The sequence below is a fragment of the Entelurus aequoreus genome, linkage group LG09 (assembly GCF_033978785.1).
Source record: "Entelurus aequoreus isolate RoL-2023_Sb linkage group LG09, RoL_Eaeq_v1.1, whole genome shotgun sequence".
Lineage (NCBI taxonomy): Eukaryota > Metazoa > Chordata > Actinopteri > Syngnathiformes > Syngnathidae > Entelurus > Entelurus aequoreus.
The window spans coordinates 71480962-71553050 of NC_084739.1; the positions used below are offsets into that span (position 1 = coordinate 71480962).

At 36.7% G+C, this 72089-nt stretch overlaps 2 protein-coding genes across 4 annotated transcripts in view; both read left to right on the forward strand.

The window, feature by feature from the left end:
• The window catches only part of dachc (dachshund c), a 137141-nt gene extending 132960 nt beyond the window's left edge, over positions 1–4181 (forward strand). For all 3 annotated transcript variants that reach the window (XM_062059288.1, XM_062059289.1, XM_062059290.1), the window contains one exon: positions 3847–4181. In XM_062059288.1, coding sequence (XP_061915272.1) covers positions 3847–3884 — 38 coding nt within the window. In that variant the 3' untranslated portion in view covers positions 3885–4181. The remainder of the gene's footprint in view (positions 1–3846) is intronic.
• A 17789-nt stretch (positions 4182–21970) lies between these two features.
• ubac2 (UBA domain containing 2) lies at positions 21971–41124 on the forward strand. The gene is made up of 10 exons (XM_062059300.1): positions 21971–22141; positions 22434–22558; positions 26246–26365; positions 30951–31057; positions 31145–31268; positions 31333–31380; positions 31439–31547; positions 31642–31784; positions 36359–36502; positions 37837–41124. The coding sequence occupies exons 1-10, from the start codon at positions 22111–22113 to the stop codon at positions 37942–37944; spliced, it is 1059 nt and encodes a 352-aa protein (XP_061915284.1). The 5' UTR covers positions 21971–22110; the 3' UTR covers positions 37945–41124.
• Positions 41125–72089: the final 30965 nt, after the last annotated feature.

Consider the following 72089-nt stretch of genomic DNA (forward strand, 5'->3'; position numbering starts at 1 on the left):
TATGAATTTATTGTGGCTCTACTCATGTCACATGACCAGGAGGAGGGAGTCCGAGACAGAGGGACGCTTCAAGCTGACCACTCCAAAAAAAAAAAAAAAAAAAATACTTGAAAATGTCAGAGGAATTCTCTCCCACACATGATATGTTTAGACTAGAATAGAATAGAATAGAACGTAAATTCAGCCTAAAGTTTCCTTTCTAAAGTCTTAGTGGCCACATACGTGGACAGCACCTTTTAGCTCTTATTTCCACAATTGTGTTCACTACTGAATTGGGGTCTTATGGCCACTTATGTGGACACTTATACTGCCATCTGGTGGTGGCAGAAGAGTACAACATACAATGGAATTTCGGGGAAAAAAGTGTAAAAATAAGAATTAGCATGTCACTACACAAGAAGTACACGTTTGTGTACTTATGGACTAAGTACATCATAGCTAAAGATGATTCTTAGTTTTTATTCTAATTAGGGTCCAATAAGTCCAAATAGCAAGGAGAAATAAAAAAAAAAAAAGCATGTAAACAAACAGCTTGGGCCTTATGAATTTATTGTGGCTCTACTCATGTCACATGACCAGGAGGAGGGAGTCCGAGACAGAGGGACGCTTCAAGCTGACCACTCCAACAAAAAAAAGAAACATATTTGAAAATGATATGTTTAGAATAGAAAGTACTTTATCGATCCCTGGTGGGAAATTCAGCCTAAAGTGTGCTTTAGTGGTGAAGATGAGGTCAAATGATGAGTCACAATTGGCTAAGGTTAGGGCCCAAACATTACGGACTGGCCAATCAGAGGCAAGATATTGAAACCAGGAAGCAAAATCCTAACAGTCACGCACTCATGTCACATGACCAGGAGGAGGGAGTCCGAGACAGAGGGACGCTTCAAGCTGACCACTCCAAAAAAAAAAAAAAAAAATACTTGAAAATGTCAGAGGAATTCTCTCCCACACATGATATGTTTAGAATGGAATAGAATAGAAATTCAGCCTAAAGTTTCCTTTCTAAAGTCTTAGTGGCCACAAGCGTGGACAGCACCTTTCAGCTCTTATTTCCACAATTGTGTATACTACTGAATTGGGGTCTTATGGCCACTTATGTGGACACTTATACTGCCATCTGGTGGTGTCAGAAGAGTATAACATACAATGGAATTTGGGGGGGAAAAAGTGTAAAAATAAGAATTAGCATGTCACTAAACATGAAGTACACATTTGTGTACTTATGGACTAAGCACATCATATCAAAAAATGATTCTTAGTTTGTATTCTAATTAGGCTCCAATAAGTCCAAATAGCAAAGAGAAATACATTTTAAAAAAAGCATGTAAACAAACAGCTTGGGCCTTATGAATTTATTATGGCTCTACTCATGTCACATGACCAGGAGGAGGGAGTCTGAGACAGAGGGACGCTTCAAGCTGACCACTTAAAAAAAAAAAAAAAAAATACTTGAAAATGTCAGAGGAATTCTCTCCCACACATGATATGTTTAGAATAGAATAGAATAGAATAGAAATTCAGCCTAAAGTTTCCTTTCTAAAGTCTTAATGGCCACAAGCGTGGACAGCACCTTTTAGCTCTTATTTCCACAATTGTGTACACTACTGAATTGGGGTCTTATGGCCACTTATGTGGACACTTATACTGCCATCTGGTGGTGTCAGAAGAGTATAACATACAATGGAATTTGGGAGGAAAAAAAGTTTAAAAATAAGAATTAGCATGTCACTACACATGAAGTACACATTTGTGTACTTATGGACTAAGTACATGATAGCAAAAAATGATTCTTAGTTTGTATTCTAATTAGGGTCCAATAAGTCCAAATAGCAAAGAGAAATAAAATAAAAAAAGCATGTAAACAAACAGCTTGGGCCTTATGAATTTATTATGGCTCTACTCATGTCACATGACCAGGAGGAGGGAGTCCGAGACAGAGGGACGCTTCAAGCTGACCACTCCAAAAAAAAAAAAAAAAAATACATGAAAATGTCAGAGGAATTCTCTCCCACACATGATATGTTTAGACTACAATAGAATAGAATAGAAAGTAAATTCAGCCTAAAGTTTCCTTTCTAAAGTCTTAGTGGCCACAAGCGTGGACATCACCTTTCAGCTCTTATTTCCACAATTGTGTAGACTACTGAATTGGGGTCTTATGGCCACTTATGTGGACACTTATACTGCCATCTGGTGGTGTCAGAAGAGTATAACATACAATGGAATTTGGGAGGAAAAAAAGTTTAAAAATAAGAATTAGCATGTCACTAAACATGAAGTACACATTTGTGTACTTATGGACTAAGTACATGATATCAAAAAATGATTCTTAGTTTGTATTCTAATTAGGGTCCAATAAGTCCAAATAGCAAAGAGAAATAATTAAAAAAAAAGCATGTAAACAAACAGCTTGGGCCTTAAGAGGTTTAGTGATGAAGATGAGGTGCAGGAAACCCACAATAATGCGTGTCCTTCCTTGGCCATATTTAGACTAATGTATGCCTTTAGAGCAGGGGTGTCCAAAATTTTTCCACTGAGGGCCGCACACGGAACAATTAAAGCATGTGGGGGCCATTTAGATTTTTTTTCTTTTCAAACCATAACAAAATATACCGGTATGCATTTTTTATTGATTTTACCTTTAGGGGTCCCGGGGACCATAAAGGGTCTCAGTCATTAAAATGTTAAAAATAAGTCAGATTATTATTATTTTTAAATTATTTAACGCTTACAGTAAATCTCTATATCAACTTCAAGTTGATATAAAGTAATACAAATTTAAAAAAAGGTTTTATGGCTTTTCTGTCAAAAACAACTTAGTTTTTTTTTATAGTAAAACTGAAATATGCAGTATTTAGTAATTAGAGCCCTAAAAGATCAATAATGCAGGACACCATTGATTTTAATTCTTTTGATATGATGTACTTAGTCCATAAGTACACAAATGTGTACATGCTAATTCTTATTTTTACACTTTTTTTCCCAAATTCCATTGTATGTTATACTCTTCTGACACCACCAGATGGCAGTACAAGTGTCCACATAAGCCCAATTCAGTAGTGTACAACAGTGGTCCCCAACCTTTTTGTAGCTGGGGACCGGTCAACGCTTGAAAATTTGTCCCACGGACCGGGGGGGGGTTGATTTTTTTTTTTTTTTTTTTTTTATAAAGAAATACAATCATGTGTGCTTACGGACTGTATCCCTGCAGACTGTATTGATCTATAATGTATATATTGTGTTTTTTATGTTGATTTAATAAAATAAAAAATAAAATAAAAATTTATTTTATTTTATTTAAAAAAAAATTAAGTTTCTTGCACGGCCCGGTACCAATCCGCGGCCCGGTGGTTGGGGACCACTGGTGTACACAATTGTGGAAATAAGAGCTAAAAGGTGCTGTCCACGCATGTGGCCACTAAGCCTTTAGAAAGGAAACTTTAGACTGAATTTCCCCCAGGGATCAATAAAGTACTTTCTATTCTAAACATATCATGTGTGGGAGAGAATTCCTCTGACATTTTCAAGTATGTTTCTTTTTTTTTTTGGAGTGGTCAGCTTGAAGCGTCCCTCTGTCTCGGACTCCCTCCTCCTGGTCATGTGACATGAGTAGAGCCATAATAAATTCATAAAAGAAGCAAACTTCATGAATGTTTTTTGTGAGCAACAAGTATGTGCTCCAATCGCTACATCACAAGAAAATAAGAATGTAAAGTCCAGACAGCCATGACATGATGTTCTTTACACGTGTACGTAGACTTTTGATCAGGACTGTATTTAGCGCACTAATGGCGCAGGTGAGCAGAGTGAAGTTGACTCTCATGGAGTGTTTGTGTCTTGCAGAAGGCCGAGTGTTCCTGCAGGCTGCTGGGATGTTCTGAAGACTTCTCCTCCTCCTCCTCCTCACACTTTAATTTATCACCAACTTTTATTCTGTGCTTCTTAGTTGTTTCTGTTCTTTGTTTCCCACATGAGCCGTGTAAGAGAGCTGTGTACATATACTTTGCTTTTCTTCTTCTTCTTCACAAAAGGCATGTTGTGTCGTGCGTACATGTGTGTGTGTGTGTGTGTGTGTGTGTGTGTGTGTGTGATGCAGTAGGCAAGTACATGTGTGTGTGTGTGTGTGAGTGCTGTGTGTGTGATGCAGTAGGCCAGTTTCAGTTTGACACAAACAATACAAAGACTTTTTATGAAAGTGCTGTTTTGGACTCTTTTTTTCTCTCCTCACATTTCATTGTTCTCCTGTATTTTAGTTGATATTGTCAGGAAAACTTTTGTTGCACAGTAAATGCCGGTCGGAGCTTGTCTACCCGTCACTCAACACACACGCCTGGCCTCTGAGCCGCCGTCATCAAACATGACATAAAGTGTGATTACACTAAATTCAAAAGTTTGAGTTAAAATTAGGGATGTCCGATAATGGCTTTTTGCCGATATCCGATATTCCGATATTGTCCAACTCTTTAATTACCGATACCGATACCGATATATACAGTCGTGGAATTAACACATTATTATGCCTAATTTGGACAACCAGGTATGGTGAAGATAAGGTCTTTTTTTTTTTTTAAATTAATAAAATAAAATAAGATAAATAAATTAAAAACATTTTCTTGAATAAAAAAGAAAGTAAAACAATATAAAATCAGTTACATAGAAACTAGTAATGAATGAAAATGAGTAAAATTAACTGTTAAAGGTTAGTACTATTAGTGGAGCAGCAGCACGCACAATCATGTGTGCTTACGGACTGTATCCCTTGCAGACTGTATTGATATATATTGATATATAATGTAGGAAGCAGAATATTAATAACAGAAAGAAACAACCCTTTTGTGTGAATGAGTGTGAATAGGGGAGGGAGGTTTTTTGGGTTGGTGCACTAATTGTAAGTGTATCTTGTGCTTTTTATGTTGATTTAATAAAAAAAAAAAACGATACCGATAATAAAAAAAACGATACCGATAATTTCCGATATTACATTTTAAAGCATTTATCGGCCGATAATATCGGCCGGCCGATATTATCGGCCGCGGCCGGCCGATATTATCGGACATCTCTAGTTAAAATAATAGTTTACATTATTCTACGTTATATTAACCCTTTAATGCAGGGGTGTCCAAACTTTTTCCACCAAGGGCCACATACTAAAAGTCGAAGTATGCGAGGGCCATATTGATATTTTTTATTTTTTTTAATTTGCTTTATAATAATAATAGATTTTATTTGTAAAAAGCACTTTACATTGAGTAAACAAACTCAAAGTGCTACAGTGTATATAAAAAAATTAAAAAGATAATAAAAAAAAACTAGAACAGCCAAATAGCTAAAACTAGTATGCATATATTTAAAAAAAAAAAAAAAAAGGCTTTTTTAAAAAGAAGGGTTTTTAAGCCTTTTTTTTAAAAGCATCCACAGTCTGTGGTGCCCTCAGGTGGTCAGGGAGAGCGTTCCACAGACCGAGAGGGGCAGAGCAGAAAGCCCGGTCTCCCATTGTTCGTAGCTTTGTCCTCGGAGGTTGGAGGAGGTTAGCCTGTCCGGAGCGGAGGTGTGGTGTGGAGGATTTGGGGGTGAGTAGTTCTTTGAGGTAGAGGGGGGGCATTACCATGGAGGCACTAGTGGGTTAGTAGGGAGACTTTGAATTCAATCCTGAGTGGAACAGGAAGCCAGTGAAGGGATTTGAGAGTTGGTGTGATATGGTCATATTTTCGCACTTTATTCAACTTTATATTATATGTGATAAGGTGACGAAGTATATTACTAATTATTAGTTAGAACATTTTAGTTTTTTCTCATTACATACCGATTTTTCTTGCTCTTTTTTTTATTACTGTTTTTCCCCATGTAAGAATAGATTAAAAAATAATAATACAATTGTCAAACTGCACAACCTTGTGTGAAAAAGTCTGCCTGTGTACAAACATATGAATGTTCAGTTACATGTTTAACTGTGTTTATTATGCTTGTTGTAATTGTTTCAATGAATTTACAATTTAGTATTTTATTTTTTAATCAACTGACTAACTAAACTTTGTTTATATTTCAAGTATATTGTATTCATTATTTTGAGAGCTTCTGATATTTTTAAAATGATTCCTAAGTTTGTATTATTTTACGTTTTTAATTGACTAACTAAACTTTCTTTATATTTTATTTTATTTTGAGAGCTTCTGATATTTTCAAATGAATTCCCAAGTTAGTATTATTTTACGTTTTTAATTGACTAACTGAACTTTTTTATATTTAAATTTATTTTGAGAGCTTCTGATATTTTTCAAATTAATTCCTGAGTAAATATTTTATTTTCTAATTAACCGAATACATTTTGTTTATATTTCAAGTATGTTGTATTCTTTATTTTGAGAGCTTCTGATATTTTTAAAATGATTCCTAAGTTTGTATTATTTTACGTTTTTAATTGACTAACTGAACTTTCTTTATATTTAATTTTATTTTGAGAGCTTCTGATATTTTTCTAATTAATTCCTAAGTTAGTATTTTATTGTTTTAATTAACCGAATAACCTAAACCTTGTTTATATCTGAAGTATATTGTATTTTTTATTTTGAGTGCTTCTGATATTTTTCAAATGAATTCCTAAGTTAGTATTTTTTGACTTTTTTAATTAACCGACTAACTAAACTTTGTTTATATTTCAAGTATATTGTATTCTTTATTTTGGAGAGCTTCTGATATTTTTTAAATGATTCCTAAGTTTGTATTATTTTACGTTTTTAATTGACTAACTAAACTTTCTTTATATTTTATTTTATTTTGAGAGCTTTTGATATTTTCAAATTAATTCCTAAGTTAGTATTATTTTACGTTTTTAATTGATTAACTGAACTTTCTTTATATTTTATTTTATTTTGAGAGCTTCTGATATTTTTCAAATTAATTCCTAAGTTAGTATTTTATTTTCTAATTAACCGAATACATTTTGTTTATATTTCAAGTATATTGTATTCTTTATTTTGAGAGCTTCTGATATTTCTAAAATGATTCCTAAGTTTGTATTATTTTACGTTTTTAATTGAATAACTGAACTTTCTTTATATTTTATTTTATTTTGAGAACTTCTGATATTTTTATAATTAATTCCTAAGTTACTATTTTATTGTTTTAATTAACTGAATAACCTAAACCTTGTTTATATCTTAAGTATATTGTATTTTTTTTTACAATGAGAGCTTCTGATATATATCAAATTGATTCCTAAGTTAGTATTTAACTTTGTTTTATTAACTAACTAAACTTTGTTTATATTTTATTTAATTTAGAGAGTTTCATGTATGTTAGCTCAGGGCTGTCTAAAAGGGCCACATACTGAAAGGTCAAGTATAAAGGGGGGTCATTTGGATATTTTTATTTATTTATAAAAGAATGCTAAAAACAGATATTATATATATTTAAAGACAAAACTTTGTGTTATAGGTGAAAAAGTATATTATTAATAATTATGAATTTTAAATGTTCAGCTTTTTCTCATCAAATTCCAATTTTCTGCTCTTTTTTTCTTAAATTTTACTGTGATTTTTTAGATAGATATGTTTTTGTATTTATTTTAGCAGACGCATTATAGGTATATTTGCACAAAGTATTAATATTGTCTAATGCAGGGGTGTCCAAACTTTTTCCACTGAGGGCCGCACACTGAAAAATCAAAGCACGTGGGGGCCATTTTGATATTTTTTATTTTAAAAACCAATACAATATATGTATAAAAATAAAAAATATACATTTAGGCCTCCACTCAGGCTTGATCCCGGGGACCCCAAAGGGTTTAGGTAAAAAATATATAAAAAATGTGTCATTATTTAGTATTATTATTATTCAAAGTTTGAATCTCTAGATCAACATTAGGTCTATCTGTCAATATAATTATTTATTTTTTTAAGATTTAAGTTGTATGCCCTTTTTGTCAAAGAAAACCTTGTTTTTTATGGAAAAAACAAAACATTTTCCCCCAATAAAATTTTAAAGTGGAATATTTCAAATTATATAATAATTGGAGCTCATAACAACATTGATTTTAATTTATTATTATTTTTTAGGCAATGACACTTAAAAAAAAAAAAAAAGTCCCACTAAAATTATTGGGGATGCAAAAGGGTCCTGCTCAGTAAAGTGTTCAAAATAAATTGTAATTATTTAAAAAACTTTTAACACAATAGTCTGGAGATCAACTTCAGATCTATCCGTCAATTAAAACTTTTATTGTTGTTTATGTTTCTTGTTTGTTCGTTTTAGGCCCTTCTTTAAAAAAAAAAAACAACTTGTTTTTTTATATGTCAAACACAAAATATGCAACATTTTCCCCCAATAAAATTTTAAAGTGGAATATTTTAAATTATATAATAATTGGAGCTCATAACAACATTGATTTTAATTTATTATTATTTTTTGAGCAATGACACTTTAAAAAAAAAAAAAGTCCCACTAAAATTATTGGGGATGCAAAAGGGTCCTGCTCAGTAAAGTGTTCAAAATAAATTGCAATTTAAAAAAAAAAACTTTTAACACAATAGTCTGGAGATCAACTTCAGATCTATCCGTCAATTAAAACTTTTATTGTTGTTTATGTTTCTTGTTTGTTCGTTTTAGGCCCTTCTTTAAAAAAAAAAAAAACTTTTTTTTTTATATGTCAAACACAAAATATGCAACACTTTCCCCCAATAAAATTTTAAAGTGGAATATTTCAAATTATATAATAATTGGAGCTCATAACAACATTGATTTTAATTTATTATTATTTTTTGAGCAATGACACTTAAAAGAAAAAAAAAAAAAAGTCCCACTAAAATTATTGGGGATCCAAAAGGGTCCTGCTCAGTAAAGTGTTCAAAATAAATTGTAATTTTAAAAAAAAACTTTTAACACAATAGTCTGGAGATCAACTTCAGATCTATCCGTCAATTAAAACTTTTATTGTTGTTTATGTTTCTTGTTTGTTCGTTTTAGGCCCTTCTTTAAAAAAAAAAAAAACTTGGTTTTTTTATGTCAAACACAAAATATGCAACATTTTCCCCCAATAAAATTTTAAAATGGAATATTTCAAATTATATAATAATTGGAGCTCATAACAACATTGATTTTAATTTATTATTATTTTTTGAGCAATGACACTTAAAAAAAAAAAAAAAAAGTCCCACTAAAATTATTGGGGATCCAAAAGGGTCCTGCTCAGTAAAGTGTTCAAAATAAATTGTAATTTAAAAAAAAAACTTTTAACACAATAGTCTGGAGATCAACTTCAGATCTATCCGTCAATTAAAACTTTTATTGTTGTTTATGTTTCTTGTTTGTTCGTTTTAGGCCCTTCTTTAAAAAAAAAAAAAAACTTGGTTTTTTATATGTCAAACACAAAATATGCAACATTTTCCCCCAATAAAATTTTAAAGTGGAATATTTCAAATGATATAATAATTGGAGCTCATAACAACATTGATTTTAATTTATTATTATTTTTTGAGCAATGACACTTAAAAAAAAAAGAAAAAGTCCCACTAAAATTATTGGGGATGCAAAAGGGTCCTGCTCAGTAAAGTGTTCAAAATAAATTGTAATTTTTAAAAAAAACTTTTAACACAATAGTCTGGAGATCAACTTCAGATCTATCCGTCAATTTAAACTTTTATTGTTGTTTATGTTTCTTGTTTGTTCGTTTTAGGCCCTTCTTTAAAAAAATAAAATAATTGTTTTTTACATGTCAAACACAAAATATGCAACATTTTCCCCCAATAAAATTTTAAAGTGGAATATTTCAAATTATATAATAATTGGAGCTCATAACAACATTGATTTTAATGTATTATTATTTTTTAGGCAATGACACTTAAAGAAAAAAAAAAAGTCCCACCAAAATTATTGGGGATGCAAAAGGGTCCTGCTCAGTAAAGTGTTCAAAATAAATTGTAATTTAAAAAAAAAACTTTTAACACAATAGTCTGGAGATCAACTTCAGATCTATCCGTCAATTAAAACTTTTATTGTTGTTTATGTTTCTTGTTTGTTCGTTTTAGGCCCTTCTTTAAAAAAAAAAACAACTTGTTTTTTTATATGTCAAACACAAAATATGCAACACTTTCCCCCAATAAAATTTTAAAGTGGAATATTTCAAATTATATAATAATTGGAGCTCATAACAACATTGATTTTAATTTATTATTATTTTTTGAGCAATGACACTTTAAAAAAAAAAAAAGTCCCACTAAAATTATTGGGGATCCAAAAGGGTCCTGCTCAGTAAAGTGTTCAAAATAAATTGCAATTTAAAAAATTTTTTTTTAACACAATAGTCTGGAGATCAACTTCAGATCTATCCGTCAATTAAAACTTTTATTGTTGTTTATGTTTCTTGTTTGTTCGTTTTAGGCCCTTCTTTAAAAAAAAAAAAAACTTGTTTTTTTATACGTCAAACACAAAATATGCAACACTTTCCCCCAATAAAATTTTAAAGTGGAATATTTCAAATTATATAATAATTGGAGCTCATAACAACATTGATTTTAATTTATTATTATTTTTTGAGCAATGACACTTTAAAAAAAAAAAAAGTCCCACTAAAATTATTGGGGATCCAAAAGGGTCCTGCTCAGTAAAGTGTTCAAAATAAATTGTAATTTAAAAAAAAAACTTTTAACACAATAGTCTGGAGATCAACTTCAGATCTATCCGTCAATTAAAACTTTTATTGTTGTTTATGTTTCTTGTTTGTTCGTTTTAGGCCCTTCTTTAAAAAAATAAAATAATTGTTTTTTACATGTCAAACACAAAATATGCAACATTTTCCCCCAATAAAATTTTAAAGTGGAATATTTCAAATTATATAATAATTGGAGCTCATAACAACATTGATTTTAATTTATTATTATTTTTTGAGCAATGACACTTAAAAAAAAAAGAAAAAGTCCCACTAAAATTATTGGGGATCCAAAAGGGTCCTGCTCAGTAAAGTGTTCAAAATAAATTGCAATTTAAAAAAAAAACGTTTAATACAATAGTCTGGAGATCAACTTCAGATCTATCCGTCAATTAAAACTTTTATTGTTGTTTATGTTTCTTGTTTGTTCGTTTTAGGCCCTTCTTTAAAAAAAAAAAACTTCGTTTTTTTATATGTCAAACACAAAATATGCAACATTTTCCCCCAATAAAATTTTAAAGTGGAATATTTCAAATTATATAATAATTGGAGCTCATAACAACATTGATTTTAATTTATTATTATTTTTTGAGCAATGACACTTAAAAAAAAAAAAATGTCCCACTAAAATTATTGGGGATGCAAAAGGGTCCTGCTCAGTAAAGTGTTCAAAATAAATTGTAATTTAAAAAAAAAACTTTTAACACAATAGTCTGGAGATCAACTTCAGATCTATCCGTCAATTAAAACTTTTATTGTTGTTTATGTTTCTTGCTTGTTCGTTTTAGGCCCTTCTTTAAAAAAAAAACAAAAAACTTTGTTTTTTTATATGTCAAACACAAAATATGCAACATTTTCCCCCAATAAAATTTTAAAGTGGAATATTTGAAATTATATAATAATTGGAGCTCATAACAACATTGATTTTAATTTATTATTATTTTTTGAGCAATGACACTTAAAAAAAAAAAAAAAAAGTCCCACTAAAATTATTGGGGATCCAAAAGGGTCCTGCTCAGTAAAGTGTTCAAAACAAATTGCAATTTAAAAAAAAAACTTTTAACACAATAGTCTGGAGATCAACTTCAGATCTATCCGTCAATTAAAACTTTTATTGTTGTTTATGTTTCTTGTTTGTTCGTTTTAGGCCCTTCTTTAAAAAAAAACCAAAAACTTTGTTTTTTTATATGTCAAACACAAAATATGCAACATTTTCCCCCAATAAAATTTTAAAGTGGAATATTTCAAATTATATAATAATTGGAGCTCATAACAACATTGATTTTAATTTATTATTATTTTTCGAGCAATGACACTTAAAAAAAAAAAAAAAAAGTCTCACTAAAATTATTGTGGATCCAAAAGGGTCCTGCTCAGTAAAGTGTTCAAAATAAATTGCAATTTAAAAAAAAAACTTTTAACACAATAGTCTGGAGATCAACTTCAGATCTATCCGTCAATTAAAACTTTTATTGTTGTTTATGTTTCTTGTTTGTTCGTTTTAGGCCCTTCTTTAAAAAAAAAAAAAAACTTGGTTTTTTATATGTCAAACACAAAATATGCAACACTTTCCCCCAATAAAATTTTAAAGTGGAATATTTCAAATTATATAATAATTGGAGCTCATAACAACATTGATTTTAATTTATTATTATTTTTTGAGCAATGACACTTAAAAAAAAAAAAAAGTCCCACTAAAATTATTGGGGATCCAAAAGGGTCCTGCTCAGTAAAGTGTTCAAAATAAATTGTAATTTAAAAAAAAAACTTTTAACACAATAGTCTGGAGATCAACTTCAGATCTATCCGTCAATTAAAACTTTTATTGTTGTTTATGTTTCTTGTTTGTTCGTTTTAGGCCCTTCTTTAAAAAAAAAAAAAACTTGGTTTTTTATATGTCAAACACAAAATATGCAACATTTTCCCCCAATAAAATTTTAAAGTGGAATATTTCAAATTATATAATAATTGGAGCTCATAATAACATTGATTTTAATTTATTATTATTTTTTGAGCAATGACACTTTAAAAAAAAAAAAAAAGTCCGACTAAAATTATTGTGGATCCAAAAGGGTCCTGCTCAGTAAAGTGTTCAAAATAAATTGCAATTTTAAAAAAAAACGTTTAATACAATAGTCTGGAGATCAACTTCAGATCTATCCGTCAATTAAAACTTTTATTGTTGTTTATGTTTCTTGTTTGTTCGTTTTAGGCCCTTCTTTAAAAAAAAAAAAAATTCGTTTTTTTATATGTCAAACACAAAATATGCAACATTTTCCCCCAATAAAATTTTAAAGTGGAATATTTCAAATTATATAATAATTGGAGCTCGTAACAACATTGATTTTAATTTATTATTATTTTTTGAGCAATGACACTTAAAAAAAAAAAAAAAGTCCCACTAAAATTATTGGGGATGCAAAAGGGTCCTGCTCAGTAAAGTGTTCAAAATAAATTGTAATTTTAAAAAAAAACTTTTAACACAATAGTCTGGAGATCAACTTCAGATCTATCCGTCAATTAAAACTTTTATTGTTGTTTATGTTTCTTGTTTGTTCGTTTTAGGCCCTTCTTTAAAAAAAAAAAAAAACTTGTTTTTTTATATGTCAAACACAAAATATGCAACATTTTCCCCCAATAAAATTTTAAAGTGGAATATTTCAAATTATACAATAATTGGAGCTCTTAATAACATTGATTTTAATTTATTATTATTTTTTGAGCAATGACACTTTAAAAAAAAAAAAAAGTCCCACTAAAATTATTGGGGATCCAAAAGGGTCCTGCTCAGTAAAGTGTTCAAAGTAAATTGCAATTTAAAAAAAACAACTTTTAACACAATAGTCTGGAGATCAACTTCAGATCTATCCGTCAATTAAAACTTTTATTGTTGTTTATGTTTCTTGTTTGTTCGTTTTAGGCCCTTCTTTAAAAAAAAAAAAAATTTGTTTTTTTTATATGTCAAACACAAAATATGCAACACTTTCCCCCAATAACATTTTAAAGTGGAATATTTCAAATTATATAATAATTGGAGCTCATAACAACATTGATTTTAATTTATTATTATTTTTTGAGCAATGACACTTAAAAAAAAAAAAAAAGTCCCACTAAAATTATTGGGGATGCAAAAGGGTCCTGCTCAGTAAAGTGTTCAAAATAAATTGTAATTTAAAAAAAAAACTTTTAACACAATAGTCTGGAGATCAACTTCAGATCTATCCGTCAATTAAAACTTTTATTGTTGTTTATGTTTCTTGTTTGTTCGTTTTAGGCCCTTCTTTAAAAAAAAAACAACTTAGTTTTTTATATGTCAAACACAAAATATGCAACATTTTCCCCCAATAAAATTTTAAAGTGGAATATTTCAAATTATATAATAATTGGAGCTCATAACAACATTGATTTTAATTTATTATTATTTTTTGAGCAATGACACTTAAAAAAAAAAAAAAAAGTCCCACTAAAATTATTGGGGATCCAAAAGGGTCCTGCTCAGTAAAGTGTTCAAAATAAATTGTAATTATTTTTAACACAATAGTCTGGAGATCAACTTCAGATCTATCCGTCAATTAAAACTTTTATTGTTGTTTATGTTTTTTGTTTGTTCATAAAAACTTAGTTTTTTATATGTCAAACACAAAATATGCAACACTTTCCCCCAAAAATATTTCAAAGTGGAATATTTAGTGTGACGTAATTTGGAGCCTTGAATAGGTCAATAATTCATTATAACATTGTTTTTGATTCATTATTATTTTTTAGAGTAAGAAACACCCCTGGTCTAATGCATAAATTATTAGATTTTTCATCAAGTGTATTTAATACTTTGTAGGAATTTTTCAAAATTTTTTAATCACACATTTTTCAGGGATGCGGGCTGTAGTTTGGGGACTTTACTGAGGTCAATACTCAAATGTGCGCATACCATTCAAGCAAATAATACTAAATATGTGGTGTGCTTTTAACTGGTGCCGTGCGTCATGTGACATTTCCAGGAAGTCACCGACTCTACTTTTGTTACAAGCACAGAGTGTGTGTTAATATGACTCTTCACCTTTTTTTCTTTGGTTTTCTTAGGATGTCCATCGTCTCATAAAAGCCTTTGTGTCTTCTACTACACACACTTCTACTGTTTCATACGCTCTTGTCTTACACACACACACACACACACACACACACACACACACACACACACACACACACACACACACACACACACACACACACACACACACACACACACACACACACACACACACACACACACACACACACACACACCTCGCCATCATTGTCCTGCCGAGAGATGCGTAATGGAAAAGATAAATGGAGGATAAAGCTAAGGTGACAGGCCTCAGCGTGTGTGTGTGTGTGTGTGTGTGTGTGTGTGTGTGTGTGTGTGTGTGTGTGTGTGTGTGTGTGTGTGTGTGTGTGTTTGCACGTGTGCACACTGCACAACAGAGCAGCAAACCATCTGCTCATCTCCTCTTAATGAACAAAGCAAACAGCAGGAGTCAAGGCTGTCTCCAAATCTGCTCTCTCTTTATTGGCGAACACACACACACACACACACACACACACACACACACACACACACACACACACACACACACACACACACACACACACACACACACACACACACACACACTTGTATCTTTGTGCTGTTTAATCTGATTATGTTTGATTGAGAACAGGGGCAAAGCAACCTTTTTAGAGCCGACTTGTGCAGCAGTGACAGGGAAGGTCTGAAACACAATTAGCAAGCTGTTCACATCTGACCAGCGGCGAGCAAACACAGCTAATGGGCGGGAACTAACCAATGGGAACTAACGCTGCCGCACCAGGAGACGCCATACTATTAGGCAGCTGTCGTGTGCGTCCCTCGCGCAGACGTACGTGGTCGTAACGTGAGCACACGTCAAGGACTGCTTGGGTTGAGAGCGACGCAAAGCATGCTGGGGACTCCTGACGTGTCCATTTTTGTTCCGTCTGACCACGGAACTTTCCTCCGGAAGGTCTTATCTTTGTCCATGTGATGTCAGATGGAACAAAAATGGAGCTGTTTGGCCACAATACCCAGCAATACGTTTGGAGGAGAAAAGGCGAGGCCTTTAATCCCAGGAACACCATGCCGACCGTCAAGCATGGTGGTGGTAGTATTATGCTCTGGGCCTGTTTTGCTGCCGATGGAACGGCTGCTTTAAACGGGACAATGAAAAAGGAGGATTAGCTCCAAATTCAAGTCTTTTAACATTTTCTAAAAAATAAAAAAAAAAAGTCCTATAGGAGAAGACTATAACAATGGGAGCCATTACCTCCCTGCTTGGCACTCAGCATCAAGGCTTGGAATTGGGGGTTAAATCACCAAAAATTATTCCCGGGCGCGGCCACCGCTGCTGCTCACTGCTCCCCTCGCCTGATCAAGGTTGATGGGTCAAATGCAGAGAATAATTTCACCACACCTAGTGTGTGTGACTTTGATTGATTGAAACTTTTATTAGTAGATTGCACAGTACAGTACATATTCCGTATGTTATAGGTGAAGTTTTTCAACTTCTTTAAGTCGGGTTTCACGTTAATCAATTCATGGCTAAATCATGGAATCATTGGTACTTTACCTTTAACTTTAACTTAACTCTAGAAAATATCCAAAAACCTCCATCAACATTTGATAAGTAAGTAAGTAAGTAAGTATTTATGTGATGTAGTAACCGGCACATTCATAATAACATGTATTATGTATTTTGTGTCATGGTTAGACTAGGGGAGGTGACGGCAACAGACACCAGGGGACTATGTAGGTCTAAGATTTATTATATTTATAGACCATATATATATATATAATAATCAAACAATACTATATATACTAACTAAAGAAATGGAGTGTGTCAAAACCCAAGAGTGTGTGTCTGTGTGTGAGGCTATATGTGTAGTTAGCTGAAGTGTGTGTTACCAAGTGTTGAACGAGAGACGAGGAAGTCCAGGGGAGAGAGAAGTCTACAGGTCCAGGTCCAAAGCGGGGGAAGTCAAGGATCGAGGGAGGCAGTCCAGAGGGAGATCCAGGGAAAAGTGAGACGCACAGCTCACTTTCCAGGCGACGGAGGGTATGTACGCGAACAGAGGACTATATTCCGGTCCGGTGTGGCAGGTTGTGCGAGCTTATGAAGGCAGCTCGTTCATCCCAGGCGGGTGCGCTGATTGCAGATCCCCTGCAGCCGTGCCTGAGGTGCGCCCGCAGCGGAGAGGAAACGCCCGTGGGCGTGGCCCGCGGTGCTCTCACTGGAGCGCACAGATGGATGAGCGGCGGTGGCAGGAGTCTGAGCCGTAGCATTTTGCTTATTTTAAGCATACGACAGCTCATTAATTACAATCACAACGTTCGCTATTCCCTTCAACAACTGCATAAACACGACTACTCATCATGCAGACTTCATGAGAGCTAAAAGCGACTACTTTGGGACAAATGATGATCCAGAACATAGTATTTTTGAGCCTGAATATAAGGAGGATGATCTACACGTTTTATAAATTGTGTGCTAAACAGATTAAGCTTTGGTGAAACACAAAGCATCATTCAGCACTATTGCTAAGTGCTACAAACAAGAAATATAAACTACTAACATAATAAAACAATCACTTACTGTACAACGTCTGCTCTCACTGGGACGCCGACTGATGGGATGTTTATATCTTCCCAATTAGATGAAGAATGATTCATAATCCTCGCCAAAAAAAACAAAAAAAGGCCATCTCTCGTCTAAGTTAGATGCTATGGTTGACCAAGTTTTCGGCTTATGGCTGCAGACTTCAACTACCCAGGTGAGAGGCAAGAGTTATCATCTAGAATTAACTTTCACCAATTCAGAGGCGATAAAGCAGCTCACCGGTGCAATGTGTCAATTTAGCAGCATATGCTAGCTAGCTCTCTCTGATCACGGCACGGCTAAAAGCAGTTTGTCTGCGTTAGCGCCTATAATGACAACGTCTTCAATACTTGGTTAATATTCAGGTCACGAGACGTAAATGAGGTATTATTGTTGGCCGTTTTTGGAAGGTTTTTGAGAGGGCTTAGCTGCAATGTTAGCCACCTCGTACTTGCCGTATTTTACGACTTAAAATGCATTAAAAATAAAGAAAGACACGTGTCCTTGTATTACATATGGATTGTGACTGATAGGCAACATTCCAAGACAAATGTATTTGCTGTATTTTCTCAGTTATTATCATGAAATTAGAAAAAAATGAACGACAAAAAACTATAAATAATAATAGTCATTTAAAAAGCTGTGTGTCAAATCTAAATAAATCATTCAGGTAAGTTTACCTGACTTGGAAGGCGAGTAACACTGTGAAACACTACCCTCTAGTGGCCGAGTCATACACGTACACCATCTTCTCTTCCTGTTCTCCACTACTACATGGCTCACCTGTTCAACTTCATTCCGATCTTTGGGTTTTAGTTTGACAAAATGTTTGATCTCTGGTGTCATTAAAGCTACCGGACGCCATGTTTGCCACAAAATGTTTCCTCCCTGTGAAACACTGCACTCTAGTGGCCAAGCGGTGCATCCATAGACATGTTATAAGTAGACTGGCTGCTGTGACGCGAGATATTGGGCCGCCATCTTGAAGTGGTGATGAGGAGCCGGCGAGCAGCCTAAACTGACAGTTGACAGGTAGAAAACAAAGATGGTGTTCAGCCTTTTCCTGCTCAAACGAGCGGACTGTTGAAAATAGGAATCGGGGGATTACTTTTCACAAGTAAGATTGAACATTAACGTACTATTGGTTGTATTTTGTGAAAAGAATATTACCACAGACTTGAGAAGGAGCAAAGATCTTCAATAGTACTGAAATCGTAGCCGCTAGCAAACAAGAGTAGGACCATAATAGAATTGCTTGTCAATGAAATTAATTACATTTAAAAAGGTAATACTTGAATAACATAAAGTTGAAATAAATGATTGTGACACCTAAAACAAAATTCCCGAGAGGCAATGATGAGAGGTATAGCAGATTAGTCTCGCTTTTTAAAAAAAGGAGGAATCGGTACATTTCAAACAGATTATAGTACCGTTTTTTATTCATTACTACCGCGATACTATACTAGTACTGGTATACCGTACAACGCTAATGCACAGTGTACATGTGAAAGTGCAAGTTGTTTGTGGAGACTGCTCGATATGACATTTTATTTTACTCCTTTTTCCTGCTGTCACTCATCTTCGGTAAAATGGTCTGTCAGGTTCAAACAATGATGACATCTATTAAACAAGACAAGAAGCAAGGAATCAAAGAGAGACAGATTACAATTTGGCTCAGTGAGGAAAAACGTGTACATCTGTACCCTTGTAGAGTGTCATTACGCTCTGGCGAAAGATTGTACGCCTCCTCTTTTATTTGGACTTTCCCTGATTACATGGCAACAGCTGTTTCTAAGGGACGGGGGTCGTAAACAGCCATTGCCTTTGATTACAAACAGTTCAAAGAAAAGGTCGGTTCAAAGAAAAGGTCGTAAAAGAGTTCAAAGAAAAGGTGCCTGGAACTCGGGCAGATCCTGCTTTCTCTCCGCTTTTTTAGTTCTCGGGTCAAAACCAAATCTTTCTGTTGATTACAATATATCAGTATGTGGAATTAAATTATGGAATGGATTAAGCAAAGCAATCAAGCAATGCACTAATATGATCCACTTCAAGAAACTCTTCAAACTTAAAGTGTTTACAAAGTACAAAGAAGAAGAACCATGATAAACATTCTGAATTTATTTCATCCGTCCATTCTTTCATCCTCAAAATAATCGTACTTATCTCATCATATGAAACGTGACTTATTTATTCATTTTTATTGTGATTACTTATGGAGTATATTGTGAATAAATTCAGAACAGGAAGTGAACAAAAGTTTTAGCAACTGTTATGTAAAAGAAAATGGGTAGGATTAAATAAGCTCTGCTTCTTCCTACTCCTTTTCGAACATGTTGAAAAGAGAAAATAAACTCAAACTCAAACTCAAACTCAAACCAGCCGCCACTGATTATGACGCATTCTCATTTTAGGCAAAGTATAAGACAATACTCTCTTAACAGTATAATTGTAACCAGGAATAAGTCTTCAAGTAACAATATTCAAATACTAACATTGTTGGGTAAAACAGAATTTGCTTTTATTCTGAATCCAGTGAAACAGATTGGTGGTTTTAGCTGATATAAAGACTTTCAGGTGTTTATATATGTTTATGTTGAAGTATTTGGCAGATGCTTTTATCCAAAGCAACATACATAAAAAATACATATAAAACAATCACTGTAAACATGATCATTTAAGGGAAGCATGTAATACAAAATATCGATACAAAGTGTCACGTTTTCTCTTTCTATGCCACATCAATGTGGAATGCGCTCCCAACAGGTATAAAAGAAAGGGCATCTCTATCCTCCTTCAAAACCGCAATAAAAGTTCACCTCCAGGCAGCTACAACCCTAAACTAACACCCTCCCCGGATTGTTAATAATCAAATGTAAACAATCAAATGCAGATACTTTTTCTTATGCCTTCTGATCTCTCTCTCTCTCTCTCTCTCTCTCTCTCTCTCTCTCTCTCTCTCTCTCTCTCTCTCTCTCTCTCTCTCTCTCTCTCTCTCTCTCTCTCTCTCTCTCTCTCTCTCTCTCTCTATGCCCACTATTTGCTGTCCATATCCTACCAAGTCAGACCTACACTGTTCCAATATCCATTTCTCTGTTCTCAATTGTTGATGACTGATGATAACAACCAAACCTACCCCCCCCCCCCCTGGATTGTAAATAATGTAAATAATTCAATGTGATTATCTTGTGTGATGACTGTATTATGATGATAGTATATATCTGATAGTATATATCTGTATCATGAATCAATTTAAGTGGACCCCGACTTAAACAAGTTGAAAAATGTATTGGGGTGTTACCATTTAGTGGTCAATTGCACGGAATATGTACTGTACTGTGCAACCTACTAATAAAAGTCTCAATCAATCAAAAAAAAGCAACAGAGATTCAGTCTATAATAGGGGTCACCAACCTTTTTGAAACCAAGAGCTACTTCTTGGGTACTGATTAATGCGAAGGGCTACCAGTTTGATACACACATAAATAAATTGCCAGAAATAGCCAATTTGCTCAATTTACCTTTAACTCTATGTTATTATTAATAATTAATTATATTTATCTTTGTGGAAACACTGATCATCTTAATGATTTCTCCAAATAAATATATATAGAAACAGATAAATACCAATATGCAACACTTTATTTTTATATTTTCTCTAAGTGCACATTTTTCAAATTGAACATTTTCAAATGATCACTTCTAAGACAGTCTTGTGAAATCACAATATCCCATTTTAACTAGCTAGCCACTAACATTTTTTAACAAATCATGAATTACTTTGCACCATGTTTGTACAAATAATAACTCATGTAAAATACAAAAGTCAACTCTCAAATGTTTAAATAAATCATGTCACACTTTGAACTGGACACCAAATCTGTTATCTGTTTCTTTGTCAGTTAGTGAAGACCAAGTCTTTAAAATATTTTCTTGGATTTTCAAATTCTATTTAAGTTTTGTCTCTCTTAGAATTAAAAATGTAGAGCAAAGCGAGACCAGCTTGCTAGTAAATAAATAAAATTAAAAAAATAGAGGCAGCTCACTGGTAAATGCTGCTATTTGAGCTATTTTTAGAACAGGCCAGCGGGCTACTCATCTGGTCCTTACGGGCTACCTGGTGCCCGCGGGCACCGCGTTGGTGACCCCTGGTCTATAAGATATATAGATATCTAATGTATTCATACATTGTTTATGTAGCATGTATATATAACCTAATCATATTGATTCTTCAATTTAAAAATAGCTGAGCGTTTTTTTCCCCCTTCTCTGGGATTATATTCCCAGTTGTGATCTGGGACGTCTGGTCACTTATAGCATAGAAGAATGTTCTATTACTGTTAAGCAAACTATGAATAATACAACATGTGTCCTTTATCATAGCTACACGTATGACCAAAAAGGGGGTGAAAATCAGTGGTATTCAGTGAGGTAAGATGAATTAAATGCGCTGACAGTTCATTGCTCCTGCCAAATGAATTGCACTGAGTGGAGCGAAACACCACTCCAAGATGGCGGCCCCGCGTCTCGTCAGCGCCAGTAGGCAGTAGCGCTCCATGCTGCGTACCCTTAGAACATGTCTACTGTGAAACACTGCACTCCAGTGGCCAAGCGGTGCATCAACACCAAACTCTCGCTATTTAAAAAACACCATTATTACTTTTAGGCCCAATGGAGCTTCCGTAGTTCTTTCGCTTTCTCTTCCTGTTCGCCACTCCTCCTCGTCCCGCCATGGATCACCTCTTCAACTTCATTCCGCTCTTTGGGTGTTAGTTTGACTTACATGATATATCTTGTGTTGTAGCGCTACTCGACGCCATGTTTACCACCAGCGGGTCCCGGGGTTTGTGTGAGTATTCCCGGCTTCTGTCCACTTAGCCAGTTTAGCTAAGTGGATTAGCCTCGGCTTGTCATTCATCCACAGGAGGGCGGAAAATAGTCAGCAATATATTTACTTCGTTTTTTAACAGCCAACATCTTGCATTATATTACACGTGTTGAGCTAGCTGTAGTGTAATGATGCAAACTATTAAAATATCAGTTTCGCTTTAGAAGATCAGAAGCTTTATTTAGTCAACAATGCTCACTGATGTGCTGCTCGATGGTTTATGACTTTATGCTGACATGCTTTGCTTTTTCAGACAAGGCTCCTTTGTCCAAAGGCCTCCTGCTGGTGCTTAGCGGGCTCACAGTCATGCTCAGCCTTCTTCCACAGCACCAAAACATGTTTGAGTACAACCTGCATGCTGTCAGACAACAGCAGCAAGTATGTTTGCACTCCACTTCTCCACTTTATAAACATCTACAATGCATCAAGTTCCTATTGGGGTCACAGGCCAGCCAGAGCAGTGTTTTTCAACCAGTTTGCCGTGAGATACAGTCTGGTGTGCAGTGGGAGATTGTCTAATTTCACCTATTTGGGTTAAAAATATTTTTTGCAAAGCAGTAATTATAGTCTGCATATGATGTGTTGTTGTTGTTGAGTGTCGGTGCTGTCTAGAGCTCGGCAGAGTAACCGTGTAATACTCTTCCATATCAGTTGGTGGCAGCAGGTAGCTAATTACACAGCGGGAGGTGGGTAGAGTAGCCAGAAATTGTACTCAAGCAAGAGTACTGTTACTTTAGAGATGTATTACTCAAGTAAAAGTAAGGAGTAGTCACCCAAATATCTACTTGAGTAAAAGTAAAAAGTATGTTGTGAAAAAACTACTCAAGTACTGAGTAACTGATGAGTAACCTGTTCGTTTAATGATGACGGCAACAAATAATGCACAAAAACATAAAAATAGCAATGAGCAAATTCAGAGCCAGGAATATCTCTTAAGCAACTAAAACAATAATACATATAAAATAATTGTACATTAACATACAAAAATGAAGGCAAATTGAGCCACAATAACTTAACAGCACAATAGGCTCAGTAGGCAGAGATTACAAAGGATAAATAAATAAATGAAAGGAAAATAACAAGTTAGCCTTTACGCAAACCATGAACTGATAGGTGTGGGCTGCACCTGAGAACACACTCTGCACTTCTGATTGGTGTTTTTATGCATGCGTGAGTGTGTGTGCGCGTGTGTGTGTGTGTGTGTGTGTGTGTCTTTGTCTGTTTCTCTATGAGGCTGCAGTGTGTTAATAAATGTCCCCACACGATGTACATTTGACAGTGATTCATAGCAGGGAAGCTAACATCAGCCTACGGTGACAGCCAAAATATCTACTAACGTTACTTACCGCCATGTGCTTCCTCAAATTTGACGTTGAGTTCATGTAAGCTTAAGCTTGTTGCCGCTGAAACTTTATGTGCAGTTAATCATGTGACCGCCTGGCTCTGTTTGATTGGTGAAACGGAGTCAAACGTCACCAGTGACTGCATTTGATTGGTGAAACGGAGTCAAACGTCACCAGTGACTGCATTTGATTGGTGAAACGGAGTCAAACGTCACCAGTGACTGCATTTGATTGGTGAAACGCAGGCATGTGATAGATCCTACTTTGAAGGTCTGTCTGACAAACCAAAACAAACAAAGCGTGCATTAACAGATGGATACAAATCAGTAGCGAGTAGCGAGCTGAATGTAGATAAATAGAGTGGAGTAAAAGTAGTGTTTCTTCTCTATAAATATACTCAAGTAAAAGTAAAAATATGTTGCATTAAAACTACTCTTAGAAGTACAATTTATCCCAAGAGTTACTCAAGTAGATGTAACGGAGTAAATGTAGCGCGTTACTACCCACCTCTGGGCAGTGTGCAGGTAAAAAGGTGTCTAATGCTTAAACCAAAAATAAACAAGAGGTGAGTGCCCCTAAGAAAAGGCTAGGCTATGCAGAACGAAACTAAAACTGAACTGGCTACAAAGTCAACAAAAACAGAATGCTGGACGACAGCAAAGACTTACTGTGGAGCAAAGACGGCGTCCACAAAGTACATCCGAGCATGACATGACAATCAACAATGTCCCCACAAAGAAGGATAAAAACAAAATAGATGCGGGAAATATCGCTCAAAGGAAGACATGAAACTACTACAGGAAAATACCAAAAAAAGAGAAAAAGCCACCAAAATAGGAGCGCAAGACAAGAAGTAAAACACTACACACAGGAAAACACCACAAAACTCCAAATAAGTCAGGGTGTGATATGACAAGTGGTGACAGTACACCTACTTTGAGACAAGAGCTATAGTGATGCATGCTTGATTATGCTTTAAAGGCCTACTGAAACGATTTTTTAAAATTTAAACGGGAATAGCAGATCCATTCTGTGTCATACTTGATCATTTCGCGATATTGCCATATTTTTGCTGAAAGGATTTAGTAGAGAAAATCGACGATAAAGTTCGCAACTTTTGCTCGCTGATAAAAAAAAGCCTTGCCTGTACCGGAAGTAGCGTGACGTCACAGGAGCTAGTATTCCTCACAATTCCCCGTTGTTTACAATGGAGCGAGAGAGATTCGGACCGAGAAAGTGATGATTACACCATTAATTTGAGCGAGGATGAAAGATTCGTAGATGAGGAACGTTACAGTGAATGACTTGAGAGGCAGCGATGGACGTATCTTTTTTCGCTCTGACCGTAACTTAGGTACAAGCTGGCTCATTGGATTCCACACTCTCCTTTTTCTATTGTGGATCACAGATTTGTATTTTAAACCACCTGGGATACTATATCCTCTTGAAAATGAGAGTCGAGAACGCGAAATGGACATTCAGTGCCTTTTATCTCCACGACAATACATCGGCGAAATGCTTTAGCTACGAGCTAACGTGATAGCATCTTGCTTTAACTGCATATAGAAACAAAAGAAATAAACCCCTGACGGGAAGTATAGATAGAAAATCAATAATACTATTAAACCGTGGACATGTAAATACACGGTTAATGCTTTCCAGGCTGGCGAAGGTTAACAATGCTGTGCTAACGACGCCATTGAAGCTAACTTAGCAACCAGACTGCACAGAGCTATGCTAAAAACATTAGCTCTCCACCTACGCCAGCCAGCCCTCATTTGCTCATCAACACCCGTGCTCACCTGCGTTCCAGCGATCGGCAGAAGGACGAAGGACTTCACCCGATGCGTTTGGCGGCCCGGAGACGTAGGAAGTCAAGGTGAAGTCGGCGGCTAGCGCGGCTAGCGCGGCTAGCGCTCCAACAAAGTCCTCCTGGTTGTGTTGCTGTAGTCCGCTGCTAATACACTGATCCCACCTACAACTGTCTTCTTTGCAGCCTTCATTGTTCATTAAAAAAATTGCAAAAGATGTCCAGAATACTGTGGAATTATGAAATGAAAACAGAGCTTTTTGTATAGGATTCTACGGGGTACCATAACTTCCGTTACTCGGACTTCGTCACGCGCATACGTCATCATACCGCGATGTTTCAGCCGGATATTTCCCGGGAATTTTAAAATGTCACTTTATAAGTTAACCCGGCCGTATTGGCATGTGTTGCAATGTTAAGATTTCATCATTGATATATAAACTATCAGACTGCGTGGTCGCTAGTAGTGGCTTTCAGTAGGCCTTTAAAGTCATATCCAACAATTGCGACAACAACTTTTTACTGTCAACTGAGTTTCATTTTTTAATGATTTCTGCTGGTCGTGTGCCTCCGCATTTTTTCAACGCAAAAAATGTGCCTTGGCTCAAAAAAGGTTGGAAAACACTGCCCTAGTGGCTGTATAGCGATGACGTCATAATAACTAACAGGACATTTAGCTGCGCTGTGATGTTTTAGTGATGCCGGATCATAACTATTGCTTTTTTTTTACTCTCATATTTGATCCTCTTGTGAACAAACTTGCCCTACTTGCAGTATGTTTGTATCATATATTGACTTTAATGGTAAAGATTGAAGACGGATATTAAAAAATGATCAAATTGCAAAAATGACTATTAATGCCTATTTACAGAGCTGTGCCTAATATTGAGTCTGCTGCCCACTCCCCTGCAGGTGTGGAGGTTGTTGTGTGGCAGGCTGGTGTGTCTGGATGTGAAGGATTCCTTCTGCAGCGGCCTTTTAATCTACAACTTCAGGATCTTTGAGAGGAGGTTTGGCTCCAGGAAGTTTGCTGTAAGTACCGAGTAGATTGTACACTTCAATCAATCAATCAATCAATCAATGTTTATTTATATAGCCCTAAATCACAAGTGTCTCAAAGGGCTGTACAAGCCACAACGACATCCTCGGTACAGAGCCCACATACGGGCAAGGAAAAAATCACCCCAGTGGGACGTCAATGTGAATGACTATGAGAAACTTTGGAGAGGACCGCATATGTGGGTAACCCCCCCCCCCCTCTAGGGGAGACCGAAAGCAATGGATGTCGAGTGGGTCTGACATAATATTGTGAAAGTCCAACACATCAGCGAAAGTCCAGTCCATAGTGGGGCCAGCAGGAACCATCCTGAGCGGAGACGGGTCAGCAGCGTAGAGATGTCCCCATCCGATGAACAGGCTAGCGGTCCACCCCGGAGCAGAGTAGAAAAGAAACGGCAGATCAACTGGTCTAAAAAGGGAGTCTATTTAAAGGCTAGAGTATACAAATGAGTTTTAAGATGAGACTTAAATGCTTCTACTGAGGTAGCATCTCTAACTTTTACCGGGAGGGCATTCCATAGTATTGGAGCCCCAATAGAAAACGCTCTATAGCCCGCAGACTTTTTTTGGTCTCTGGGAATCACTAATAAGCCGGAGTTCTTTGAACGCAGATTTCTTGCCGGGACATATGGTACAATACAATCGGCAAGATAGGCAGGAGCTTGACCGCGTAGTATTTTATACGTAAGTAGTAAAACCTTAAAGTGGCATCTTAGGTGCACAGGAAGCCAGTGCAAGTGAGCCAGTATAGGCGTAATATGATCAAACTTTCTTGTTTTTGTCAAAAGTCTAGCAGCCGCATTTTGTACCATCTGTAATCTTTTAATGCTAGACATAGGGAGGCCCGAAAATAAAACGTTACAGTAATCGAGACGAGACGTAACGAACGCATGGATAATGATCTCAGCGTCGCTTGTGGACAAAATGGAACGAATTTTAGCGATATTACGGAGATGAAAGAAGGCCGTTTTAGTAACACTCTTAATGTGTGACTCAAACGAGAGAGTTGGGTGGAAGATAATACCCAGATTCTTTACCGAGTCGCCTTGTTTAATTGTTTGGTTGTCAAATGTTAAGGTGGTATTATTAAATAGATGTCGGTGTTGAGCAGGACCGATAATCAGCATTTCCGTTTTCTTAGCGTTGAGTTGCAAAAAGTTAGCGGACATCCATTGTTTAATTTCATTAAGACACGCCTCCAGCTGACTACAATCCGGCGTGTTGGTCAGCTTTAGGGGCATGTAGAGTTGACTTCAATGCTTCACTTCAACGCTGCTATTTAATATCAGGTACACTCTCCACAGTAAGAACCAATACAAGAGCTTTATCAATAATTCGGCCCTTGATTGACACTGAAAGAATACTGAAAGCCGTTTGTAAAATTTTGGTGGATTTATTTAATTACACAAGATAAAATAACGGGATTAAAAAATAATATGCAATTTGACCACAACATGATTTGTTTGTATTAATTTTTGTTTTATTTTATATTCCATACATCGATAAATATGCCGTTGTATATGTATTTAAATGTTTTACATTTGTTTGATCTACATTTAAATGTTGATGTATTTTAATTAGGGCTGCTAGAGATAACGAGTTAACTCGTGCGATTAATCACAAAAAATGATCCCATTATTCATGTATACGCGCAGATTGAAGGCTATTTATTTTGACCGCACACGCGCCTTTTCTGTGGATTGTTGTTTTACGGTGACCATGAGGTCAATTCATACGCAGTGGAGTTTAGCTAAAACTATTCACACGTTTTGAGTAAATAAATGTGATACATTTAAAAATGTTCCCATATGACATTCTGGCAAAATGTTGCATTAGTTTGTAAATATTGGGGTTAATATACATTTTGCAAGCAAGTAATAACCTGTGATTAATCATGGTTAATCCAAATTCAAACATGTGACTTATCTGATTAGAAAAATGACTCATTTGACAGCAGTAGTTTATAGGTATGCTCCAAGAAATGTATTTACATCCAATATTTTTATTCATTTCGATTTGAAATCCCTTCATCATTTTTTGGAATCTATTTAAAAAAAAAAAATTTGCAATTGTTTTAATTAAGTTTTTATTTACAAACATTAAACAACTATTATTGATATTGTTGTTATTTTTGTTAATGCTGTTGCTTGTATTACTTTTTAGTTGTCCTTTTTTGTTGTTGTTAGTATTGTATTTGTGTACAGTTCTATCCTAAGTATAGTAAAGCTGAGCTTGGGTTGGAGTTGCTTTGCTCTATTTTACTTTATCAGACATTCTGTCATTTTTGTGAATAGCATTTTTAAAGAGACCTATGTAACCTGTTTTGATAAGGTTTTATTATCATTTATATACCAAATAATATATTATGAGTTGTATCGTGTTGAATTTAATTGTCACCGTAAGAATTGAATGGTGAAGTGCCATATATATATATCTATATATATATATATATGTATATATATATATATATAGATATATATATATAGATATATATAATTGTTTTTTTTAAAAATTCATAATAAATATATATATATTTTTATTTATTATGAAAAATAATAATAATTTGTTCAATAAGCATACTGACCGGGTGGGATGTTTTCATTTAAAATGTAAATATTCAATGGTCTTACGGGTGACAATTTGTCACCATCTTGTGGTCAGTGTGCGTAGCTTAGATCAGTGACCATGATGTGTACGGTCTGAAAAACTATAGCACAGCAATTACTTATAAGACCGAATCCAAACAACCTTTTCCAGTCATGGCGCGGGGAAAAAAAAAATTCTACCAGCACAAAAGGTCAACACACATGGTCACACATAACACAACCTGCTCACTGATTGTATAAAAAACCTCTCACCATAAAACAATTGACATCACACCCCTTTAAAGCCATTGCAAGGCATGATGGGAAAATTTGAAACTCTCTCCACACTTATTCATGTTTGACTTTTAGCTGCTTGATATTTCTGATTGATTACAACACTTTAAAGAGGTCATCATGGAAGTAAACAATGTAGGAGTTGAACTTTCACATACTCTTAATAACCAATTATAATAATTATTAATTATATATCCATTATATATATTATGTACACATATATATGTGTATATATATATACATATTATTTATTATCCTTTAATAATAAATGATATTTTGCAGATGCACATGATGTAAACATTATTTTGTCAACTTAAGTTACAAATAAAATGATATTCTTCGTTAGTTGAAGTTGCAAATGAAATATTAGTCGTTAATTGAAGTTACAAATAAAATATTAGTAGATCATTGAAGTTAAAAAAAAAAATTAGTCGATCATTGAAGTTACAAATAAAATAATATTAGTCGATCATTGAAGTTACAAATAAAATAATATTAGTCGATCATTGAAGTTACAAATAAAATAATATTAGTCGATGATTGAAGTTACAAATAAAATAATAGTCAATCATGAAGGTTACAAATAAAATATTAGTCGATCATTGAAGTTACAAATAAAATATTAGTCGATCATTGAAGTTACAAATAAAATAATATTAGTCGATGATTGAAGTTACAAATAAAATAATAGTCGATCATTGAAGTTACAAATAAAATATTAGTCGATCATTGAAGTTACAAATAAAATAATATTAGTCGATCATTGAAGTTACAAATGAAATATTAGTCGATCATTGAAGTTACAAATAAAATATTAGTCGATCATTGAAGTTACAAATAAAATAATATTAGTCGATCATTGAAGTTACAAATAAAATAATATTAGTCGATCATTGAGGTTACAAATAAAATAATATTAGTCGATCATTGAGGTTACAAATAAAATAATATTAGTCGATCATTGAAGTTACAAATAAAATAATATTAGTCGATCATTGAGGTTACAAATAAAATAATATTAGTCGATCATTGAGGTTACAAATAAAATAATATTAGTCGATCATTGAGGTTACAAATAAAATAATATTAGTCGATCATTGAAGTTACAAATAAAATAATATTAGTCGATCATTGAAGTTACAAATAAAATAATATTAGTCGATCATTGAAGTTACAAATAAAATAATATTAGTCGATCATTGAAGTTACAAATAAAATAGTCGATCATTGAAGTTACAAATAAAATAATATTAGTCGATCATTGAACTTACAAATAAAATAATATTAGTCGATCATTGAACTTACAAATAAAATAATATTAGTCGATCATTGAAGTTACAAATAAAATAATATTAGTCGATTATTGAAGTTACAATTAAAATTAATATGAGTCAATGATCATTGAAGTTACAAGTAAAATTAATATTAGTCGATCATTGAAGTTACAAATAAAATAATATTAGTCGATCATTGAAGTTACAAATAAAATAATAATAGTCGATCATTGAAGTTACAAGTAAAATTAATATTAGTCAATGATCATTGCTATCTTCGTCAAGGTGGATGTTTTTTCCATAGCTTGTGTGACATTGGCTCTCATCATGTGCATGCATGTGTACCTAATGAAGTGACAGTGAGAAACAACTATGACTGATTTATTCTCCTTGTGGTCCTCCAAGTCCTTCCTGTTGGGCACCTGGTGTCTCTCTGCACTGCTGGACTTCCTGTTGGCTCAAGCTGTCTTCTTCCTCTTTGACTACGAGGTGGAGGAGCTCCCTGCAGGACCGTGAGGACATCTTGTTATTACTAGTATCTACAACAAGAAGCAAGTGTTGGTTGACTCCCACTCCCACTCCCACTCCCACTCCCACAGGCTGGCCCCAGTCTTCTCCCTCTTTGTGCCTTTCTACTGCTCCATCCCCAAGGTGGTGGTCACACAGGTGCTGGGTCACATCAACATCACCAACAAGACTCTGGTCTACATCGTCGGGCTGCAGGTGCTTTCATTCATCTCCCCTCCTCGCTCTCATGTTTGCTCAACCTCCTTCCTCCATGTCGCAGCTGCTGACGTCCAGCCCCTTCATGTGGCTCCTGGCGCTCAGCGGACTGGTGAGTCACATGACTGTCCTCACGTGGTCACTTGTCCTCACACCCGTGCGCCTCTCAGGTCTCGGGTGCTTTGTACCACTCCAACCTTCTCTGGGTGCAGAAGCTTCTCTTCGTGCCCGCCTGGCTGGGTTTTGTCGCACGCTACCTCCTGGAGCCCGTCTTCTCCAGTAAGTCCGAACACACGACCAGGTCTTTCAGCGAGAGGCTTGACCAAAACCACAGGTAGAGGAACGCATCACCGGGTGTTACTTTGCCTCCAAGGCTCGCAGCCGACTAATGAGGCTCCACTGGGGATGGGTGCCACTCTGGACGTCCAGAGGCAGCAGAGGATGGACCAACTGGATCAACAGCTGCTCCTGGCCCAGTTCAACGAGGCCCGCGTGAACACCCGACACACACCACAGGTAAAAGGACAAACTGATAAGTGGGGCTGTGAAGTCAAGGCTTTTTTGCTGCCGATTCCGATACCAATTCGATACTGGTCACAACTGTAAATGTTTCCATTTATTTATGGTGAGTGCTATTGACAGTTCAACAATGTCAACGCAATATTTAAATTACTTCTTTATTCGCTTTTATGACATGCAATTGTTTGAGCAAAACAACGTCAATAGTAGACAATAACTGAACAAAAGTGAAACTACTATCATTTAAACCCTTTGGGTGTTTCCCTTGAAAGAAAACTGCACTTTTTGGGAATTTTCACTATCGTTCACGATCTCTATGAGAGACATGACGACGGATGGATTTAAAAAAAATGCTTTCTAAATATTAAATACCTTTGATCAAAAGCCCGTTTAAGTCTGGGAGCTGTTCAAGTCTATAAAGCCCCTAAAAAACATCCAAGCACCTCCTTTAGGGTTTTATATACAGTACATGATGTAAGTATATATGTCATGTAGTAACCTTCATAATAACATGTAATATATACATGATGTAAGTATATATGTCATGTAGTAACATTGATAATAACATGTAATATATACATGATGTAAGTATATATGTCATGTAGTAACATTCATAATAACATGTAATATATACATGATGTAAGTATATATGTCATGTAGTAACCTTCATAATAACATGTAATGTATACATGATGTAAGTATATATGTCATGTAGTAACATTCATAATAACATTTAATATATACATGATGTAAGTATATATGTCATGTAGTAACATTCATAATAACATGTAATATATACATGATGTAAGTATATATGTCATGTAGTAACATTCATAATAACATGTAATATATACATGATGTAAGTATATATGTCATGTAGTAACATTCATAATAACATGTAATATATACATGATGTAAGTATATATGTCATGTAGTAACATTCATAATAACATGTAATATATACATGATGTAAGTATATATGTCATGTAGTAACATTCATAATAACATGTAATATATACATGATGTAAGTATATATGTCATGTAGTAACCTTCATAATAACATGTAATATATACATGATGTAAGTACCGTATTTTCCGCACCATAAGGCGCCCCGTGTTATTAGCCGCACGTTTAATGAACGGCATATTTCAAAACTTTGTTTACCTATTAGCCGCCCCGTGCTATTAGCCGCACCTACGCTACGCTAAAGGGAATGTCAACAAAACAGTCAGATAGGTCAGTCAAACTTTAATAATATATTACAAACCAGCGTTCTAACAACTCTGTTCACTCCCAAAATGTAATGTGCAAATGTGCAATCACAAAAATAGTAACACTCAAAATAGTGCAGAGCAATAGCAACATCAATAACTCAACGTTGCTCATACGTTAATGTCACACAACACACAAAATAAACATTTAAAGCTCACTTTCTGAAGTTATTACTCATCCACAAATCCCTCGAATTCTTCTTCTTCGGTGTGCTTCACTTGTTTTTTGACACCATCTGTGATGTGGACGCGCATGCAGTCGTAGATCAACAGGAACGGCGCTGCGTGAAAAAAGTCACCCGGTGTCGTCGCGTAAACGTCTATCAACCACTCGCTCATCTTTTCTTCATCCATCCATCCCTTCGAGATAGCTTTTATGATGACGCCGGCTGGAAAGTTCTCTTTTGGCAAGGTCTTCCTTTTGAATATCACCGTGGGCGGAAGTTTCTGGCCGTTAGCATGGCAAGCTAGAACCACAGTAGGACGACTTCTCATTCCCTGTGGTGCGAATATTCACCGTACGTGCTCCCGTTGTATCCACAGTGCGGTTCACATGAATATCAAAAGTCAGTGGAACCTTGTACGCGTGTCTCTTAGTAGGAGACATTTTGTTGTCTTTACAGAAAAACAAATGAAATTAAATATCCGCGAGCTTCTTCTTCTACGGGGGCGGGTGCTCACCTTGGCGGTTGCTTACAGTAGAAGAAGAAGCGCTTCCTCTTCTATGGGGGCGGTTGCTTACCGTAGAAGAAGAAGCGCTTCCTCTTTTACGGGGAAAAAAGATGGCGACTGTTTACCGTAGTTGCGAGACCTAAACCTTATGAAAATAAATATGAATATTAATCCATATATAAGGCGCACCGGGTTATTAGCCGCACTGTCTGCTTTTGACAAAAATTGTGGTTTTTAGGTGCGGCTTATGGTGCGGAAAATACGGTATATATGTCATGTAGTAACATTCATATTAACATGTAATATATACATGATGTAAGTATATATGTCATGTAGTAACATTCATAATAACATGTAATATGTACATGATGTAAGTATATATGTCATGTAGTAATGTTCATAATAACATGTAATATGTACATGATGTAAGTATATGTCATGTAGTAACGTTCATAATAACATGTAATATATACATGATGTAAGTATATATGTCATGTAGTAACATTCATAATAACATGTAATATATACATAATGTAAGTATATATGTCATGTAGTAACATTCATAATAACATGTAATATGTACATGATGTAAGTATATATGTCATGTAGTAACATTCATAATAACATGTAATATATACATGATGTAAGTATATATGTCATGTAGTAACAGTCATAATAACATGTAATATATACATGATGTAAGTATATATGTCATGTAGTAACCTTCATAATAACATGTAATATTAAGGCTGCAGCTAACGATTATTTTTCTATCGATTAATCTATAGATAATTTTTTCGATTAATCGGTTAATCTATAGATTATTTTTTTGATTAATCTATAGATTATTTTTCCTTTTACCGATTATTTTTTTTATTTAAAATGAAGATGAAAAAATAAATGTAGGCCAGTTTTTTCAAAAGGCATGGCTTTTATTTACAAAAAAAAAAAGTATGGCCACTCAGTCAACATTGACAACAACATGACAAAATATTCTGTAAGAATGTAAACATTTAAAACTTTTAACATTTAACAAAATTAAAAGTAGCTTATTTGATTTTAATGTGCAAATATAAAAGTAAACATCCAGTGCAAATCTTAATATTCTGCAATAGTATAAGCATTTCAAAAGTAAAAGTATTGCTTATTTTGCACTGGTACCGGTACCGGTCCAGGGACCGGTGGTTGGGGACCACTGCTCTAAATGCCTTCTGCATTTCAGTTCAGCTCCAGCATTGGGCATTCACACACAATTCCTACCGAAATTGTATCTAAAAAAAAAAAAAAATTAAAATAAAGTTAAAGTAGCAATGATTGTCACACACACACTAGGTGTGGTGAAATTTGTCCTCTGCATTTGACCCATCACCCTTGATCACCCCCTGGGAGGTGAGGGGAGCAGTGAGCAGCAGTGGTGGCCGTGCCCGGGAATCATTTTTGGTGATTTGACTCCCAATTCCAACCCTTGATGCTGAGTGCCAAGCAGGGAGGTAATGGCTCCCATTGTTATAGTCTTTGGTAGGGCTGCAACTAACGATTAATTTGATGATCGATTAATCTGTCGATTATTACTTCGATTAATCGATTAATAATCGGATAAAAGAGACAAACTACATTTCTATCCTATCCAGTATTTAATTGAAAAAAAACAGCGTACTGGCACCATACTTATTTTCATTGTTTCTCAGCTGTTTGTAAATGTTGCAGTTTATAAATAAAGGTTTATTAAAAAAAAAAAAAAAAATTAAAAAAAAAAAAAAAAATACCTCTGCGCATGCGCATAGCATAGATCCAACCAATCGATGACTAAATTAATCGGCAACTATTTTTTTAATTGATTTTAATCGATTAGTTGTTGCAGCCCTAGTCTTTGGTATGACTCGGCCAGGGTTTGAACTAACAACCTACCCATCTCAGGGCGGACACTCTAACCACTAGGCCACTGAGTATACACTACCGTTCAAAAGTTTGGGGTCACATTGAAATGTCCTTATTTTTGAAGGAAAAGCACTGTACTTTTCAATGAAGATAACTTTAAACTAGTCTTAACTTGAAAGAAATACACTCTATACATTGCTAATGTGGTAAATGACTATTCTAGCTGCAAATGTCTGGTTTTTGGTGCAATATCTACATAGGTGTATAGAGGCCCATTTCCAGCAACTATCACTCCAGTGTTCTAATGGTACAATGTATTTGCTCATTGGCTCAGAAGGCTAATTGATGATTAGAAAACCCTTGTGCAATCATGTTCACACATCTGAAAACACTTTAGCTCGTTACAGAAGCTACAAAACTGACCTTCCTTTGAGCAGATTGAGTTTCTGGAGCATCACATTTGTGGGGTCAATTAAATGCTCAAAATGGCCAGAAAAAGAGAACTTTCATCTGAAACTCGACAGTCTATTCTTGTTCTTAGAAATGAAGGCTATTCCACAAAATTGTTTGGGTGACCCCAAACTTTTGAACGGTAGTGTATATATTATTATTATTATTTATATTTTAGTTGTTGGAGAAAAAACCCCCAGCACATTTGATGTATGTTTGAAACTTGTTTCAATTATGTGTCTGAAAGCCAATTAACGTATCGGACGCGCAAACGTTGGCGTCTCCATTTATCTCTGCAGGCCAGTTTGCTGCAGTGGACCCGGTTGTTTCCCAGACTGAGGCGAAGAGGAGCGAACAGGCCCCCCGCAGAGCCTGGCCCACAGATCCAGACGCAGCCCTCCGCCCAGGCGCCGCCATTAGACAACTCGGTGGCAGAAGAGCAAGTGGGTCCAACTATTTAGCCTCACATGTGGCGCAATTGACAATTGCCTAGTTCTGAACGGCGCTATCAGAGGGGTAGTCCTATAACAAAATGTTTATAGTTGTAGTTTGTGGAGTGGACGTGTTCTGCGTCACACTGAGAGTTCCTAATATTTAGATTAACCTAATTTCCTTCTTGAGTGGAGCACTATATCAGAATCAGCTCTGATAGATGCAGTTCTACACCACTGTGTACAAACTAGGGATCGACCAATATGTTTTTTTCAGGGCCAATACCGATTATTAGTAGTCAAGTAGGCCGATAACCCATATTTTGAGCCGATACTTACAACTTAAGCTAAACATTTTTGAGCACCGTAGCTTAGCTTAGCACAGGGGTGTCAAACTCAAACACAGAGTGGGCCAAAATGTAAAACTGAACAAAGCCGCGAGCCAAGGTTGAACAAATTAACCTTTTAATAGGGACCCAAACAAGTTTTGCATTTAATATTGAACAAGCAAGGCTTATATAACTTTATAGTGACATGCAAAATCCAGTTTCAAATAATAATAATTCAAAAATATCAATGGCAATTATCAAATACAATTTAAATAAAAATGTAATGCCTCTTTTCTATTTGCAGCCTTCTGAGGTAAATATCAGCATTAACTTTTTCCACAGGCTAATAAATTAGAAAATAAAAAAACAATGAATACAGCAACCATTCAGGACTTTAAACTGCTCAGTTTGCAACACACGGATCTAATCTGATGTGCCCAAGCCAGATACCTGCCATCTTTTCTTGGATGCTAGTTCATTCATGTCGGGGCTCAGGCTTTGAGCTGAGGCAACCTTCATTATCCAACGAAGGTGTTCATCAGTCATTATATCTCGTAGTCCACCCGGACCACAGTCTTGGGGGCGTGCCTTAAAGGCACTGCCTTTAAAGTCCTCTACGAGCTGTCGTCACGTCCGCTTTTCATCCATTCTAACAACGTGCCGGCCACAAATAAATGAATGTGTGTGAAACACTGTCTTTTATGTGTGACTGCCATCTACTGGTCACACTTATCATTACACCATGTACCAAATAAAATTGCTTCGAGGTCGGTAAGCACAACCAGAATTATTCCGTACATTAGGCGCACCGGGTTATAAGGCGCACTGTCGGTTTTTGAGAAAATGAAAGGATTTTAAGTGCGCCTTGTAGTCTGAAAAATACGGTATTTAAAGGTAAGGTTAGCTAAATATTGTACCGCAACACAAGGAGGCGCTAGAGCACATCATGAAAAGGTTAGTCCTGTATAAAGATGCGAGTTAAAAAGAAAACATTACTAACTGTAAATGTGTGCACAGGTTGCAAAGCTGGTAGAGATGGGCTTCTCCAGGACGGACGCCCTGGAGGCCCTCAGAGCGTCCAACAACGACATCAACATGGCCACCAACTTCCTCCTGCAACACTGACAGACAACCGTGCTGTGAGAGCAGGAATAGACGTAAAGCAGAAGAGGCGTGGCTAAGGCCAACATTTCCTGTGCAGGTAATGTGCCAGGCAGCGGGCGGGCAGGTGGCGCCCCAAGACGGAGCAGTTGTGACCCACCAGGAGGTTTGAAGCACAAAGTGGGACACTGGGGGAGGGGGAGAGGGGGCAGCTATTCAGACAACAAGACTCGTGTTACGGCTTTCAAAAAAACTCTTCTCATTACTACTTTCCACTAACCATACCTGTCTTAATCATATGCAAAACCTCCCACAACAGATAGATATATTTTTATACAGTATGCACTTCACACTGCATTTAAAATGGCATTGGTTATATTTAAATAGTCCAAACTCTTTTCTTTCTTCAAAGTATGAAGCACATGACCTTTTATTACCTTCATTCTTGTAGAAGTCTGCATAGGTTCCATGTTTTTTTGTTGTTTTTTGTCAAGAAGTGTGACTAATACAACATTAGGTGCACCCGCGCAGTGGAAATACATAAACGCTCCAATTATAACCGTCTATAGACCTAACCCGCAATGGATGTGTACTAATTGGAATGTAGCTGTTATTTCCAAAATTGTAAAAAACTAAGAGCTTCATCGCAGATTTTGGGGGATTTTTTTAAAAGCATATTTTATTATATTTTTGGTCCTAAATGAAGCATTTTCATCTATAAAATGTCTGAATAAACTACTAATATCAATCAGACCCCAAACTAATCAGAGTGTGCTGGTCATTATGGTGGCCACTGATTGGCAGCTTTACTATATTATAATATTTGTTATTAGCAAGTTCCACCTCTTTCCGAGTACCACCATAATGACCAACATTAAAATACAGTGGCGTAGTAGGCCTAAATATTTATTAAAAACAAGGCAGAGTTTTTATTTAGCAAGTATAGTTCATATTTTTACACACAATGCACAAACAATGATACTCGATAATTAGACTTCTTTGGCCTACCATAAATGGAGCCCACCTACCACGAGTGGTACATGTTTGTGAATTAATGATATTGAATTAAAAGAGGGTAAAAGTGACTAAAGGGTGATATTTCATGTCTTGACAAATGTATTTATAAAGTTTTAAACAGGTTTTTATGCTGCATATTCAATAATTCTCCGGAACCAATTTACAGCGATAAACAAGGGACGACTGTATATTTAACAAGTGCATTTTTTAAAACTTGACAGAAAAAGTGGAAAGGAAAACGCCGCGCAATTTTGATCAGCCGGTCATTTTTTTTAAAAAACAAGTTTATTGCGCAATACTGCGAACCAACGTTGCTATGGTGATGAAGATGAAACCGCTCAGTCCACATGGACGCCGCTGATGGGTTCCAGTGTTTCCCATAAACTGCCAAGATACCTGTGGCGGTGGGGGCGTGGCCATGGGCGTGGTCACCATGACATCATCAAGAAATTTGCATAATTTACTACAATGATATGATTTTCTCTAAAAAGGCTAAAAAAATGTATACTTACTAATTAATAACAGTTTTGTTTTAAACGTCCATCCATCCATCCATTTTACAATATAATTACAACACTTTATGTACATATTTATATACAGATTTGAACAATAAGTTATTCACTGAAATATATTTATTAATTGTGGTTCTTACAAAAAATATATCTTATAAAATATAAAAGCTAAAATGTCTCTTAAAGCTCTGCCCCTTTAATTAGTGCATACTAAATAATTTAACTTTAGCCTACTACTACAACCATATTATTTACCAGCAACATAAAGTGAAACAGAGGCAGAGGTGTCCTGCCACAGTCAGTAACAAATAAACAGAAAACAGTAGTGGTCAAATATAAATAAGGCAACAAGAGAAGTATCCTACACTTCTCTTTTGTAAAGTAAATCTGAACAGCCTATATGGGCATCTACATCAACTATATGATTTGCCTGAGAAGCTAGACAGGACAAAAAAATAATAATTTTTTAAAAATTTTTTTTAAATTTATTTGTGGCGGACGTAATTCTTTCGTGGCGGGCGGCCACAAATAAATGAATGTGTGGGAAACACTGGGTTCATTGTAACATGCATGAATTTTACTAATAGTTGAGCATGTAGAGGTCGGTGGAGGTTGCCTACAGCCACAGCTGCCTTATTTTGAGTGCACTGGTCCGAGAGCCCAATGGCTGTTTGCTGCGGTCAAGTGTTGATTGGATCATTTTACGCCTGCCTTTACAAAGGTTGTAAATTAGTGGCGACGCAGAGAATGACCTTTGTCAAGGCAGCTCCTGCACTGGTGTACCTAATGCTCAAAGACTGTGTTTGAAGTGGAAGACGTCCTACATGTTGAATGTATTATGCAACAAGTACAACAGAGGCTATACCCAAGCGTAAGGCAAGTTAATTACATAGAGCACATTTTGTTAGCAAGGCTATTCCAAGTGCTGTACAGATGCAGACAAAATCCTAGAACTAATCATGAATGAACTGACTTCAAAGCGAACACGTTCAGCTGTCATTTGCACAGCAAGTGTTTTTGAGGCCTCATTTTGGGCAAACTGAAAATCTTGGCACATACTGGACAGTGTTTATACAAAAATAATAGTCAGGTACAACAGGCTGCCGTTGTGTATTGCTGTCAGTGGCAGGTACCAGTTTTGTGCGGAATGTTAATGTATGAACACTCTGATTTGTTATTAGGGCGAGTTAAAAGTGCGTGACTAAGGACATGTTGCAGGGGTTCACTATTGTGGTGACAAATCACCTGCTTGGTGGAATAAATCTACTTGCTGACTGAAGTTTGCTTCGCACATTCAATATGGAATATAATCTAATCTGTTTTTGTTGAAGGGGAACTGCACTTTTTTTTGGAATGTTGCCTATTGTTCACAATCATGATGACAGACAAGAACACACGTCTTTATTTTTATTTTATTTTTCAATTTTAGAGGTGATAAAAAAAAACGCTTAAAAGATGTGGCTAATGAGAGTCACCGTTGTAGCCTTCAAAGTCTCTAAAACTACTTTTATGTATATAATGTAGTTACAGACACCTTCATAACAATATGTAATATGTACAATATACACACTGCAAGTATATATATAATGTAGTAACAGACACCTTCATAACAATATGTAATATGTACAATATACACACTGCAAGTATATATATATAATGTAGTAACAGGCACCTTCATAACAATATGTAATATGTACAATATACACACTGCAAGTATATATATAATGTAGTAACAGACACCTTCATAACAATATTTAATATGTACAATATACACACTGCAAGTATATATATAATGTAGTAACAGACACCTTCATAACAATATGTAATATGTACAATATACACACTGCAAGTATATATATCATGTAGTAACAGACACCTTCATAACAATATGTAATATGTACAATATACACACTGCAAGTATATATATAATGTAGTAACAGACACCTTCATAACAATATGTAATATGTACAATATACACACTGCAAGTATATATATATAATGTAGTAACAGACACCTTCATAACAATATGTAATATGTACAATATACACACTGCAAGTATATATATAATGTAGTAACAGACACCTTCATAACAATATGTAATATGTACAATATACACACTGCAAGTATATATATATAATGTAGTAACAGACACCTTCATAACAATATGTAATATGTACAATATACACACTGCAAGTATATATATATAATGTAGTAACAGACACCTTCATAACAATATGTAATATGTACAATATACACACTGCAAGTATATATATATAATGTAGTAACAGACACCTTCATAACAATATGTAATATGTACAATATACACACTGCAAGTATACATATAATGTAGTAACAGACACCTTCATAACAATATTTAATATGTACAATATACACACTGCAAGTATATATATAATGTAGTAACAGACACCTTCATAACAATATGTAATATGTACAATATACACACTGCAAGTATATAATAACAATGTTGTACAGTTTGGTTATTATACAGGTTACAGAACGTAAATGAAGTATTGTTGATGATTTTTGAATGCATGTTTAAAGTGATTGCTAACATTAACGGTAGAAAGCGGAAAAAAACCTTTTGTTTTCTTGTCTCATAATAATTGTGATTGGCAACATTCCATACAAAAGTGCAGTTCCACTTTAAGCTGATCATTTAAAATGCAATATATTGATAATGGCATGTTGGAGAGACCTAGTTCCTGCAAATGTTGAATTTGATATCTTAACCAAACACGTTAGCACTGTCTCAAACATGTTAAGATTATTGCAGCATTTAATGTTTTTGTAAAGGCTGAAGTGTCAATTACAGTGAGTTTTTTTTTTTATACCGCCACTAGATGGCGGCATTGTGCTGTTTGTGTGTGCCACGCCCACTTGCTGTGATACACCGTGGAGCCTCAACTCGATGACGTATTGCTTCATACATATGTATATATTTCATGTATTATGCACCGCTATATTTCACCTTCTTAAATATAAAACACACAGAAGGGTTGGAATTCTCTTTTTCATTAATCATACTGAAAATATGATGTGTGGTTGTGATAATAAATCACGTACCAATAATTAGAGATAGCTAACGTGAACTCCCAGCAAAGGACTCACCTAAAGCTGGCCAATTAGAGTACCTTCTAATAGCAACAAAATAAAAATAAAGCAGCTAAGTGATCACAATAATGTGCGTCTTTAGTGCCTTGGCAATTAAAAAGAGCAATAAAAGGAAATATACACAGAAGACCAACCTCTTTTGTGAAATGTCACCTTATGGTGTCGTTATGGAGCCTAATGGCTTTTATTACCTTTTAATATTAAAGATATAACGGGTGAAAGAGCTGTGTGTGCACAGACACTGTCGCACGCCACGTGTGATTTAAAGGTCGCGTATTATGCAGAAGTGACTTTTTGATGACATTCTAACAGTTCAAGGCCTACTGAAAGCCACTACTAGCGACCACGCAGTCTGATAGTTTATATATCAATGATGAAATCTTAACATTGCAACACATGCCAATACGGCCGGGTTAACTTATAAAGTGACATTTTAAATTTCCCGGGAAACTTCCGGTTGAAAACGTCTATGTATGATGATGTATGCGCGTGACGTCAATGGTTGAAACGGAAGTATTCGGACACATTGTATCCAATACAAAAAGCTCGGTTTTCATCTCACAATTCCACAGTATTCTGGACATCTGTGTTGGTGAATCTTCTGCAATTTGTTTAATGAACAATGGAGACTGCAAAGAAGAAAGTTGTAGGTGGGATCGGTGTATTAGCGGCTGGCTGCAGCAACACAACCAGGAGGACTTTGACTTGGATAGCAGACACGCTAGCCGACGCTAGCCGCCGACCCCACGGATGATCGGGGAAAGTCCTTCGTCCTTCCGTCGATCGCTGGAACGCAGGTGAGCACGGGTGTTGATGAGCAGATGAGGGCTGGCTGGCGTAGGTGGAGCGCTAATGTTTTTATCATAGCTCTGTGAGGTCCCGTTGCTAAGTTAGCTTCAATGGCGTCGTTAGCAAGAGCATTGTTAAGCTTCGCCAAGCTGAGAATTATTAACCGTGTAGTTACATGTCCATCGTTTTATAGTATGGTTGATCTTCTGTCTATCCTTCCAGTCAGGGATTTATTGATTTTGATTCTATCTGCATTTGAGCCCGAAGCTATGACGTTAGCTCCGTAGCTAAAGAGCTTCGTCGATGTATTGTCGTGGAGATAAAAGTCACTGTGAATGTCCATTTCGCGTTCTCGACTCTCATTTTCAAGAGGATATAGTATCCGAGGTGGTTTAAAATACAAATCCGTGATCCACAATAGAAAAAGGAGAAACTGTGGAATCCAATTAGCCCTTGTACCTAACTTACGGTCAGAGCGAAAAAAGATACGTCCTGCACTGCACTCTAGTCCTTCACTCTCACGTTCCTCATCCACGAATCTTTCATCCTCGCTCAAATTAATGGGGTAATCGTCGCTTTCTCGGTCCGAATCTCTCTCGCTGCATTGTAAACAACGGGAAAATGTGAGGAGTCCTTCCTCCGGTGACGTCACGCTACTTCCGGTACAGGCAAGGCTTTTTTTTTTATCAGCGACCAAAAGTTGCGACCTTTATCGTCGTAGTTCTCTACTAAATCCTTTCAGCAAAAATATGGCAATATCGCGAAATGATCAAGTATGACACATAGAATGGATCTGCTATCCCCGTTTAAATAAAAAAAAATCATTTCAGTAGGCCTTTAAATGTGTCCCCTAGAGCCTGTTCACCAACATCAGGCGGGAGAAAATGCCATCCCCCGAACTCTTTTGCTCTACGTTTGAGGGTTTTTGTGACGTAATTAAAGAAAAACATCCTTCCTCAGGCTTCGCTACTAATCTTGAAGTGGAGTCTGGAGGTCTGCAAACTGTCCGCCAGTCAGCAACGGACGTGGGAACCGTGAGTAGCTGTCAGTAACTTTTTAACCCCCCCAGCTAATGTGCTAACCGAGCATGACGTTATACTGTTAAAACGTGACTGTAATGTTAGCACTTTAGCTCACAAAGCTATTTTAGTGTTGCTAACATTTGCGTTCTCTCGTCCCGCTCCTTGTTATTGCCTTGCTGTACACCGTCGCGAGAACTAGCATTAAAGCTGCAGACACACATATTGACTATAACTTCATCACCAGGCCAATACCATCCTGACAGTCTAGCGTGGTGGTGGCAGCATCTTGCTGTGGGGATGCTTTTCAGCGGCAGGAACTGAGAGACGAGTCAGGATAGAGGGAAAGATGAATGCAGCAATGCACAGAGACTTTCTGAATGGAAACCAACACTTTTCGTTTAACCTGATGGAGCTTGAGAGGTGCCGCAAAGAGGAATGAGCAAAACTGCCCAAAGGTATGTGTATTCAAAAAGAGCACCTGTAATTTCTGCCAGAGGTGCATCAACAAAGTATTGAGCAAAGGCTGTGAATATTTATGTACATGTCATTTTTTTTTAGTTTTGATACATTTTCAAAACTGAGGTAGTTGAGAAGCTCCTCAGTGGCAAGGCCCCGGTGGTGGATGAGATCCGCCCGGAGTTTCTTAAGGCTCTGGATGCTGTGGGGCTGTCTTGGTTGACAAGACTCTGCAGCATCGCATGGACATCAAGGGCGGTACCTCTGGATTGGCAGACCGGGGTGGTGGTTCCTCTCTTTAAGAACTATCGTGGGATCACACTCCTCCAAGGTCTATTCAGGTGTACTGGAGAGGAGGCTACGCCGGATAGTCGAACCTCGGATTCAGGAGGAACAGTGTGGTTTTCGTCCTGGTCGTGGAACTGTGGACCAGCGCTATACTCTCTGCAGGGTCTTTGAGGGTGCATGGGAGTTTGCCCAACCAGTCTACATGGACTTTGTGGACTTGGAGAAGGCATTCGACCGTGTCCCTCGGGAAGTCCTGTGGGGAGTGCTCAGAGAGTATGGGGTATCGGACTGTCTGATTGTGGCGGTCCGCTCCCTGTATGATCAGTGTCAGCTTGGTCCGCATTAGCAAGTAAGTCGGACCCGTTTCCAGTGAGGGTTGGACTCTGCCAAGGCTGCCCTTTGTCACCCATTCTGTTCATAACTTTTATGGACAGAATTTCTAGGTGCAGTCAAGGCGTTGAGGGGATCCGGTTTGGTGGCTGCAGGATTAGGTCTCTGCTTTTTGCAGATGATGTGGTCCTGATGGCTTCATCTGGCCAGGATCTTCAGCTCTCACTGGATCGGTTCGCAGCCGAGTGTGATGAGAATCAGCACCTCCGAGTCCGAGTCCATGGTTCTCGGCCGGAAAATGGTGGACTGCCATCTCCGGGTTGGGGAGATCTTGCCCCAAGTGGAGGAGTTCTAGTACCTTGAGTCTTGTTCAGGAGTGAGGGAAGAGTGGATGGTGAGATCGACAGGCGGATCGGTGCGGCGTCTTCAGTAATGCGGACGCTGTATCGATCCGTTGTGGTGAAGAAGGAGCTCAGCAGGAAGGCAAATCTCTCAATTTACCGGTCGTTCTACGTTCCCATCCTCACCTATGGTCATGAGCTTTGGGTTATGACCGAAAGGACAAGATCACGGGTACAAGCGGCCCAAATGAGTTTCCTCCGCCGGGTGGCGGGTCTCTCCCTTAGAGATAGGGTGAGAAGCTCTGTCATCCGGGAGGAGCTCAAAGTAAAGCTGCTGCTCCTCCACATGGAGAGGAGCCAGATGAGGTGGTTCGGGCATCTGGTCAGGATGCCACCCCAACGCCTCCCTAGGGAGGTGTTTAGGGCACGTCTGACCGGTAGGAGGCCACGGGGAAGACCCAGGACACGTTGGGAAGACTATGTAGGTAGGTAGGTAGGTTTTTATTGTCATTGCAACAACGAAACTTTGTTTTTAGCACAAACCCGTTCAAGATTAGACCATCAAACAGTGTACAGGGTTACAGAACAGGAACGCTGATGGGTCGCCACAAGGCGCCCCCGTAAAAGATGGGAAAATGGTCAACGCTGGGGAAGGATGAGTAAAAAAAAATACAATCTAGACTGGGCTCCTAAGGGGGCCCAGTCTGGATTGGGAAAAAAACCTCCATAGCAAACAGGACAAGACAAAGAGAGCAAGCAGGGAGAAGAAAAAAAATGCGACCGTCCTCACCAAGAGCAAGGCAAAAAGCCTTGTCTGCCTTGGCCTGGGAACGCCTCGGGATCCCCCGGGAGGAGCTGGACCAAGTGGCTGGGGAGAGGGAAGTCTGGGCTTCTCTGCTTAGGCTGCTGCCCCCGCGACACCACCTCGGATAAGCGGAGGAAAATGGATGGATGGATGGACTTCACATTGTCATTATGGGGTTTTGTCTGTAGCATTTTGAGGACAAAAATGACTTCCTGTAACACAACACAATGTGGAAAAAGTGCGACTACTTTCCAGATGCACTGTATGTCAGAGTGCTCAAAAATACGTGACGAGAGACGCTTCAACAAGCACGGCCCTTTTGGAGGATTGATCAGGTCAAAAGCCGTCATTTCAGCCAAATAATAACCAGCTCCGAATGACCGAATGTCACCTTAAGGTCAAGTTTCCAAACATGCTTCTTGACAATGGCTGATGACATGTCATCATCTTAGATTAGCCAAAAATGACTGGCACATGCATGTCTCATTTTAGACTCCCTGCTAATATTCCCTGACCGGCCTTGTTGCCATGGTGAGTGTGTGGGGTTGTCATGGCGACGCTGTATGTGAGAGCCTTCCGTCCGGCTCTTATCCAGCGCGTGATTGCCTGAACATGGAAATAACATCAGGAGTCACAATGGAGCGGTGACTCCCTGCGGGCTCTTTGACGCTGACTGGAGATCATCTTCAAGTATGGCAACAATGTCAACGCAAGGCAAGAATGCTCAGATGTCTTCTAATAACCTCGTACTTAACCGGTGGCGACACGTTTCTCCCTCGCACCGTGAGGAATGTTTACATCGCTTTTTAGCGGTCTGCATGACGCCTCGCTCGAATAGTCTCCTTCAATCATTAGGGCTCGGCTGGGTTCACTTCAGGAATTCTGGCTTTTGCCCCACTTTTTTTTCCTGTGCCGCGCCAATCCTGAATGCTTGTTAACGCACTAATTGTTTTTTTTCTCTTTTTGTCCAATCTAGTTCTCTATCTGGACCTGTTTAAAAAAACAACAACAACCCACTTTGCGGTCACCAGCAGTGGTACAGTACAAAGGGGAGTCATCTGGCTCTGTTTGTCGCGTTTTACCTGACACGTGAAACGTGACAAATTGGGGGTGAGGTGGGGGCGTGTGCACTATCCACTTTACCATACCAGTGTGGTATTTCACTCGCGATATCGCCCTGTCTCTGCTTTGTCTGCGTCACGGCACTCGATGTTCTGGACACAAACACTGATAAGTCGTCCCTTTGCACAGATAGAAAAGTACAACTTCAGCACAATTGATAATAACTTTAGCAACGGCCTTTAAGCGTAAGAGTTATGTGATAATTTACACATAATTATTCTAACAGTAGTAGGCCCAAGTATCCATTAAAAACAAGGCAGCGGTTTTATTTAACAAGTATATTTTTGCCCACACAATTTGAACAGTAACACTGTGTTTGAATGTTTGAAAATAAAACACAATCTACTCAAGTGAGTCTTTGACGCATCACTACATGGAGAATCGCTGCCGTGGAGGATTTTTTTGTAGCGTATTTCTGAGGAAAAGCGTGTGTAGGTCAAAGGTCGTGGTCTCAGAGGGAAGCAACTTGTCACTCTGACACAGTGCAGACACCACAATTCGGCCGATAAATGCGCTAAAATGTAATATCGGAAATTATCGGTATCGTTTTTTTTATTATCTGTATCGTTTTTTTTTTGTTTTTTTTAAATTAAATCAACATAAAAAACACAAGATACACTTACAATTAGTGCACCAACCCAAAAAACCTCCCTCCCCCCATTTCTTTCTGTTATCAATATTCTGGTTCCTACATTATATATCAATATAGATCAATACAGTCTGCAAGGGATACAGTCCGTAAGCACACATGATTGTGCGTGCTGCTGCTCCACTAATAGTACTAACCTTTAACACTTCATTTTACTCATTTTCATTCATTACTAGTTTCTATGTAACTGTTTTTATATAGTTTTACTTTCTTTTTTATTCAAGAAAATTAGGGATGTCCGATAATGGCTTTTTGCCCATATCCGATATTCCGATATTGTCCAACTCTTTAATTACCGATACCGATATCAACCGATACCGATATCAACCGATATATGCAGTCGTGGAATTAACACATTATTATGCCTAATTTGGACAACCATGTATGGTGAAGATAAGGTACTTTTTACAAAAAATAATAAAATAAGATAACTAAATTAAAAACATTTTCTTGAAGAAAAAAGAAAGTAAAACAATATAAAAACAGTTACATAGAAACTAGTAATGAATGAAAATGAGTAAAATTAACTGTTAAAGGTTAGTACTATTAGTGGAGCAGCAGCACGCACAATCATGTGTGCTTACGGACTGTATCCCTTGCAGACTGTATTGATATATATTGATATGTAATGTAGGAACCAGAATATTGATAACAGAAAGAAATAGGGGAGGGAGGTTTTTTGGGTTGGTGCACTAATTGTAAGTGTATCTTGTGTTTTTTATGTTGATTTAATAAAAAACAAAAAAAACAACAACGATACAGATAATAAAAAAAACGATACCGATAATTTCCGATATTACATTTTAGCGCATTTATCGGCCGATAATATCGGAAGGCCGATATTATCGGACATCCCTAAAGAAAATGTTTTTAATTTAGTTATCTTATTTTATTTTATTTTTTAAAAAGTACCTTATCTTCACCATACATGGTTGTCCAAATTAGGCATAATAATGTGTTAATTCCACGACTGCATATATCGGTTGATATCGGTATCGGTAATTAAAGAGTTGGACAATATCGGATATCGGCAAAAAGCCATTATCGGACATCCCTAGTAGACACCAATGGAAGCCCCCCCCTGACCTCAGCATGACCCCCGTATAGGGGTTGCCACCACCACCACCACCCACTATACGTATAGGGGTCACCCCCGTATAGTGGGTGGTGGCCCACCACCACCACCACCACCCACTCTCTGAAGAATCTCTTGTGACCTTTCAGTGGGTTCATTTCCTGCACTACACGGCAGCTTCTCAACGCGCGGGCGTGTTTATTTCGATGCATCCACGCTCCCGTGTGTGTTAAAGTGAAAGTGAAAGTGATGATCGGAGGCCAGTTTTCTCTTCCCTCCCGCTTGAATTATTATTATTATTATTATTAATATGGAAGTGTCTCTTACCAGGCATTTATTCAGCTTCAGTCTGCCATTGTTTACGTCTGTGTTAGCATGACCAGGACTTGCAGCACCGATGCAAGTGGCGTTCACTCTTGTTGCCGGGCAGAATTCACAGGATTTATTGGGAACTGAAAAACTTCAGCTGCACCTCACTAACACTAAGAAGGATACACAAACCTCACATGAGATGACATTAGTCTGGGTGGGTGCACCTAACGAGCACTTTTGGGTTAAAAACAAAGTGAAACTGAAAGTAGCAGCCAACTTGTTGCACCGTTCAAAAATAGAGTTGTTTGAATATAATGTTTTTAATTTGAAATGATGTGAGCTACATAATTAAATATATAATTGAGGGCTGTCAAGTGATTATTTAAAAAAAAATCAGATTAATCACACTCTAATTCTGTGATTAATCATGATTAATCACAGTAATATTTGCTTGCAAAAATGACATTTTCTTTTGAAAATACCTCAATATTTGAATACAAATGCAATATTGTACACGGGAAAGTTTTCTAGATCTTTTACTGGACTGCAAGTCATTGATTTGCCCAAAACTTGGTGACAGGAAGTCCAGTAAGAATGAAGTGCACATGTATTTCCTGCCTAACTTAATACAAATAAACATATTTATTTCACAGGGTTATGTGCTGCTTCACCTAAAAGAGAATACATGCAGTGTGCAGTTTTATGATAGAGCAGCTCTCCAACTTTCATCACTATGACAACTACTGTGACAAAAACACATATTTGTTTCACTAATACGACTGGCAACATTGTATTTGTGCTTTTATTGTGAAGGAGATCTCCTCTCAGTGAGATTATTGTCTTTATGCTATGTTGTGTAATTAAACATTGAATAAAATCACCACACTTATAGCTCATTAAAGTGGAATAAATGACATGTTATTAATAAATAAAATCACCACACTTATAGTTCAGTAAAGTGGAATAAATGACACGTTAATAATAAATAAAATCACCACACTTATAGCTCATTAAAGTGGAATAAATGACACGTTAATAATAAATAAAATCACCACACTTATAGTTCATTAAAGTGGAATAAATGACACGTTAATAATAAATAAAATCACCACACTTATAGCTCATTAAAGTGGAATAAATGACACGTTAATAATAAACAAAATCACCACACTTATAGCTCATTAAAGTGGAATAAATAACATGTTACTGATAAATAAAATCACCACACTTATAGCTCATTAAAGTGGAATAAATGACACGTTAATAAATAAAACCACCACACTAATAGTTCATTAAAGTGGAATAAATGACTCGTTAATAATAAATAAAATCACCACACTAATAGCTCATTAAAGTGGAATAAATGACACGTTAATAATAAATAAAACCACCACACTAATAGCTCATTAAAGTGGAATAAATGACACGTTAATAATAAATAAAATCACCACACTTATAGTTCATTAAAGTGGAATAAATGACTCGTTAATAATAAATAAAATCACCACACTAATAGCTCATTAAAGTGGAATAAATGACACGTTAATAATAAATAAAATCACCACACTTATAGCTCATTATAGTGGAATAAATAACACGTTAATAATAAATAAAATCACCTCACTTATAGCTCATTAAAGTGGAATAAATGACAAGTTAATAATAAATAAAATCACCACACTTATAGCTCATTAAAGTGGAATAAATGACACGTTAATAATAAATAAAATCACCACACTTATAGCTCATTAAAGTGGAATAAATGACACGTTAATAATAAATAAAATCCCCACACTTATAGCTCATTAAAGTGGAATAAATGACACGTTACTAATAAATAAAATCACCACACTTATAGCTCATTAAAGTGGAATAAATGACACGTTACTAATAAATAAAATCACCACACTTATAGCTCATTAAATTGGAATAAATGACACGTTACTAATAAATAAAATCACCACACTTGTAGCTCAATAAAGTGGAATAAATGACACGTTAATAATAAACAAAATCATCACACTTATAGCTCATTAAAGTGGAATAAATAACATGTTAATAATACATAACATCACCTCACTTATAGTTAATTAAAGTTGAATAAATGACACGTTAATACTAAATAAAATCACCACACTTATAGCTCATTAAAGTGGAATAAATGACACGTTAATAATAAATAAAATAACCACAACTCATTAAAGTGGAATAAATGGCACGTTAATAATAAACAAAATCACCACACTTATAGCTCTTTAAAGTGGAATAAATGACACGTTAATACTAAATAAAATCACCACACTTATAGCTCATTAAAGTGGAATAAATGGCACGTTAATAATAAACAAAATCACCACACTTATAGCTCTTTAAAGTGGAATAAATGACACGTTAATACTAAATAAAATCACCACACTTATAGCTCATTAAAGTGGAATAAATGGCACGTTAATAATAAACAAAATCACCACACTTATAGCTCTTTAAAGTGGAATAAATGACACGTTTATAATAGTTTGAAGCCACATTCCTCTCTTCTCCTAGCGAACTGTGCAAACTGGATGTGTAATAAATATTCTCATTGAATATAAATATGAAAATAAAAATTCTCATTGAATATAAATATGAATATAAATATTCCCATTGAATATAAATATGAATATAAATATTGAATATAAATATGAAAATAAATATCCTCATTGAATATAAATATGAAAATAAATATCCTCATTGAATATAAATATGAATATAAATATACTCATTGATTATAAATATGAAAATAAATATTCTCATTGAATATAAATATCCTCATTAATGAGCAGGTGTGATGGACTCGCACCAACTGCACTCAGTGACCAAAAAAACACGCTCACATAAATATTGCAATATTGGTGTTTCAGTGTTATAACTTCACCCTTATCTTTACTTTTTACACCAAAATGCGTCCATTCTCCCTTTTCTGTCTACACACTCTGTCTGCTTGTAAGTACTCTGTGTGTGTGCGCTGCCCAACATGCTCCTCTGCTCGTAAAACCAGCATTGTCACCACATGACGACGACGGGGAGACCGGTACTTTTTTAGAGGCGGTATAGTACCGAATATGATTCATTAGTATCGTGGTACTATACTAATACTGGTATACCGTACAACCCTATATGGTATAAAATAATATATCAGATTTATGTAGCACTTAGTAATGAAAGATGCTGAATGATAAGTGTAATAATAAGAACATATACAGTATATATATATATATACATATATATATATATATACATTTATATATATATATATACTGTATATATATATATATATATATATACAGTAACACATCCTCCAATTAGTGAATACTGTATTATGTGCACTTTGTAAGTCCGTTACAATCAACTGTATTTTGTGTTATTGACATTAGAGGTCACATGTCTGACAATGAATCCCATAAATACAAATACTGTACATAGTGTGATATTTAAATATGATTGCAAAATACACATACTGTACATAGTGTGATATTTAAATATGATTGCAAAATACACATACTGTACATAGTGTGATATTTAAATATGATTGCAAAATACACATACTGTACATAGTGTGATATTTAAATATGATTGCAAAATACACATACTGTACATAGTGTGATATTTAAATATGATTGCAAAATACACATACTGTACATAGTGTGATATTTAAATATGATTGCAAAATACACATATTGTACATAGTGTGATATTTAAATATGATTGCAGAACACGGCATGGACATAGGGCTGCTTTTACGCCAACACGGCGTCCTTTTCAACCCCTTTGTCAGCTGAGCGGCTTGTGTAGACAAAGATAACAACGTGTGTCTTTTCCAGTCATGTTTGAATACAAAGACGTGTCTCCTCCCTCCGTTTTAGTCGCTGCTGATTCACAACACTCAGGAAGCTGCTGCCAGCCTGCCAGCTCGTCTCCATGGAGACAAGGGTGGGAACCAGAGTGATGATGTTGCTGGGAGAAAAGCTGCGACCGTTCGTGTGTGTGTGTGCGTGCACGTGTGTGTGTGCGTGTATGTGTGTGCGTGTGTGTGTGTGTGGCTGCACGCTACATAGAGCGGTCATTTGGTTGTCCATGGCAACGCAGGCAGGTTAATGTAGTTTCTTTTGGCCCACTGTATTGGTATTGATTGATTGAGAGTAGATGATCATTAACACTTTTAACCTTTTCTCAATATAATCGTCATCATAACAGGAATAACTTTCAAAAATCAGAGCAAAACTAGACGTGTTTCTGTCTTTTTCTTGGAGCGTTGCACACCAAAGTGACCAATTTCAGTGTGCAAAATGATGTTTTTATTTAACAATAATATGGTTCTTAGATCTTAGAAAGTCTTTATTGTCCCCGAGGGGCAATTTGGTTTGCAGCAGTAGTCATTAAAACAATGTTCAACAGTAAGAACAAGGTACAACAGTAAGAACAAGGTACAACTGTAAGAACAAGGTACAACAGTAAAAACGAGGTACAACAGTAAAAACAAGGTACAACAGTAAAAACAAGGTACAACAGTAAGAACAAGGTACAACTGTAAGAACAAGGTACAACAGTAAAAACAAGGTTCAACAGTAAAAACGAGATACGACAGTAAAAACGAGGTACAACAGTAAAAACGAGGTATAACAGTAAAAACGAGGTTCAACAGTAAAAACAAGGTACAACTGCAAAAAACAAGGTACAACTGTAAAAAACAAGGTACAACAGTAAAAAACGAGGTACGACAGTAAAAACGAGGTACGACAGAAAAAACGAGGTTCAACAGTAAAAACGAGGTACAACTGTAAAAAACAAGGTACAACTGTAAAAAACAAGGTACAACAGTAAAAACGAGGTTCAACAGTAAAAACAAGGTACAACTGTAAAAAACAAGGTACAACTGTAAAAAACAAGGTACAACTGTAAAAAACAAGGTACAACAGTAAAAAACGAGGTACGACAGTAAAAACGAGGTACGACAGAAAAAACAAGGTTCAACAGTAAAAACAAGGTACGACAGTAAAAAACGAGGTACGACAGTAAAAACGAGGTACGACAGAAAAAACGAGGTTCAACAGTAAAAACGAGGTACAACTGTAAAAAACAAGGTACAACTGTAAAAAACAAGGTACAACAGTAAAAACGAGGTACAACAGTAAAAACGAGGTATAACAGTAAAAACGAGGTTCAACAGTAAAAACAAGGTATAACTGTAAAAAACAAGGTACAACTGTAAAAAACAAGGTACAACAGTAAAAAACGAGGTACGACAGTAAAAATGAGGTACGACAGAAAAAACGAGGTTCAACAGTAAAAACGAGGTACAACTGTAAAAAACAAGGTACGACAGTAAAAACGAGGTACGACAGTAGAAACAAGGTACGACAGTAAAAACGAGGTACAACAGTAAAAACGAGGTACGACAGTAAAAACAAGGTACAACAGTAAAAAACAAGGTACGACAGTAAAAACGAGGTACAACAGTAAAAAACAAGGTACGACAGTAAAAACGAGGTACGACAGTAAAAACGAGGTACAACAGTAAAAACGAGGTACAACAGTAAAAACAAGGTACGACAGTAAAAACGAGGTACGACAGTAAAAACAAGGTACAACAGTAAAAAACAAGGTACGACAGTAAAAACGAGGTACGACAGTAGAAACAAGGTACGACAGTAAAAACGAGGTACAACAGTAAAAACGAGGTACGACAGTAAAAACAAGGTACAACAGTAAAAAACAAGGTACAACAGTAAAAACAAGGTACAAATACATAAAATACATACAACATACAAACCATCATGAAGGCATTGAGCAAAAAACTAAAACATTTGTAACACAATAATAACTAATCATCACACGTCACTTCCCACTAACGTGACTGCATAGCAACTAAGCTTGTTTGTTGTGCTGTATACAGTAGATATTGTACTCATTTCAATAGCAATTTTTAGTCAACTTACATATATACATATATATATATATATATATATATATATATATATATACATATATATATATATATATATATATATATATATATATACATATACATACAGCGGTGGTCAAAAGTGTACGTACACGTGTAAAGAACATCATGTCATGGCTGTCTTGACTTTACAATCATTCTTATGTTGTTGTGATGTAGTGATTGGAGCACATACTTGTTGTTGTGATGTAGTGATTGGAGCACATACTTGTTGTTGTTGTGATGTAGTGATTGGAGCACATACTTGTTGTTGTGATGTAGTGATTGGAGCACATACTTGTTGCTCACTAAAAACATTCATGACGTTTGCTTCTTTTATGAATTTATTATGGCTCTACTGAAAATGTGAGGGTCAAAAGTATACATACAGCAATGTTAATATTTGCTTACATGTCCCTTGGCAAGTTGACCTGCAATAAGGCGCTTTTGGTAGCCATCCACTAGCTTTTGCTTGACCACTTGACCACAAAATTTCTGCAGTTCAGCTAAATGTGTTGCTTTTCTGACATGGACTTGTTTCTTCAGCATTGTCCACACCTTTAAGTCAGGACTTTGGGAAGGCCATTCTAAATTTTAGCTTGTCCTGAAGAATTTGGAGCTAATCCTCCTTTTTCATTGTCCCATTTAAAGCAGCAGTTCCATTGGCAGCAAAATAGGCCCAGAGCTTAATACTACCACCACCATGCTTGACGGTAGGCATGGTGTTCCTGGGATTAAAGGCCTCACCTTTTCTCCTCTGTGGAAACATGCATATATGTGTTTAAGAGTTCTTTCTTTTTACATAGCCATGTTTGAGCAGCTAGTACTTTTCCTTTGTTCCTTCTACCAGTTTCTTCAGACATTTTAGATGCCTGGTTAGTGTCTTCACCTTTGGAATGTGAAGACCTCCCCCATTGGTTTCTTATCAGTGTTGCGAGGGGGAGGTGGGGGTTTTCTTTGTGTGAAAAGGATTTGGGTTTTTCCGTTGGAATGTCAGATCAACTAGAGCAGCCGATATGAATGTATTGGTTAAGCTGATCTCCTAAAGCTTTGGTATAAACTTGAAAATATTCCAATTCTGTCTTGATGGTCCTTTTTACTCAGCATATATGTCATCAAAAGAACTTGGGATTGACCAGTAACTTAGATTCCCTTGGAGGAAGAACTGGTCTGACGCAACACCCCCAAACATATTGCTGGGTATTGTGGCCAAACAGCTCACTTTTTGTTTCATCTGACCACAGAACTTTCCTCCAGAAGGTCTTATCTTTGTCCATGTGATGTCAGATGAAACAAAAATGGAGCTGGCATTTGTTTACATTCAGGGGTGCTAGCTTGCTGTTAGCGGTGAGCTATTGTATCCTGCTACGGTGTGTAGTGAAGCATAATAATACTTGTAAGAAACATACTTTATTTGTAGCCATGGAGGCCAGGATTAGTGATTTAGAAGTAGCTAAAACACTGCGGATGGATGTTAGCCGCTAGCTAGATAGCCATGTCTTAAAGCAGCTCTTCCTGAGGGTGTTTCAGTCTTATAACTTCACCTTTTTCTTCAGTTTTTACACCAAAATGCGTCCATTCTCCCTTTTCCGTCTACACACTGTGTCTGCTTGTAAGTACTCTGTGTGTGTGCGCTGCCCAACATGCTCCTCTGCTCGTAAAACTAACAATGTCACCACGTGACGACGACGGGGGTGTGAGGGATTGATACATTTTAGAGGCAGTATAGTACCGGATATGATGAATTAGTATCACGGTACTATACTAGTACTGGTATACCTAACAATCCGTATTGTGCACTTTATCTACTTTTTATAGACACGCTGCAACTCTGCACTAGTTTAAATGCACATTAAACCCTCGTTCGTCACGGTTAATTAAACTGGGAAATGAATTTTTCGCAAAGTAGTAATTATTAATCATACCCTTCAAAATAAAAGCTAAAAGGAGAAAAACATTTGAGAGAAAATCCTAAAAACTAGTGAAATGAACTGGCTGCATGGACACTTGATAAACATCTTAAATGAAGATTTATTGAGTTGGAAAAGTTATTTTAATCATCTTTCAAATGGTAAAAAAAAAAGGTGTGTTCTTGTCTCTCATGATTGTGAACGATAGGCAGTTAGCCTTTAGCATCATGCTAGGTTAGCTCAGCGAATGATCAAACGTACGGCTCACAGGTAAGAAGTGGCCTTTATTTTAGATAGTAGAGACGTACAAGAGGGTTCACTCTGTGTCTTTCACTCAGCGGACTTTCATCCAACATTTATGAAATGTCTGAAAGGGGATAAAGAACAACTGATTACATTTTGGGGCTGATCCGGATCATTTCTACTACGGTACCTGACAAGCTCCTACTTCTCTGTGTTTGTACGCCTCCACCCACAGAGACAAAGACAGTGGAGGATTGGGTTTTTTTAATAGAAAACTCAAAAATCTATCAGCACATTTTCATCTACCTTTGAGGAAATGAAAGAAATGGGACGAGGAAGTGGTGATGATTGGACGCTTTTAGTTATTTCCTTGATTAACTTATCTTATATTGTTGGGTTTGGTGGCGGCAAAATCAACAAGTCAATGATATTGGAAAAAGGTCCTGAAGATGATAGCAAGATGGCAGTAGACTTTACAGCTCATCATGTATATATTACATGTTATTATGAATGTTACTACATACTACATATATACTTACATCATGTACATATTACATGTTATTATGAATGTTACTAGATACTACATATATACTTACATCATGTATATATTACATGTTATTATGAATGTTACTACATGACATATATACTTACATCATGTATATATTACATGTTATTATGAATGTTACTACATACTACATATATACTTACATCATGTATATATTACATGTTATTATGAAGGTTACTACATGACATATATACTTACATCATGTATATATTACATGTTATTATGAATGTTACTACATGACATATATACTTACATCGTGTATATATTACATGTTATTATGAATGTTACTACATGACATATATACTTACATCATGTATATATTACATGTTATTATGAATGTTACTACATGACATATATACTTACATCATGTATATATTACATGTTATTATGAATGTTACTACATGACATATATACACTTACATCATGTATATATTACATGTTATTATGAATGTTACTACATGACATATATACTTACATCATGTATATATTACATGTTATTATGAATGTTACTACATGACATATATACTTACATCATGTGTATATTACATGTTATTGTGAATGTTACTACATTAAAGCTACAGGCACACAAACTGGCCAGTTCTGGATGCGACACTTCTAGTACACTTGTTGGTCCTGCAGTATTTCAAACTACTGTCACTTTAAATGTTTTGGAGCAGTAAAACACTAATGGAAGTTACCCAGCTGTCTTTTGTGTTAATTCCCACACTAATTGAAGCAGCTGTCCTTTGTGTTCATTTCCAACACTAGCCAGGGTAAAAATGGATCCCACCCCCCCGACCACTGCTCTTTATCAGTCAGGGCGCACCTGTCTGGACTTGACCTGCTTGTAGCAGAAAGTAGGTCTTGGTTCAGGCCTCATTTTTGTCACCATTGCTGCTGAAAGTCAAATGAAGGTTGGGGAAGACCACAGCAGTAGTTACTGTATGTGCACGTGACACATTTCATCGCATTAGAACACTAACCGGGATAAAAATGCTTCACGTAAACACGCCATTCGGAATATTCTGACCCCCATCACGCATGTTCCGATCCAAATGTCATTCGGATGGAGACGTGCGGTTTATGCTGAGAGTCTTTGGGATTGTAGCGCATGAAATGTGGCTTAGAATCTTTGATGTCAGACTTTGGTAACCTGACTCTGGCCACATCCTTGTAGTTGGCTGAGCTCCACACAAGGATCTGGGACTTCTCAATAGGAGATGTATGTCAGAAGGCGGGGTACACCATATATATGTGGATATGTTTAGTCCATGTCACGATACACCATATATATGTGGATATGTTTAGTCCGTGTCACGATACACCATATATATGTGGATATGTTTAGTCCATGTCACGATACACCATATATATGTGGATATGTTTAGTCCATGTCACCATACACCATATATATGTGGATATGTTTAGTCCATGTCACGATACACCATATATATGTGGATATGTTTAGTCCATGTCACGATACACCATATATATGTGGATATGTTTAGTCCATGTCACGATACACCATATATATGTGGATATGTTTAGTCCATGTCACCATACACCATATATATGTGGATATGTTTAGGCCATGTCACGATACACCATATATATGTGGATATGTTTAGTCCATGTCACGATGCACCATATATATGTGGATATGTTTAGTCCATGTCACGATACACCATATATATGTGGATATGTTTAGTCCATGTCACGATACACCATATATATGTGGATATGTTTAGTCCATGTCATGATACACCATATATATGTGGATATGTTTAGTCCATGTCACGATACACCATATATATGTGGATATGTTTAGTCCATGTCACGATACACCATATGTATGTGGATATGTTTAGTCCATGTCACGATGCACCATATATATGTGGATATGTTTAGTCCATGTCACGATACACCATATATATGTGGATATGTTTAGTCCATGTCACGATACACCATATATATGCGGATATGTTTAGGCCATGTCACGATACACCATATATATGTGGATATGTTTAGTCCATGTCACGATACACCATATATATGTGGATATGTTTAGTCCATGTCACCATACACCATATATATGTGGATATGTTTAGTCCATGTCACGATACACCATATATATGTGGATATGTTTAGTCCATGTCACGATACACCATATATATGTGGATATGTTTAGTCCATGTCACCATACACCATATATATGTGGATATGTTTAGTCCATGTCACCATACACCATATATATGTGGATATGTTTAGTCCATGTCACCATACACCATATATATGTGGATATGTTTAGTCCATGTCACGATACACCATATATATGTGGATATGTTTAGTCCATGTCACGATACACCATATATATGTGGATATGTTTAGTCCATGTCACGATACACCATATATATGTGGATATGTTTAGTCCATGTCACCATACACCATATATATGTGGATATGTTTAGTCCATGTCACCATACACCATATATATGTGGATATGTTTAGTCCATGTCACGATACACCATATATATGTGGATATGTTTAGTCCATGTCACGATACACCATATATATGTGGATATGTTTAGTCCATGTCACGATACACCATATATATGTGGATATGTTTAGTCCATGTCACGATACACCATATATATGTGGATATATTTAGTCCATGTCACGATACACCATATATATGTGGATATGTTTAGTCCATGTCACGATACACCATATATATGTGGATATGTTTAGTCCATGTCACCATACACCATATATATGTGGATATGTTTAGTCCATGTCACGATACACCATATATATGTGGATATGTTTAGTCCATGTCACGATACACCATATATATGTGGATATGTTTAGTCCATGTCACGATACACCATATATATGTGGATATGTTTAGTCCGTGTCACGATACACCATATATATGTGGATATGTTTAGTCCATGTCACGATACACCATATATATGTGGATATGTTTAGTCCATGTCACGATACAGGATATATATGTGGATATTTTGCCTTAGCCTTGAATGAACACTTGATGCATATAATCACAGCAGTATGATGATTCTATGTGTCTACATGAAAACATTCTTCTTCATACTGCATTAATATATGCTACTTTTAAACTTCCATGCAGAGAGGGAAACCACCACTAAAAGTGTATTTATTAAACAGTTATTAAGCAGTGGCACTAACATTCATGTCATTTCCAAAACAGAAAGTGCAAGATTGTCAGAGACATTTTAAAACAAGCTATTTTGTGCATGATGTCACTAAGATGACATATCAAAACAACACTAAATTAAAGTGCACTTTTTGTACAGAACGCCACTACAATAGTTTAAAACCAATAAAGTGCACTTTTGTGCATGATGTCACACAAGATATTTCAATAAGTGTCCGTCAGAAATTTTTTATTTAAATGATCAAAAAACTTTCCATTTTCTGAGTTCCCAATAAACAGACAAGAGGCTGTCTTTGTTGCACCAAGCAAAGGCTTGGAAAATTCCATTGTGTACGATGGGAGGAGACGTGAGGGGGGTTACCTATTGTCATCCAAGACCTGCCCAAGCTGAATCCAGGACCAGCCCAAGCCAGAGGCATCTTTTTCTTTTGTGTTAATGTGGCCGAAAACAATGACTGTTTACATACTCCCCATTTCTTTGGAAGCAGATGTTGTGTAAACAGGGAGCGTCCAAATAAAGGAGGAGACGTAAACCTTTTTCGTCAGAGCGTGGGTGACACTCTAAGAGGTTACAGGTAAGTTTCTCCTCAATTGAGTCAAAATGTAATTCTGCCTCTGTTTGATTCTTTGCTTCTTGTCTTGTTTAATAGATGTCATCAGTGTTTGAACTTGACAGTGTCAAATAAAAATGAGTTGTATAATAGGAAAGCAAATAGTGTATGTCCTTCACTATGTGGTAGGTTCCTGCGGACGCTATCTCCTTCTGTTGTTGACTATTTGTTTCATACGGTGTTGATGTGGAAATGGTTGCTTGGGCATTTTGTTGGGTGTGGCACCGAACGGAGATGTTGACTGTGGAAGTTGCTTCCTACTCGTACCACGATTACACACGTCACAGGAGCCTGGCGTGCCGTTTCAATCAAGTTTTTAATGTTCATATAATAAGTCAACAATCTTTTCAGATGTTTTGTCTCTCCAGTGTCTCCCACCTCCTCTTGTCCTCACTGTTAAAGACAACAGATGATTAGATTACCACGTACCACCTGTGAAATCTAATCACCTGCCAGCTGTGTCTCGCCGTCAGCACATGCCCCGCCCCTATCCGATGGTGCACCGCCCTCAACACCATCGACAGAGGCAGTGACCTTTCCTCCTGCAGGTGCGCTGATCACACTCTCCCTCCACATTGACATGCGGAGTTTCAAGCACTCTTCATTCTCAAATGATGCTACAAATTAGCAGTGCTGCTACTTTATATAACAACGCTTGGGTCGCATACTTGACACATTACGGTTGTCTGTTCGACATCTTCCCGCTTGAAGCCAAACCACCGTCAGACGATGGACCCCCTGCTGTTTTTCTTGGGAATTAATTCTCCCTTCATTTGTTACTGAAACAAGGCAGCAATGTCAGTAGACGATTGATGTGGCAAAACAGTATCAGTGTTTCCCACACATTCATTTATTTGTGGCGGCCTGTCACGAAAGAATTACGTCCGCCACAAATAAAATAATTTTTTTTTTTTTTTTTTTTTTTTTTTTTGTCCTGTCCAGCTTCTCAGGCAAATCATATAGTTGATGTAGATGCCCATATAGGCTGTTGACATTTACTTTACAAAAGAGAAGTGTAGGATACTTCTCTTGTTGCCTTATTTGTATTTGACCACTACTGTTTTCTGTTTATTTGTTACTGACTGTGGCAGGACACCTCTGCCTCTGTTTCACTTTATGTTGCTGGTAAATAATATGGTTGTAGTAGTAGGCTAAAGTTAAATGATTTGGTATGCACTAATTAAAGGGGCAGAGCTTTAAGAGACATTTTAGGTTTTATATTTTATAAGATATATTTTTTGTAAGAACCACAATTAATAAATATATTTCAGTGAATAACTTATTGTTCAAATCTGTATATATTGGTATATACAGTATATTGTATATTGGTTCATTATTTTTTGCTATCTGGAAGGAGTTTGCATGGCCCTCCATCCCAGATCGTTGTGTGGAGCTCGGCCAACTACAAGGATGTGGCCAGAGTCAGGTTAAGACTTAGGTGGTGGAGGAGAGAACACATTTTATAGTCCGTGAATGAAGCGATTGTCCTGCTGGTGATGCCACATTCTACATGTAGAGAAGTAATGTTATTTACTCTTCACTTTCTTGCTTTAAACAAGACGAGCAAATACAAAAGTATGGAGTGTCATGTGTCCATGTGTCAATCAAAGAACCAGCTGTTTTATTCACCACATTACAGCTACTCCCAGTGCTAACTGCTAGCCTCAGACCCATACACAGAATGTTATATATATATATATATATATATATATATATATATATATATATATATATATATATATATATATATATATATATATATATATATATATATATATATATATATATATATATATTAGGGCTCTCAAATGAATAAAATACTTAATCGTGAATAATCACATATATATATATTAGTTCAGCCCCAGACACATTCTTTCCCTCTCCACATGGGCCCCGAGTCAAAATAATTTCCCAGGTCTGGTGTGTGATCAGAAGTGAAGAGGATTCCTTTGAAGCTCCTGACAAATAAGAAGGACTCACCTTCCCACGCCCTTCACACACGCACTAACATGTCCCACCGTCAAACGTGGAGATCAACACACGGCCATGGCTGCCTTGCCGGAGGGCGCCTCGGTAGGAATCACCTCAAACAACTCCAACGCAAAAGTGTGTAGAAATGCCACACATCAGACTGAATAACAGCATGGCACATTCTAGATGTAGATGTAGATGTAGATGTAGATGTAGAGTGTTGTGTGGTTCTTCACAACAATACATGTGTTGCCTTCATTATAAGACTTTTAAAGTCATTTGATAGTAGGCTAATATAGACACTTACATCATGTGTTGTCTTCATTATAACACTTATATAAGACTTTTAATTTTTTTGCGGCTCCAGACAGATTAGTTTTTTGTATTTTTGGTCCAATATGTCTCTGTGGCCCGCATGTTTGACATCCCTGATCTAGAGAGTCCCTGTGATCTAGAGAGGCCCTGTGATCTAGAGAGTCCCTGTGAACTAGAGAGGCCCTGTGAACTAGAGAGTCCCTGTGATCTAGAGAGTTCCTGTGATCTAGAGAGGCCCTGTGAACTAGAGAGTCCCTGTGATCTAGAGAGTTCCTGTGATCTAGAGAGGCCCTGTGAACTAGAGAGTCCCTGTGATCTAGAGCGGCCCTGTGATCTAGCGAATCCCTGTGATCTAGAGAGTCCCTGTGATCTAGAGAGTCCCTTTGATCTAGAGAGTCCCTGTGAACTAGAGAGTCCCTGTGAACTAGAGAGGCCCTGTGAACTAGAGAGTCCCTGTGATCTAGAGAGGCCCTGTGAACTAGAGAGTCCCTGTGATCTAGAGAGTTCCTGTGATCTAGAGAGGCCCTGTGAACTAGAGAGTCCCTGTGATCTAGAGAGTTCCTGTGATCTAGAGAGGCCCTGTGAACTAGAGAGTCCCTGTGATCTAGAGCGGCCCTGTGATCTAGCAAATCCCTGTGATCTAGAGAGTCCCTGTGATCTAGAGAGTCCCTTTGATCTAGAGAGTCCCTGTGAACTAGAGAGTCCCTGTGAACTAGAGAGGCCCTGTGAACTAGAGAGTCCCTGTGATCTAGAGAGGCCCTGTGATCTAGAGAGTCCCTGTGAACTAGAGAGGCCCTGTGAACAAGAGAGTCCCTGTGATCTAGAGAGTCCCTGTGATCTAGAGAGGCCCTGTGAACTAGAGAGTCCCTGTGATCTAGAGAGTTCCTGTGATCTAGAGAGGCCCTGTGAACTAGAGAGTCCCTGTGATCTAGAGAGTTCCTGTGATCTAGAGAGGCCCTGTGAACTAGAGAGTCCCTGTGATCTAGAGCGGCCCTGTGATCTAGCGAATCCCTGTGATCTAGAGAGTCCCTGTGATCTAGAGAGTCCCTTTGATCTAGAGAGTCCCTGTGATCTAGAGAGTCCCTGTGATCTAGAGAATCCCTGTGATCTAGAGCCTCCCTTTGATCTAGATAGTCCCTGTGATCTAGAGAGTCACTGTGATCTAGAGAGTCCCTGTGATCTAGAGCCTCCCTTTGATCTAGAGAGTCCCTGTGATCTAGAGAGTCCCTGTGATCTAGAGAATCCCTGTGATCTAGAGAGTCCCTGTGATCTAGAAAGTCCCTGTGATCAATACAATTCAATAAATAAACATCCAATAACCACAACACAAAATCTGAATTTTTTAAATATTTGCTAACCAATTTAAAATAAAATCTCCAAAATAACTGCTGACACACACATGAGCAGTCTTTGGCAAGGTCTACAGTTTCAGGACATGTTTGGAATCCACAGACGAGGAATTCAATGAATTGCTGCTTTCTGCTTGGCTGGAAAAAATATATATTAGAAAATATTTCATTCCCACTGACATCATCACTCTAAACCAGGGGTGTCCAAAGTGTGGCCCGGGGGCTTATTATTTATTATTTATTATTTATTATAGCCCCTCCACACATTGTTCAAATACAATGAATGTATTATTATTGAGATACATTATATTGCCAAAAGTATTCTCTCATGTCAGACTCTCTGGCTGATACCAACTCTCTCATGTCAGACTCTCTGGCTGATACCAACTCTCTCATGTCAGACTCTCTGGCTGATATCAACTCTCTCATGTCAGACTCCCTGGCTGATATCAACTCTCTCATGTCCGACTCTCTGGCTGATATCAACTCTCTCATGTCAGACTCTCTGGCTGATATCAACTCTCTTATGTCAGACTCCCTGGCTGATATCAACTCTCTTATGTCAGACTCTCTGGCTGATATCAACTCTCTTATGTCAGACTCCCTGGCTGATATCAACTCTCTTATGTCAGACTCTCTGGCTGATATCAACTCTCTCATGTCAGACTCCCTGGCTGATATCAACTCTCTCATGTCAGACTCCCTGGCCGATATCAACTCTCTTACATCAGACTCCCTGGCTGATATCAACTGTCTTATGTCAGACTCCCTGGCTGATATCAACATTGATGTTGATATCAGCCTGAAGGATGTGAGAACATTCCCTGCTGGAGAGAATGCTGGCTTTTGTCACAGCCTGGTTGGAACTTGACAGGTGACTAAATATTTCTTTTGAAGCAAAAAGCACATTTATCCTGATGTCAAAGAGAATACTATTTGTGTGTACCAGCATCTTTTGAGCTCAGCTTTATTGTTGAGGTTTATGGAGTGGCCAAGTCTCCAGAGTCCTACTTGTCCAAAGTTTATACCGCTTTGAAAGACTTGTAAAGCTCTTTATATACTCCACAACGTTAAACACAGCAGAACTGGTTCTTCATGCCGTGGTCTCCATCCCTGCCCTTCATTTCACACGTGGTTTTTTTGCCCTGACATCCTTGCTACTGTTTGTTCCTCTATTAGATCCAATCCAATCCAGTACACTTTATTTATATAGCACATTTTAAACAACAACATTTTTTCCAAAGTGCTAAACAACAATATTAAAAACACGATTCAAATATTATCCTTAGCTCCACCAATGACTGAATAAAAACAAAATAATAAATATAAATGTCAGGTTCAAACACTGATGACATTTATTAAACAGACAAGAAGCAAGGAATCATGCAGAGACAGAGTTAAATTGTACGTATGAGGAGAGACGTATTGGGCTGTACACTTAGTTACAGTTCCAACCTACGCTCTAAGGCACAGCCCACGTGCTCCTCTATTTATTCGGAAGGTCCCTGGTTACATCACTGAGGCTGCTTCTGAAGGAAGGGGGGTTAATTTCAGCAGCCCCAGTTAGACACAATATATGATTATTCAGAAATGGAAATGTGCTGACACTCGTGATATCGCCCTGTCTCTGCTTTGTCTGCGTCACGGCACTCGATGTTCGGCCTTGGCAGTCAGCAGGCCCGGTCTGGACACAAACACTGATACGAGACGACTCGCAATCCAAGATTGCAAGTTGTCCCTTTTGCACAGATAGAAAAATACAACTTCAGCACAATTGATAATAACTACCGTAATTTCCGGACTATAAGCCGCTACTTTTTCCCCTCGTTCTGGTCCCTGCGGCTTATACAAGGGTGCGGCTTATTTACGGCCTGTTCTTCTCCGACACCGACGAAGAGGATTTCGGTGGTTTTAGTACGCAGGAGGAAGACGATGACACAATGATTAAAGACTGACTTTTCATATAGCGGTAGGCTGGTTATTTTGATAACGTACAGGCGAGCACTTTGTATTACTTTGCACCGTTGTATTATTTGTACTCTGCACGAATGCTGTTCGCCATGTCAAAGATGTGAAAGTTTGATTGAATGATTGAAAGATTTATTGTTAATAAATGGGACGCTTTGCGTTCCCAAACAGTCATCTCTGTCCCGACAATCCCCTCCGTGGTAGCAGGAACCCCTATATACTACGCTAATTACACATCAAAACCCTGCGGCTTATAGTCGGGTGCGGCTTATATATGGAGCAATCTGTATTTTCCCCTAAATTTAACTGGTGCGGCTTATAGTCAGGTGCGGCTTATAGTCCGGAAATTACGGTATAGCAACGGCCTTTAAGCATAAGAGTTGTGTGATAACTTACACATAATTAGTAGGGATATTATCGGCCGATAAATGCGTTAAAATGTATTATCGGAAATGATCGGTATCGGTTTTTTTATTATCTGTATCGTTTTTAAATGTTTTATTTTATTTTTTATTTTATTTTATTTTTTTTATTAAATCAACATAAAAAACACAAGATACACTCACAATTAGTGCACCAACCCAAAAAACCTCCCTCCCCCCATTTCTTTCTGTTATCAATATTCTGGTTCCTACCTTATATATCAATATATATCTATACAGTCTGCAAGGGATACAGTCCGTAAGCACACATGATTGTGCGTGCTGCTGCTCCACTAATAGTACTAACCTTTAACACTTCATTTTACTCATTTTCATTATTTACTAGTTTCTATGTAACTGTTTTTATATTGTTTTACTTTCTTTTTTATTCAAGAAAATGTTTTTAATGTAGTTATCTTATTATTATTATTTTTTTTTTTTAAAGTACGTTATCTTCACCATACATGGTTGTCCAAATTAGGCATAATAATGTGTTAATTCCACGACTGCATATATCGGTTGATATCGGTATCGGTTGATATCGGTATCGGTAATTAAAGAGTTGGACACTATCGGAATATCGGATATCGGCAAAAAGCCATTATCGGACATCCCTAATAATTAGTCTAACAATAAAACCAATATAAAATTAAATATGATTAAAAACAATTTTAAAGGGTAAAATTAAAACAATAAATAGAGATAAAACATTAAAAACGCAGAGGAGCACACAACTAACGTAGTGTTAAAAGGCAGAGAATAAAAGTGGGTCTTAAGACGAGACTTCAAACACTCCAGTGTGGGAGCAGTTGGAACATGGAGGGGCAGAATGTTCCAGAGCTTAGACCCTGTCTACCCTGGTTTGAAGTCTTTTAAGTAAGATAACGGTAAGACGGTAGATTGGTCAAGACAGGAAGTGAACTAACCAGCGACACGATGAAGGGTGTAGCATGAAATTGTAGTCGCTCTGCTCCTTTTCAGACATGTTGAATTGTGCAACTGGAACCAAGTGAAGCTCTTTGGTGTAACTTTGGTTAATTAATGAATTGAACTCAACCCTGGTGGAGTCCAAAGGTCTCAAAGATAATTGCAGATTACTACCATGAATTGATTAACGTGGACCCCGACTTAAACAAGTTGAACAACTTATTGGGGTGTTACCATTTAGTGGTCAATTGTACGGAATATGTACTGTACTGTGCAATCTACTAATAAAAGTCTCAATCAATCAATCAATGTGTCCACGCAGTTATTACGCATATTTTTTTGATCAAAAATGTTTAAATGTTGTTTTTACTTTGTAAATATAGTGTCTTGGTCTGCATGACCATTTTTGGGCATTTGTGTTTTCCTGTGTTTCGTGTTTTTTCCTGTCTCGCGCTCTTATTTTTGCTCCACTTCCTGTTTTGTTTATGTCTTGCAGTGACTTCACCACTGTTTCTGAGCACTGTTCCCCTCACCTGCTCTTGATTAGTGATCCGGGGACTCACCAGCTTCTGATCTCACATCAGGAAGGCGACGCTGGCTTCTAAAGTCGCGACCGATGTCGAAGGGTGTGCTTTTGGATTTCCAGGAGACGTTGGCAATGTTCAAATACAGGCTGGAAACACTTATTTAATTGTGCATATGACAACTGAAAGTATTTTATCTGCACTGTTTGATTTATTTTATTTGATTTATGATTGTTTTTATGATGATTTTATGTTCAACTTTTAATTTGAACCATGACCATTTTTATGATTAATTTACATTTTTATTTTTGCCTTCTTGTAATTTTCTGTAAAGCACTTTAAATTGCCTTGTGTACAAATTAGGCTCTATGAATACACGTTTGGATTTTTGCCAGCCTACCCCTAATTAAAAGACTATTTTCTGCACTTTGCCTGCCATCTCTGCATATAGGGGTCACACTACCAGCTGTCACACACAACCGTGACATATAGGGTAATTATCGTATCGTGATCAAATCTCCCGATGAGTGGGTAACCACGAAACAGGCTTGTCGGGATGAACCTGTAGTCCATTTGTCTCTTTCTCATACTACTATATACCACTCACGTATTGAGCACTGTTTTACAGAAATTAATCCTACGTTGTATGTATATATATATATATATATATATATATATATATATATATATATATATATATATATATATATAGTTGAGGTTTCTGTGGTTTATCCGTTATACGGTGGTCAATACCGGGGTAGAGCGGAATATACGTTAGGTCAGAAAAAACACAGAGGCTATATCATCCCTACAAGCCTGTTTCGCAGGTTTCCCTGCTCGTCAGGGGACCTTTGGACTCCACCGGTGTTGATTTTTATCCCGTGATGAGCAGGGAAATGTAGGGATGATATAGCCTCGCTTTAGTTTTTGGCTAAGACCAGGGATCTTGGGCTGGAAAAGGTTATTGACCAGTGTTCACGATGATAAGATATTGTTCATTTTTTTCTATAGTATTGTTCTTGTGGTACTCATTGGGCTGAATCTGCGACCTCTGGTGCTAAAGTGTACGCCATCTAATGTCTGGTAAGTGTGCTGCTATGGCAATAAAGCGCCTCAAATCCTTAAATATTCTTTTGTTTTGAATATGGGTGTCCAAACTTGTTCCAACGAGGGTCGCATTCACAACAATTATAGGAAATGAATGTAGTGTCTAATACCTAGGACTTTCAAAAACAATAAATGAACTTATGTTATTAATTACAAAAAATATTGCATTAATCACGTATATGTGCAGATTAATGAAGAAATGTATTTCGCTCCTTGACCTTCTAATTATTCTAACAATAACATTGCATTTGTGTCCAAATATTGGGGTCTTAATTGAAATGATAAAAACAAGGAATATCCCTAACAACCATGATTAATCCAAATTGTGATTAATCAGATTGTTATTTTTTAAATCATTGTGTCAAAGTTTTTTGGTGACGAACCCCAAGATGCAGAGAAGGCGGCAGGCATTGTGCGAGGAAACATGATTTAATTAAACACTATAGCAAAAACAAACAAAAGGGAACAAACAAAAGGCGCGCACAAGGCGGAGAACAAACCAGGCTATGAACTAAAATAGCACAAAGGCTAACTGTGGACAAGAAACAAAAACACTTACTGTGACACGAAGGAACTATGACTCGAGCGGAGTGGACAAAAGTAGACAGAGCTACAACGACAAATAGTGACAGGTAGAAGCTACAGGTAGAAGTGACAATAATCCAGCAGTCACTGGAGGGCAGGACAGGTTTAAATAGCAGCTGGCTGATTGGCACCAGGTGTGGCCAGGTGCCAATCAGCTAGAGCTGAGGGGAAAAAGCACTCAGGGAGACAATCAGGAAATAACCGAAATAAGAGTGCTGACAGGAACTAAAAACAGGAAACCAAGACAAACGCAGAGGAAAACTAAAACTTGACCAAACTGTCAGGGACAACCCTGACACATTGACAGCACTACTGTAACATATCTCAATAATAATGAATTCATTTTATTTTATTCCATAAAAAACTAGCTAAGTGCCGAAATAGGACCCCGGGCCACACTTTGGACACCCCTGGTTTAGCGTGATGATGGCAGTGGGAATGAAATATTTTCTAATATCTATTTTTTCCAGCCAAGCAGAAGGCAGAAATTCATTGAATTCCTCGTCTGTGGATTCCAAACATGTCCTGAAAACGGTAGAACTTGCCAAAGACTGCTCGTGTGCGTGTCAGCAGTTATTTTGGAGATTTTGTTTTAAATTGTTTAGCAAATATTTTAAAAATCCTGATTTTGTGTTGTGGTTATTGA

Excerpts from the sequence above, each read along its gene's own strand:
- ubac2 (XM_062059300.1), top strand. The coding sequence starts at position 22,111 with ATGTTTACCACCAGCGGGTCCCGGGGTTTGT. Across the intron at positions 31,381-31,438 it reads TCCTGGCGCTCAGCGGACTG|GTCTCGGGTGCTTTGTACCA; the intron begins GTGAGTCACATG and ends TGCGCCTCTCAG. Across the intron at positions 31,548-31,641 it reads CCTGGAGCCCGTCTTCTCCA|GCTCGCAGCCGACTAATGAG; the intron begins GTAAGTCCGAAC and ends TTTGCCTCCAAG.